We start from the raw sequence: 72,089 nt of genomic DNA, 5'->3' as shown, positions 1-72,089 counted from the left end.
GCTGTGACTGCTGTTTTGAATGTCTTCAAATATTACTTTTTGTTTAGAGAACTTCCTGTTTCTTCATGTGCTGCTTTCTTCTTATTTCACATATATTCAGCTCGAAGATGACATTGTTGCCAAGCCACAATTTTTCCAATCTTTGAAAGACTTTGCCACCCATCAGACCTCAGATGACTGGTTAATACTTGAATTTTCGCAGCTAGGTTTCATTGGTGAGTAAAGAGGCTTCATTCTATTTTATGCATAGTTTTCTTAAAAATATTCATAGTCATTCATTTGTTGAACTTAATCACAACATAGAATAAAGTTAAAAAAAGTCGCAAATTGTAGTTAATAATTAAAAACTAATATTAGAGAAAGCAATGGGAATAAAAAAGTTGTTGCCTGTGAGACCAGATTATAGGTCTGACTGTTAGGACAATCAAAAGCACATTATAATGCAATAACAATGGAACAAGGGCATGATGTCTAAGTGATACATAACTTTGTACTAATATTATTCTAATGGGAGTTTTCTTCAAAATAAAGGTTACTAAATCAATGGTGGTGCTAGAAATCAAAACAGCAGCATATTCTTAAGATGGGCTGATATTTAAAGGTACAGCAAAGCTGCAGGATATACATCAGCATACGTGCTGCATACATTTGAGAAGACAAGAAATGATTTAAGAACATGTTGCATAACTTTAAGCACAACTGATGTAGTTTAGCCAGGTATAATAAAGAGGGTTTTTTGATAACTAAATTTCTGGTAATTGCTTATATTCTGACTACAGAAACATTAGTGGTTACAGTTTCCACTCCCTACTGTTTCTTTTTCACTATGATTTCCCTGCAAGTATTATCTGAGGCTTGACATTTCCTGGTTTGTTTGGTGCTGCTAATTACCTTTCTGTTCATAATTGTAGGTTCCCTAAAAGATACAATATACAATTATTACTAGTGTCGCTCTGATCTAGCCCATTACCTGCCATATAGCTGGCTTAATAGCAGTGTTCTGGCTATTTTTTTGAATGGTATATTAGCTATGAACTCCATTTTCTGACTTCAATCTTTAAAACTGTACTCCAGCCTTGCTTTTAATCTTGCATATTTGTACATTCCCCTCTCATGTGCTAAAAAGATTTATTCTGATATCAGTGTACACTGTAAGTGTTTCACACTGTACATTAGAAGCTGCAGTAAGTTATCAGCTAAACTAAAATTCTATATTTTTCAGTATCTTTTCTGATGTCCTTGTTAAACTAACACAATATTCCAAAATACTTCTTTATTTGCACAATGTGCCCCTAGTTTACAGATTAAAGCCTATGCATTGTTGTTACTGTCCTTTTAGGAATAAAGGTAGGACTGTACTGAAAATACAACCCCTGCATTAGTTTTATTGCTGACATCCTAACACTTCTTGACCTTGCATTTTGAGTAAGTGCTTCTGAGAATCCTTTTTCCTGAATGTGCCAAATGGCATTTGATGCCATCCGAATAACAATTTTAATTATTGATCAGGGAAGAGCATCATACTAAAGTTTTAATACCCATCTACTAAATGGATTGCTTGTGGTGTACTTCATTGCAAATGTTTGTTGCTCAGTATAGACTTGAAGGTGTTATTTATACTGTGTATGGCTTGACTGTAACTTCTCAATAGGATAAGCCTTTTAATGTCATTGTTTCATGAATGAATTTTATTTCAGCAGCAGCAAATCTTTTCCTAATTCATACTTGGGGATCTTTTTAATAAAGACTTTACGCTTCCTTTCGGCACACACTGCAGGATATTGCAGGAAATACTCCACATTCTGTCCTTAAATTTATAAAAATTCAGTGTAAAGCCAGTAATGTTTGCATTTCTTTACATAACAATTCTTAGAACAGTGGCAAATAGCATATCATGGTCACATTACATGTTTAATCTAAAATAGTGATTCCTTATTGTGCTGTGAAATCCTTCAAATCATTATTAAAACTATACTATTCTTTTTTGCAGTTTAAACAGTAATACTGTTTATTATATAGGAAACTGACAACATTTTTTTCAACATACATTTCCACATCTGTCATTTGAGGAACAGTAGCATAAATGCTTAGGATATTGCCAGGATTTTTAGCCTGCATTGTCACTGTTCACTTTGACAGCTGTGGGACATGTCACTTGATGTGGGCAGATTTTGCAACAACCGGCTGGGTTTGTTTTAGTCAGATCCAGATAGGCACATTTAGGACTTTAATACAATTAGATAGGTCATCCTGTCTATGATATTTTCTAAAACAAAGAGTGTCATTGTTATTTAAGGTTGACTTAACCTCATTACAATTGTTCCCTAAATTACTTTGTTCTTGCTCTGAGTGTTTTGGGAACTATTTTGCTGCATTTTGCCTTGGTATTCAATTGATATTTTAAGTAATATAATGTTTCAGTTTTCCTCTGTCATTTCTTAGCAGAAGTGTTTTTTTCTGACAATTACAACAGTAATCAGTTGATACAGTTGATATTCAAAACTCCGGCAACCTCTGGACCTGAGGAGTTTTCAAAATTCCGAATTTTTTAAGTTTATACGCGCCTCCACACACAGGCCAGCCTTTGCAGCACCTGCGGACATCTGGCACAGTCTTAGGGAGCAGGCAGCAGGGACGTCTCAACGTGTATTTAGTGTAGCAAGCAAGACCTAACAGCTGTTTCTGCAGAACAGCGCCATGAAAACATAAGTGGCCAAACAGTGTACTACAGTTCCTGTATTGAAAATGCACTCCGAAATTCATGCCTGAAAACTGAGGAAACCGGATTATCGATTGTCAACTGTATTTTAATAATTGCATTGCTAAATTTTTATCTTTATATTCTTTTCTTTTGGTGCCTGCTTTCTTGCTATCCCCCTACACTCTAGAAGAACTTTTTTTTTTTACAGAAACTAAAGGTTTCTTTATGACAGTCCAAACAAGTACAAACTTCAGTTTGATGCACAAGCCTCTTAGTAATTAAACTGAGCCAAATCCTCTAATTGTGACTTACATACTTCCCTCACAGATAATGCAGCTCACGGGAGGGAAGGGGGGGGGAGTTACTGAAATATATGCATTGCTGCCAAATTAAATATATGTACAGAAGCAGTGTTGCCAGCTTCTTTTTGACAGGCTTATGAATTGGCAAAAGCAATGTTGGTCACCTCTTCAACAAGTTGCAAGCCCAGCTTACATGAGGATAGCAAGTCTGCTGTGAATTCATCCTTTTTTTAGACTAAAGCACATATGCCAATGAAATAGGGCACAGGCAGTGGCTGTCTATGCTACTGTGAAGTCGAGTTCCCAGAAAAAAAATGTCCTTTATAGGGACAATTTAAGTCTCTACTTGTACTTCACTCTTTCCTGGATCCCCAGTGTGTTTCTTGTTCCTCTCCCACCTTCAATTTACAAACAATGATCATGCACTTGGGAAGTACAGCAGGTGCTGAATCCTATGGGAATTACCTATTATTTTATAATATTATTATTAATAATATTATTATAATAATAATAATCATAAATCATAATAATATTAGTTGTCTGATCGCTGTATTCTTCTCTCTTGGGTATGCTACTGTACAGTGTGTACTGTGGCTGTGTGCCCTTACTGGTTGTCAGTATGTTCCCCCTACCGCAACAAACTAGTGCCTGCCACCTCACTGCTAGCTAGTTTTGTGTGCCCCTTTACTCCTAGTTAGTGTTTTATTCTTTATTGATAGCCAATGGTTTGTGCCTTCTTTCTACTGTTTGGCAGAGTGCTCCCTGTTTGCTGGTCAGTGATGTGACCCCATTAACGTCACTGGTGTGTGTGACTCCTTCCTGCTAGCCCATGGTATAGTCTCCCTATTGATGGGCAGTGAAGACCTATGCCCCCTTGCTGCTGGTCACTACTGTCATTGTAGGTGAGTAGCAGCAGCCACTGCTCTGTCACTGTGCTCTACTGCCTCTGTTCACTTCCTGTTGGCTAAAATTGTCTTGCATTATTAAAGGGAAGATCTACTTTAGAGAGATCAAATAATGAACAAGGGAAAGTTTCTCTGGGTTCCACACAGCTACAAGACACACAAAGGGGAAGAGATCATAAAAATGGCAGATGTTTGAGCACGCATAGCCCCTTATGCCAATAAGTGCAACATGTATGTGTATATATACATATATATATTTATTGGAACTGATTTACCCACATATTACCACATTTACCATATTAGTTGTATTTTATCCTACAATATAGTCAGTACTATACTGATTGTGCAGCCACGCTGACACAGTCATTGGTTGTGTAAATGGTACTGGTTGTGGTATATCTTACATACTTTCCATACATACATACACACATGCCACTTCTTGGGGTACATTGATTTTTTTTTTTTAAGTTATGATTTTTGTATGATAACATTGTTTTGTTAACATATTGGTTACTGTGGTGTCATCAAAAGTATATTGCAGTATATATAAACTTGTGCTTGTGGTTTTTGGCACTAACATGTACTTTACGTTATGCATTAATACATTTGCCCCTGTAGAAGCCTCTACAGGAAGTCCCTGGGTTTAGGACATCCGACATACAGACGCCTCCGAACGGGGCTTCCCTGCTCACTCCTGTGCAGGAGGGAGGCTGGATTGGGGAGGGGCAGTTTGCATGACTTCTTTTGCTAAACACAGTTGGGGTTGTGGGTGATCTTAAGGACTGAGCTCTTTCTGCAGCCTCTTATAACTCTTTATTGACCAAGACAAACTCTGCGGTTGTTTCTTTTTGCACATCAAAGCACAGCTTGCTCCAGAAGTAAATGAATGTCTAGGCTCCATAAAGATTTTTTTTGCTTTGTTTGTGATTAACTCACAGTGAGGATTTTATACAGTTACTGACACCATGCTGCCTAATAATATGTTATGACAAAAATCTGTCCTAATTGCATTTATTAAAATAATGTACCTGTTCTGACTTACATACAAATTTACCTTAAGAACAAACCTTCAGTCCCTATCTTGTATTTAACATGGAGATTACCTGTATTTGAAAATTTGCATCACAACAATGCTAAATAGTCATGACATGGGGCCTATACCTAAAATGTTTAGGTTGTGTACTGATATATATATATTAAAAATAAAAACCTGCTATGTAAAGCAAGTAAAGTCTTTTTATGCATACAAGATATTGATACTTTTAAGATCCAAAAGGAGGGCAATGAGACTTTTGGATCTCAAAGAATAACCATTGGGAATTGTATAAAAGGTTAACACTACAAAGCTTTCCCATTCATTGTGATGGAAATAACTGATTTGTATCTGTTATTTGAGTCACACAAGAATGATGGCAAGCCTAAGAATTAACTATGTCACTTACTGAAGTTCATCAGTATAGGATCAAATACTGGTCTTCTTTTGTTTCCATCTGCAGTCAAAGAAAAGATTTGTTATTCTTCTAAATGGCTCTTTTAGATTATTTCCATGAAGTGCTGATAACCTATGTGATAGGCTTTTATAGCACTATACCTCAGCAAATACACACCTAAGTATATACTTGTCTAGATAAGAAAATACAAATAGCAGCCCAAATAAGGTTGAAAGTACAAAGGTTTCTATACCATGTAAAGGAAATCCTTCATGTTAATGTTTTCCAGCAAATTGTGGTACCAGGCAAGAAATCTGACATTTGCTTATGTGAATATCAGGTGACATAATATATCCTATAAAAAGATTGCATTTTACACTATAGGAACTCCTTCATGATTTGAGTTTCTTTACATCAATTCTGTATTTTATATTTACTATTTCTATTTATGTCTTTCTTTGTTTTAGGAAAGTTATTCAAGTGCAAAGACCTGCCTTATGTTGTTGAATTCTTCCTAATGTTTTACAAAGATAAACCTATAGACTGGCTTATTGATCATTATCTGTGGGTGAAAGTATGCAATCCTGAAAAAGACGCAGTAAGTCCTTTTGATGCAAGCATTACTAAAAGCAAACCAAAGCTGATTAAATAAGAGTATATGTTTGGTTTGGGTGTATGTGTATTTAAAAATACATTTTAGTTACTGATTTTTATATACCAAACACTAAAGCCTTCTGACAATGTTTGTTTCAGTTTCTCTCAGGCATCTAATTTTAGGCTACATCTCTCTTAAATTAAAAATAGTGTACTTATCCTTTAGAATTGTTGAACTTTCTGTAAAGACCAAAATTAGATCTTCATTGTGTGGACTGCCAAGCAGAAAACAAATACTGTTCAAAAAGTGTTGCAGCTGCCATGTACCTCAATGGAAACCTGTCCTTCAAGCTGTTTGATTGTGGTTTTTCATAGGCTTTCAATGAAAGTTATTAGAGGAGGTCTGTTTCCGTGAGAAGCTATAGACCTTATTGGCCCCAATGAAGAACTTGGAACTGGGCCCCTCCTTATGTGGCATTTCTCTACTGCTACTGATGCTCTTCTACTTACAGGTTCATGGGCCCAGATGCTAATCTTTGACAAGACCCCCTACAGTTTAGGGCCATGCTCCTTCACACCAGAACCCCTTTCATTTTCGGAGTGCCTATCTACATCTGAGTTTTCTCCTTCACATTGTAATCTAGAGCCTACCTTTACATCATATCTCCTTTAATATTAGAGTCTCCCCCCTTAACATCTCGACCCCCACCCCTTTCACATTCAAGTGTCCCCCTTTACATTTAATACTCCTTCCTTTACATCACAGGCCCTCAATTCACAACTAGAGCACCCTTTACATTCACATCAGGAGTCCCTTGACCCTCGTTTAGCACAGACTCTCAGCAGCTCACCTGTAAATGCAACTTCACCAACTACACAGAGAATCCGGTAGAGAAGATCTTATACTATTGTTTTCCTATACTGGTATCAACTAATGCAAAACCAAGGAAATCATTAGCAGAAGATCTCCTGTTCTGGCTATGTGTACAACAATGAGTGACCAGACAGTGGCCATATGGGGGACCCCTACAGGCCTTTAGAAGTAAGGTGCTCAGTCTTAACTAAGACCTTTGAAACTTCTATTCCAATTTGTTGTCAAAGTGACAGATTTCTGTCACCAGGTGCCTTTTTAATGATTGGAATCCTCCCGAAAGAGAATAGGTTAAGCTATATAACAGGGTAACTAAAATTAATTCATAAAATGTATGATAATTTGGAGTGAATGTTTTGATTCTTATCAATACCTTACTTTTACCAACTGCAGGTAGTACATGGTTCTGTTTATTACTTTTAAGATGTATTCACCTACACAGTACACTAGGATAAAAATTCAAATATTAAAAGGTAGTGTAGTATGCTCTTGCGTCCATGAAACTGCAGGAAGTGTTCCAGTTTTTTTTTTTTTTTTTGCAAAAACGACCAATATCTGTTCTTACAAACTTCTAGCCAGATTGTTTAAATAAGGCATTGCGTATAAAACAAAAAACATATACTCTGGATATCCCTCCTTCTTAGTGTGTACCTTCTACAATAATTCTCACCTCAATTACTATACAAAAGCTAAGCCCAAAAGCTGCACCATCCCATACAATACAAAGTTGTAGCAGATTTGGGGAATTATTACTATATCCTCAGCATAGAATAATGATTTTAATTTCACAATTTTGGAAATAACCTGACTGGTATGAAGGAGAACAGTTAGTAGAACGCTTATCTATAATTAGCATGTACACATACCATACCTAATTTTCAGCATTATAAGGAGAGCAACAACATGTCCAAAAGTTATGTATACATAAAAGTTTTTTTCAGAAAACAAAAATATTAGGGAATAATATTGACTAGCATATTGATCAAAAGAAAAGTTTCAAGTTTCTGAAATAAGTCTTTTTGGTAGCAGATTGCTGAAATTGTAGATCTTGCTATGTGGTGTGTTTGTTGTTGTTCCATTCCCAACTCATGTTCTCTGACTGTCTAGCTTTAATTGTTCTATAACTACGAGTTGTATGTATGAATATATTCTCTGCAAATGATTGTGGTGGTCATTTCGTGAATGAATCACACACGAAGTCTTACAGGTGTATGATACCCGTTTTTATAATGATTCTTCTACCTATATATAGATGGAAATTTCATGTATTCCAAGACGGGGAGGGCGCGGGATACACTTTCATCAGTGAAGCTGGGTGATCCAGCAAACCTAGACTGGATTTCCTAAAAGTTATTAGCTATTCGTTAGCAAATGTTTTTAATTTTGGGCCATATTTATTCCAGGTTTGCTGGATGACTCCACTTTACTGATGAAAGTGTATCCTCACCAGCCTTTGAGAGCTTTAATAAATCAGGGCCTTTGCATCTATAACACTTGTAACTGCTCCCAGAGAAAGCTTGTAAAACTGCCAAAAACTGTCAGTTTTGTCTCACAGATCATTACATCTTGATATCTATATATCAATGTTTGGAGAAAAGCTGAGGAAAGTAAGCAAATTAATGAGGCCACACCAAAATGTGTACTAGATTTCTATATTGGAATGCAATGCCAAGATAATAAAATTTTTTATAGAACAAATGTTGTTGCTGCCAGTTTCAAGTCCAGAAAATCATAACATTTTTTCCCCTGCAGAAACACTGCGATCGACAGAAGTCCAATTTGCGGATCAGATACCGCCCCTCTCTGTTCCAGCATATTGGCACACATTCTTCATTGGTTGGAAAAATTCAGAACTTAAAGGTGAGATGAGCTTATGCATGCTAATTACAACTGTGGTGAGTTCTTGTATTGGAAATCAGAAGTGCTGACTGTTTTTTTCACATCACTAGCTGTGTGGTGCTTCTTTGTGAGTGCTATGTCAGATACAGCCTAGAAACCAGCATTTCCAAAGGGAGTTTAGAAATACCAGCTAACAATTCAAGCTTTAAGGGAATGTACTAAGAAATAATAAAAGGTCCTTTATTTCACTCATGTTCTTTTTTAAGTGCTTAGTTCAGCTAGTGTAGTCAAGTAAAATCTGCTTTTGTAATAAACTTCTCTATTTCAACAATAAAACAGGCTATCATGAACCATGTAGGTTCTTGTAGATTTATGGGAAGTGTTGGACAGAGTACAAGACATGGGTTTCAATTAGAAATTATATTGCTGATGCTGAATGAGAGCGTAAAGTCAATATGTGTTACTCTCTTGCCTTTTTAAATTTTAATACTACATTATGAAGGTCATTCCATCACAAAGATTTAGCAGAATGTGGGTTTGTGATTGTGCATTATGCTGTTTGACTGCTTGCAATAAATTGATTAGTCATTAGCTTACATCATGCACTTGTCTGTCCACTCAGGATAAAGATTTTGACAAGAAAGTGTTATACAAGCCACATCCAAATCCTCCAGCAAAACTGAGCACAAGTCTAAAGGTGTACCAGCAATTCTCCCTGGAGAAAGCATACCTGGGCCAGGAGTGTTTCTGGTCCTTTTCTCCTGTGGCTGGGGATTATATCCTTTTTGAATTCGAGGAACCTTTACAGCTAGAAGGGTAAGAAACTTGCCTTTAATCAGACTGTTAAAAAAGAATATATTTTGTTAACATTTATATTTGAATAATTTTATGTATCCATGTGTATTTATGTATGTACGTTAGTTAAGTTAGAATTATAGTAACCTTAGCCCCTATATTCTGCCTATGGTGCCCTTTCTGGGATGACCTTCACCTCTTCCTGGGTAGAGCCCTGTGAAATGCAGATCAGGAAAGAAAACACTATTGCAATGGACTGAAGTTGCTTCTCACTTGATTTTGCAAGATGGGTGTGATGTATACCACATTTTTTTCCACAGATGCAATATTAATGAAGATATAATGTTTGTTCAAATATGCTAAAAAAAACTAATTTCTATGAGTTTTTTTTCACATGCCTGTACCTGCATGGCAAGCACTGTCAAGACTGATAATAGATAGACATATGACTGTCCCTAATGGACATATTATTGTTCTGGACTCGTACTGTGTAATAAATTGCTGTGGTTTTTATTCAAATGCAAATGTGCTTAAAATACAACACAATTGCATTAGAATAGCTATTAAAACATTAATGCAAGTTATTGAATAGCAAATCCTATTTAAAAAGAAAAGTCTCAGTCTGCAATTAAAAGTGTTAAAGAAAGCAAAGCAGGTCGAACAGGTCAAAGCCTTTAAAAACTGCAATGAGCACTGATAAAAGTTAATAGGATTTGGATGACCTACTGGCTAGATTCCACTTCAATTGGAAGACACATTGCAACACCAAGCTCAAAATTAGGCTGTTGAAGGCTTCCTTAAGGTGATAAAAGCATTTCTGGTGTTGGAATTTTCTTACTGTTAATGCAGATTTTTCAGTTTCTTGGAAAAATCGTAATGCAGTGGTTAGTTCTGTTTCTTTACTTTTGAAGATTTGCAACCTGACATTTGGACATGTTGCATGATTAATGAGGTTGGTCTCAGTCCAGTACAGAACAGGCTAATGATCTGTAACTATCGCACTTTAGTACTTAGGTAAAATTTCTACATGCCTAGAATTCCTGCTCACTGTTGAATGAGTAGGTTTCAGACATTTAAGGACTATATGAATTGATTAAACCACATTATTATTGTAAAAGAAGAAGGAACAAGAAGGGAACTTTGTATTCCAACCACGTTTTTTGTTTTATTTAAAGCCATTGTCACAGAACCTCTATATTTTAAAAGTCATATATGTCACCTACCCACCGACGACATATTATACCCACCTACCCATTATTACCCACCTTGAGTGTCACTGAGTGTGATTATTACATCACCCAGAGCAGACCGTGAGAACTTCATAACCTTTGTGAATGTTTTGTTTAATGTTACTATTAAGTCAAATATCTGAATATGTCTGGATTTTCTTCCTATCCCACACATATTAACTTTTTTAGCCATCCATCACTTTTCTCCTAATGTTGCTGCTGCCCCTGCTGTCTCATTTTCTTGTTCCATCTGTTTCCTGCAACTAAACTCAACAAGACACTGGGACAAAGTAGTCCTGTAATGTGTAACCTTTGTATATATCATTTTTTACATCATTTTTTTGTTTTCAATTTTTATTTTATTTTTTTTGTTTACATAATATAATTGCCAATGAAGAAGAGATTAAATCAATCTCCTTTCTTTGAGACATCATAATAATTTCCAACAGTGCTAGGGAGAAAAAGAGATCAGACAGGTTGGAAAAGTTTGTACAGCAGTTGTTATTTTTCCCATGGTAAACTGGCTTTGCCAGTGCACTCCTTCCCTCCTCCCTCCTTTATTGCCCAAACAGAAATTAACGTATGACTAGGTATTCTTGTTTAGGGATGCAGCAGAGCCATGCATTATTGTGAAATGTCTGGTTGGTGTTTGTAAGTATAAGCTATCTTTAGATAATAGCAGGCAAATTGAAAATGCTTCCAAAATCTTAGCAAGACTATATAACCTAGTGGTACCTTGTGGTTACATTTATGTAAGGATATCCATCAACGTAGGCAATGGGGTAAGTGTACATAGTTTGAAGCAGTGTGGTACTTAGTTATTTACCCACCAAAGCTACCTTCTGATTGTTTCCATGTTCTTGGTTCAATGTCCGCTATGTGCTGCAATATTCTTGTGCAATTTAAGTACACATACATGGGTAAAAAGGTTTATAATAATAACTGCGTGTGTTAAATCTGGGTCTTTGAATGAAGTTTGTACTTCGCATTGTAAACCTCTATAGAGGACACATTCATATTAGGTAGGTTTGTATTTTCCAAACACTGTGGAATATTTTTTCACAATATTACAAAAATGATAAATAAGATATAAAATATTATAGTAAATAAGACTTGCCATTGACAAAACCCTAATTTGAATTGACCTAAATGGTAAAATCCAGGTCAGCTCATTAAGGAAGCAGTGTAATATGGTATCCAAATAGACAGTTTTAGAAGTCTCTTATCAGCCTCAGAACATAAATGTATTTCTTTATCTTCCTTGGCATCTATTTGAGTTCAGAATACTTACAATATGGGAGCAAGGAGGTAACCCATCTCCCATGTTTGTGGCTGAAGCTCTGGCACTTGTGATACAGAACCTTGTGAAAAGAATCCTATAAAATAGTGTTATGATGCAAACGCACTTTGCTTAACACCGACATCTCTTTGAATATTGTTAAAAAGTAAAAAGAAAAATTGTACCATTTCTGGGTTTCGGTGAATCTATACACTGAGCAGGTTTTTCTTATCTTGTATTGCTGGTATATGTGATCAGTCATTTTTTAGTTACGTATTTACATTAGCGTTATAATGAAGAATAATAAACAAAAAGCGTATAATTCTTCCCCCACTGTTTTTTTTATTTTTTAGGACATGAGTAAAATATTATTCCGTGTTATACCAATAGGCACTAATTTTTTCTCTTGTCTTTATTTTGAAGCAATTGCAACTCGGTTCATTTTTTTTCTTTTTTAAAAGGGCCAATCTTTTACCTAATAAAATAAGAGAACACTAACAATATTGCCCCTCCCTGTTCTTGCTTTTAATGCAGCTAGGCAAATTAAAGCCAGCAAAAATCATCATGCCTAATCCGCTGCACAAATTTTAAATCCCCACGGTGGGCCCAATGCATAAAGAAGCTGTATAGCTATGTTGCTATAATACTGCTGATTTTCAATTAAAAACATTGTCTACATTAATAAAGCACAGCTATGTGCTTTAGAAGTGTGATTTTATACCTATATAATACCTGGTATTATGCCTGAAGGAGGAGACTGGTTACACATCTTTGAAAGGTCATGTGTCTGGGATTTTTCCTACATCAAAGTATTCTTTGCAGGGTTATGTAGAGAACAGGGCAGCACGGTGGCTCAGGGGTTAGCACTCTGGCCTTTGCAGCGCTAGGTCCTAGGTTCGAATCCCAGCCAGGACACTATCTGCATGGAGTTTGCAGGTTCTCCCACGTGTCTGTGTGGGTTTCCTCTGGGTATTCCGGTTTCCTCCCACATCCCAAAAACATGCAGTTAGGTTCATTGGCTTCCCCCTAAATTGACCTAGACTATATTAATAACATGTGACTATAGTAGGGACATTAGATTGTGAGCTCCTTTGAGGGACAGTTAGTGACAGAACTATGGACTTTGTACAGCGCTGCGTAATATGATGGCACTGTATAATAATAATAACACTCTGTGTTTCTCAACCAGAGTTCTGTGGACATCATTCATTTTTTTTTACAATGTAGAAGGCATTCTTTCCAGTGACCACCACAATAAGGTACTGGGAGCTGATGATATACCATAGTAACTATAGCCAGGGTTCCCTGAGATATGAAAATTATTTACAGTGGTCCCCCATGTAAAAAAAAAAAAAAAAAAAAGTTGCTTTAAGGGATATTTTAGGCTTCATGCCACACTTTGCCTTTTTGCCAATAAAATGTAAACTGTAGGTGCAGTGTTGAGTATTTATCTACGTGTACTGCAAACAATGGTATCTACTATATATTGGCTGATTGACATTGAATTCCAGTGAAACACATCTGATAAATAAAAACAATATATGATTTATTTTTAGTTACCTATTCAGAAGTGGAAACATAGAACATCCAGGTGACAAGCTGTTTAACACAACTGTTCAAATTTTACCAGCAGAGGTTAGTATTGCATGACTAATATTGTGAATGAAATATTGAAGAATTATATGATTTTAAATAATGTGGTTCAAAATTAATGACTGTTGTCATAAGTTATGTGTATTATTACCACAAATGTGTGATGTATCCCTTGTCTGTGAAGGTTGCCATTCTTAGGTCTAGTACTAGTTAGTCACATTCAGCTGGACTTGTAATACTGAAAACATTTCACAGCTCTCCAAGCTACTTCACCAGTTCTACCAGTGTCGGAAATAACCAATCATTAATAGCCACACAGTACAAACCAACTAATCCAATTGTTATGGTACACTATGCTATGGTATGTGACACTGCAGCTTTTGATTATCCAATATCAGGAAGTACAAAATTTGTTAAACCACCCTGCTCTAGTTGCATAATCCCATTATTTGTTTTGGAAAGTGTGCATAAGTGATAAAACATCTAATTACATGGCCGAAGGTGTGAATTGTTGTCAAAAATTTCAGGGTAGAGATATTAAAGTTTTATGATAGGTGAAAGGCACATCTTATTAAAGGCCCTGTCCTCTTTTCAGAGTTGGTTGTTTTCATTCGACTGACACCCTGCTTGACTTGAATTTGTGGCCCTGATTTACCAAAGATATTATAGTGAGGTGTCTGAGCTGTGCTTTTAAGTGATGAGGGAAGTACTCAGGTTTTGTAAAGGCCGTGGGTGTAATTTTTATTTAATGTGCAGGGTCAATTAAATGTTCATATTTTAGTTACATGTGCCAATCCAGCGACCTACAATGTGTTTACTAGTAAAATGGCATTTGTATATAAAAATACTTATTTGTGTGTGGCTAAATTTCTTTTTGAATTAGCAGTGCTTATACTATACTATACCCACCTATACAGGGTGGAGTACAGTCTTCTATCATCCACATATACCAATTAACCTAAATATATGTTTAGCACACTTAAACAGGTTTAAAATGTTTAGTTTTGGAGAAATGTGAAATAAATGTAAATTTTAAACTATTTAGATTTCATTTGCAATACCAGTTAGATTAATCATGCAAAAACGTTTTTTTTTTTCATTCCTTTTTTTTTGGCAGACGGTTGCTAACCTTCCAGAGGGTCTGCAGATAGATGAAGATGGTTTCATAACAATAGGTAAACAATGGTTCTCTTCTGCTACCATTCATGTGAACAGTGTGGATTCCAAAGTAAACACTGCCTTTTGTTTCTACTTCTTCTGCTTTCTTCTTTTTGTTCTTAATTTCCTTCCAGTTCCATAGTAAAACTAAAAAAAAAAAACATCTGTATTTTGTGTAATCAGATCTTGCCTTAAGTGACCTTAACTGATAAATTAAAAGGTTTGCTTATCTATAGGGAACACGTCTTCTTTAAAATTACTCTACCTGTCATTATATCACCAGTCATCTCATCTACTTACAGGGTAAAAGAAGAAATGGTAAGTCAGTAATGGGCTATAATTATATGGAGGGAGACAACAGGCAATGTTTTGTTTTTATAGTGGGAGTGAGCTCTTATCATAGTGTGCAGATATGGACAGCATATTTGCAAATTTTGAAATGTAAAAACAGAAAATCTGTTTCTATTGCAAAAAAACAAACAAAAAGAAAACTAACTGCTCCCACCATCACTGGCTTTCCACACGTTGTTCTAAACCGTGGCCCCATTTATTAACGCTCTCCAAGGTTGGAGGGGATACAGGTTTTGTTAGATGATCAGTGAACCTGAGTGATCCAACAAACGTGGAATGTATTTTTAATGTCATTGGCTATTTGTTAGCAAATTCTTTTGATCCTGAAACTTATTCATTCCAGGTTTTTTGGACCACCCAGGTTCACTGATAAAAGTGTATCCTCTCGAGTCTTTGAGAGCTTTAATAAATCAAGCCCTGTGTCTCTGGGTGGAGCTGTCCATCTTGGTAAAGGAGCAGGGCTTTGTATTCTCATGTCAAAGATATCCCTATGATGACTGGTGAGTTATATTAAAAACTAAGGTGCAGAAAACACAAATCCACAGAGGGACATTTCTTGTGATATAATTCTTTGCCCTTTGCTTGCCTGTTTCATACACTTCTTCCACACTGTTTTTTGACCCAGAGTTACCACTAACAGGTTTATTCAGCATGGTCTTGTAGAAAGTGCAGTAATCTATACCACTTAGCCAGTATTCACATAGTATTCCAAACTCACCAACCTAAAATTGAACTCGGCAAATATAATCTATTTGTCTGTAGTTACAGTACTAAGCACATTTCACATTTACAGGCCTGCAAATAAATTCTGAATGGGTAAAAATTATATGTTAAAATCAGTCTGGTAAAAAAGGTATATCAGGTTGACTTCAGATGTAAAGTTTACCTATAGAGCACAAAACATGTATATAAGGTGTTTAGATGTTTAATGATGTTATGGTGTTTATTGTTGTATTTTTTTTAATAATGGTTGTGTGTTGGTTTTCAGTGTTTAAGTACCGTATTACCAGATAAACACGGGCATCTTTAAGTGGTTTAAAAGACTGTGCCAAGAAAGAAACCAGTATTCTTGACCTAGTTAAACCACTTCCTGAAATGCCATTATCTGTCTAAATTACCTGAAACAAAAGGCCAATTAAATAATGATATAGTATTGATTGGTTTGGCAGGGAAACTCTTAGGACATGGGAAGCTGTTTTCCATATATTTCTCAGTAAGTCACTGTAAATGCAGTGATGCTGTGCTCACAAACCGTGCATAATGGGCACAGTTACCACAGTTTTTGAATTCAAGTCATATACAAATGCATCCAAAATATATTAATTGATGCTTCTGTTTAAATATAAATTTGTATTGAGTATAATCACCCCTATATAGCTAGCACTCCAATTTACATTTCTGCTGTGAAAATGATTATATAAAACTTTTTTATATGCAAATCAAAAGTTCTTCCTCTTTGTCCATTAGAGTAAGGCATCTAAGATGACAAAGGGTGATCAGATGTACTTTTAAGCACCCTCACCACCAGCAAGTTCAGGATTAGGACAAACATCATTGCTTGAGTTTCAGTATACATACAGCTGGCAAAATATTGCCTAATGTATTTAAAATGTTCTAGGTCTTTAATTTAATTCTAATAATAAAGTTAAATGATATAGCAGCATTGAATAAATTGTAATAATAAGCAATAAGTAATAAGCAATCTTCCACACTAGGTGTAGCTAGCAAAGCACACTGGGTTTTGTACTCTTGCCAATTTTCTTGTAAGAATTTCCGGCTTTTGTAATTTTTTTCCCATTTATTAAACAGTGTGGTAGAATATCCTGGAAAGGCTGAAAAAGTGCTTGTAGCCATACTGGAACAACATTCACATAATACCTAACATATTCCTTTCTCCTTTGACATAAGCATACACTCTTTGACAACCCTAGCACACACATATTTAAAATAATAATTTAAATCTTAGAGTGATCCGAGAGTTCTTGCCAATGTAACCTTCATTACTCAACTTGAATTTGAACTTTATGAGGAGATCTACTAATATTGTATGGTGTACATCTGCTTGATTGGTGTGGGCTAAAAATGAAAAGTCTGTTAAAGCAGGCTCTATAATAACAGTTTCATTCATTAAGAAATCATATATAAAACAATTGTATGTACTAACAATGCATGCCAAAAACCAGAAGCACGCTTGTTTGGCAACAGGACATCAGAACACAATTTTATTACCTACAGTTGTTTTTGGTTTTTACTTACAGGCAACTGAATATTAAATAATTTCATTGCTGATGGTATATTTGGTAATATTATCTAAGCAAGATTACTTTTCTATTTTAGAGTTTGCTCATTTTATTCGCCCCATCTTACCCATTTCCCTGATAAATAAACCACCATTTGTGGAAATTTGACTCATAAGATCCATCCAATATGTCATGTAGACGTCTTGCCCATTTATTCTCTTGGTGCTTATTTTTCCATTTTTGAGACCTCTTTGTTACCCACTCTCCCATGACTTGCTATATATACTTTTGTATTGTCCTATAGTGTTTGAACATGTTCCCTGTTGAGTAATAACCATCGTTCATTTTGTTTACCCACAGGGAAATTTCTTAATGGCATTGCTGAAGGTGAATTTAATGACATTCTGGGAAAGATTAAAGCCATCCGTCTGAAAATTATTACTGAGTCTCCTGTTTGGGCATTATTAAGTGAGGTGAGATCTATTTTCTTAGTGCTCTAGGACACTACATGTTTTCTAATGACATTTCCTGCATCCGGCATCACTGTTGCAGATCTGAATGTACCCACATGCCATTTCCCTCCTTGTTGATAGTAAGAAAAAGGTGATCTAAACTGAGAACTACAAAAGACATTCCTCAGTTCTTGTCCCAACTTGTAGTATTCCTTTATATATCTAAAGCAATGCAGCGTTTGCTTCCTTAATAGATTTGAATACAACAGCTCTTCAAAAGCTCCTCAATGGTACAAACACCTCTAACTTTTCATGGTACAGATCTTTTTTGTCTAATTTTTCATGAAAGATCATATAATAAAATCATTTCACTATGGATTTACCAATGGAAGATAGTATATCATTAGTATATCCCAGTCATATTTTACCATGGATCTCTAGTTATAGAGTCCTCTAGGCCCCAGTTATGTAAAATACCATATTTTAGCACCTATTTGTTATCTACATTTACTAAGGCACATTTTTTCACCTCATTACATTTTAATACAGCTTATTGTTATGAATAGCTTATTGTTTTCTCCTAAACAACCTGCTAGCTAGCCTGTCTTGGTATATATTGCCCATACAGTTGTAAAAAAAAAATGGAATAAACAGAAAAAGTACTACTAATTATCACAGTCTATTTGAACTGATTAATCAACCTATCTGCAAACTCTTTTCATAAGCTCTCCTTTCATCATTTAAAACAAACAAAAAAAACAATACAGACTATATAACTACATCTTTTCTGATATTTCAATCCACCAGAAATGCCTAAATACCTTATTCCATTTTATCACTCAAATACTGTGCTAAGAAAGCCACATATTTAAACTATTGGTCTTAAAATGATAAAGTAATGTAAATCAGGCCCAAGTATAAGCCGTGACCGCTTATAATATGAGCCCTGGGGTGGACCTATCAGTTTGAGGAAGTTCATGACACATGGGTTGTAGCTGTCATTTTTCTAGCACTTTAAGCATTTAAAGGATTTAAACTTTAAGCATTCCTCTAACTACTTGCTAATCACATTACAACTGATAATTTTGTTTATTTAAGCAGTAAAATAAATAGACACATAAAGGCTGGGAACATAGAATGTGGGCTTTACTGCATTCCTCAGCTGCTTGTTTAACTGGTTGGTTATGCAGGTAAAAAAAAGATTTGTTTCGCATCCACAATGTGTACAAGCAGTGGAAGGAAAATGTATCTCCTTATTGTGGTTTCTAGCATTATTCCTAATTAATTTAAAACATTTGAGTGGTCAGATAAATTACTTATCTGACTTTGAAGAAGGTTCACCTACTTAAAATTCAGAATTAAAAAAAATCTGCCACTTCAGCAAACGTGATTGATTTTGTATCTTGATTTACAAACATTGTCTGATCTTTCATTCTTATGTTTTTTTTTTTCAGATATTTATTAAACTGAAAAAATAAAATCTACTTTTTAAATGAAGCTTTATTGCCATCTGCTGGGGCAGTGCAAGACTACTCTCTAAAGTTTAAATGGCGTTACTGGAAGAATGAAGAAAACTATACAGATGTTATATTTTTTATGCTGAAAATAATTTAGCTATTTATATCTAACATTTTTTTTTAACAAAAGATGAACTTTTAATAATTTTTAGTTTGTTAGTTCTTTAAGATCAACCATAATATTGATAATGGGGCCATAGCTATATGCACACAGAGGACTTGTTATCACTGAACTTAATACATTGTTTGTTTGTTTTTTTTTACATCAAGGTACTGGACACTGGACACCATTTGTTGTTTGTTTGGTGGAATGTTCTCCATAAGCCTTACCATATTATAAATCTTTAGAGTTCATAAAACCTCTAGATATTGGGTCTGATTCAGTAAATCTCTCCAAGACTGGAGAAGATAGACTATCGTGGGAGAAGCTGGGTGATGTATCAAACCTGGAATGTATCTAATAAAATCATTTCCTAATAGTTGGCAAATCTTTTCAATTTTTGACCATATCTATTCTAGGTATGCTGAATCATTCAGATTCTCGCATTATAGTCCCCAGTCTTGGAGAGCTTTAATGAATCAGGCCCAATTTTGTAAGTTTGTCAATGCTGCATTTGTATATAATTGCACTAGTACTCGGGGTTATTGATTGGCATCGAACAGAAAGCAGACTTAATGCAAACTACTTTTTTTAGACCTGCTGCTTCAAGGTGCTGTGTTCACGTGCTGACATGAAGACCACATCTGGTTGCACCTAGAAGAAGCCCACACCATAATACAGCAAAATGAAGCAGCTTAACTAAAGTCAGTATTTTACTTTAGGCCCACTGCCATATTCCATAACATTAATAATAATTGAAATGAAAACTCCAGTAAGTTCCTTTTATACTCCAAACCTTAGTTATCACAATTTTAGACCTATCCCCAGAAATTGGCTTATTTAAAGCAGAAATTGTACAAAGAGCAAAAAAATGCAATCTGTCAGGTCCATTATTGCAAAAGGGGTAATTAATGTCAATGCTATAAAACACACTTACCTACCTGAATATTCTTTTTAAAAATTTTAAAATAAAAGGGATTTTTAAAGCAAGACTGCTTAAAATTTAAAAAATCACATTTACTTTCATAGAACCCTTGACCCCTCCAGGGATGTCCTTGATTTGGTCCCTTGCTGTCCTGGCACAGCCATTTTCGTTCTTCTTCTGGCTACGTCACCTGATTCACTGCGCAGGCACAAAATCGGGTGACGTGGCCTGCTGTAAATGGGGAAAAGAGTACTGATCTCACTGTCCATGCGTTCCATTGCAGGAAAAAGCAGCTGAGATCAGGGAAGATAATTTTTATTTTATATAAAAGATAACCGTTTTATATAAGGTAAACATTTTTGTGATAGGTCCGCTTTAAGAGGACTGTAAATTGGAGCATAGATAAATATTATTACTAGATCAGTTTGACCTCATTTTACCTCCACTAAAACTTATAAGTGATGATCCAGAAAACTTTTTTGCTTGGCCTTTAAAGCCAGGGATGACTTTCCTGGTTCAATTTTCCTACGTTTATTTTCTACGTGATTGCTAGGTAATAACACTGCCCTCCATAAGAGATTTTTATAAGGAATATGTGGATGACTGGAGTGTTATCATACAGCAGAGTCTTGGCTAAGATGTCACAAACCACACTAATCATAGCAAGGAAACAAAATGGCTTAAACAAAATACCCAAAACACCCATTAGATATGCCAGACAAAATATTGGCTTATTTTTCTCTACACCAATTATACTATTGACCCGAAATTGTAGCATGATCTCAAAGATCACAAACACCCATGGCAATTACTTACAGCATATACTAATGATCAGGTAGACTGGATTTTTCATGCAGCATTTTTATTAACAGAACTATGATTTTAAAAAATGATTGTTGAGCATCCAGGCCATGAACACAGAGACAACTGCCAATTGGCCAAAAGTGAACCTGTCAAAATAGAAATGTTGAACCTGCTGTTGCCGATTTGGTCTGAACTGTTCGCGTTTCAGAGCTGTCCTCTTGACCCAAGTGACCCAGGGCATTCATGCAGTCAGTGAAGTACTGGTTTTAGGTGACTCGCTATGTAGGTATGAGGTATGTGTAACTTAAAAAATGATTGACTATGATTGAATATAATAGCTATACAAGATCCTCAAATCACCCTATTTTATTGCTGCAGATATGACTGTTGTGCAATCAGTAATGACCCTGCATATATTTATTTAATAGCACAAAGAGCAAAGTGCAATAACCTACAGCAGTCATTCACCAACCATGCTTCACTGTTTTGATGTCTGTACACTGGATAATGTAATTGAATGTAATATGCTGGGAAGTAACCTGCAGGGGACAAAAGCTGAGATAAATATTTAGGCAGCCATTGCTGAGGATCCATTAAAATGCCTAGTGGTCATGTTGATACTCTGAATTCAGCACATTACATCTCTGATTTAGAACATTTTCAGGCATTGAGAGAACTGCAGATTGCATGATTTCAAGCCACAGAATCAGCCTAACAGTCTGGCATCTACTACCTTCTAGAGTGGCCAGCAATAGCCTGCTATGTATGCCAATTAGCCTCTGATGAATGAATACTTTGTTATTAGCTTGTTCCTTTAGTGTATAATATAACTGTGTAATTTCTTGTATTATTTTTATAGGGCTAATTCATGAAATGTTCTTAAAATTGTGCCTGGATTATATGTAAATTGTTTTACAAAACATTTACACTGCAGGTTGAAGTCTTTTTATGTTTTAGTTGATAAGAGTTTTGCTGGTTTCAGTACTGTGTTAGGTTATCTGGTAAGGCCACTGAAATATTCTAGCATTCCTGTTTACTACTGATGGATGAATTTGTGTCAGGTCATGACTTTCACAACTCTACACTTGATTACTATGTTGTTTACTTTCACATTGTTGATTCACGTATTGACTGTCTGTCTGGAACTACTGACTGTTAAAAGAAAAAACAAAATTCTAAAGCTAATATGTTATTGTGGTATAGCACAAATGTACAATTTCTGTTATTACAGTTTTACAGCAACGAATCATAACATTGTATATTTTTATATATTATAATCTTTGGTTATTCCTACTGAATTTTATGCACACTCCTAGAAGAACAGGCAGGTGGTTCTTTCCCAGAGACATACAAGGCACTGGCAGGTGATCTATCATACAGTTATAGTGAAATACCAGTTTTAAATGACCTTTGCCTTGTATGGAGTACAAAAGTAAACTTGTCTTGTAGACCTTATTTTTTTTACTTCTTTTTTTCCAGACCTCAAATTTGCAACAATGGGGGCATTAAAGAGTACCTGTTTCCATATACAGTGATCCACATTGCAGTTCTTTTGTGATGAACTGATATTTACAATAAAGTGCAACCCATAGACTAATATATCAGCAGATGGTATAAGGCACATCAGTAAAGAATGTTTACCTACAAAATGTCTGTCTTCAGTGTGTATGAATGGCAGGCCCTTTTAAATTTAGCTCAGGGCTATGATTCATGTCTTCCCAAAGAATTGTACATTTTGTGACTTATATGCTTTATTAGAATTAGATTTTATGTTAAATGGCAACGTTGTTTATATGTCTGCATACCCTGATATACTTGTTATTTATTAAATGGTACTTCTGCTTATTCTTTGTAATTTTGTATATATAACGTAATTCTTAACATAATTTATAACTTTCTGTTTTGTTGCACTTTATGCAGCTATTTCTTCTTTACTACTGCAGATTCAGTGGAACAGTTTGCTCAAAATGAGCCCAAATCAGCCTTAATAAAGTAATTGTTTTCAGTACACATGGAGCCTGTATTTTTTCCTCCAAGTTTAACTTCTGGTATTGGATCATTAAGAGCTCCTTCACATTAGGATGTATGTTAAGATGTACCGTGTGTTTTACAGCACATTACCACAATTAAATAGGCCCTAACAAAGGTAACAAAAATGATTAAACAGGTTTTACAACATCATCAGGCTGGTAAGTTCTGTTACCTGTACCCTTTGGTTTTCTCTTATTTCATCAATTGCCCTAGACCAGGACAGGCAAAGAAGTGTAAAAAGGCTCTAGAGTCTAAAAACAGGTCTTCCTAGTTAAGTGGTGTTTAGGTTCAAACTATGAGGAACTTTGTCATGAGATTATAATTAAATGGGCACTGCCATTTCTAAAATCTTATATACTGCATTCTTGTTCCATGTCTGTGACTTAAAAGTACTGTGGTCCAAATCTGAAACTATTAAACCCAACAATTTTTGGTACTCTTACAGATAATTGAAAAAAACTACTTTATGTATTCTAAAAAAAAACTATAAATGAAAAGCAATTGTCCCATACCCCTATACCTACATGTCTTTAATATGCCACCAAGTGAAGCAAAGCAAGTATAAAAAGAGATAAAGTATTGTTTATTTAACAAATTCATTCTAAAATGGCCAGGACACATTTGTTAGTACACTAAAGATCACAAATAATTTTGATAAAAAAGTAGTCCCTGAGTCTTGTTTGATCATGTATCCCATACTTAAGACAAAACTAAACCTAAACATGAAAAATTTGGAGCAGGCAGGTTCTCTTCTGCAATAAATCATACTTAACTGTCTGTAATTATTTACCTAAACTTGCTCCTTGTTTCCTTACTGGTGCTGACCTCTTTGGACATCACATCAAGAAAGTCCTCATTCAGGTTTGATATCTTCAGCCATCTTGATTGGCCAGGCTGGAATTACATCCTCCTGTACATGTGTGAAGTTAACCTGGCAACCAGTTATGTCAGAAACTGAGCTGCACATGTACAGCTCAATGTAAATAATAGAAAAGATCTTGAACAGGCAGGTAAGTTTGTTTTCTTGTAGAAGAGACAGCATGCCCCTTGTACGAAGAACATATCTGCTTTTTTTGTTTTAATTTTTAGGTTTAGTTCTGCATTACCATGAACTTGAGCGGGAAAAGGAAAGAGTTTTAAAAAAGATTCTAGACAAGCAAAAAGAGCTAACTGGTGTAGTAATAGTGTCTACGTTTTCCGGAACCCTCAATGGGTATTTGCCAACCCCAAACACAAAATATATATAAGAAACAGAGCAAGCAGTGGGGTTCTTTTAGGCAAACATTATTATATTATTGATAACTTTTCAAAACACAATACATATTATAAAGCAACTCTTACAACATAACTGAATGTAAGTATATACGTAACCATGAATCTTGGTACTAGACAATGTCCTAGTCTCTAATGTCCATTTACATCACATTATTGGATCAATCGCGTACGTGTAACTGTCATACCCAACGTGTTTAGATACGTATAGTCTACAGAAAATAACAGAAATAATAACCACCTAAATATACTCTTTTCTCAAAAAAAGCAAAAACAATACATATAGTACAGTAGCATATTCAAAAATAACTATGCATATATGTATACAAAGATAAATAAAGGACTGTATCAAAAAATTAATCAAATACCATATCTAACATATGACAGAACATATATGCTAGACTAGAGACAATCCAACCAGGGTCTATTGGATACAATAAATATATTAATGAATAAATGGGTGTTTCATTTACATGTTTCACGTTACAGTAATATATTCAGGACACTGGTGGGCCCCATCAGAGATGAACTGAAAGTGTTTCTCAAATAGTCATGGTCTATATATGTAAATGAAATTACATGAATGAAATTTTACGTGCAAATCTAGGGAGTCGCGATGGGGACGAAGTCACTCCTTGGAAGATTTGCAACTTTTTAAAATGTTTTCCATGTGTGAATAATCTTTCTCATTGTAGAAAAATGCACTTCCAATGGCCTTATAAACCTTTCCAGATTGATGGGCAGCAGCAATTGCTTCACTAAGGTCAATGCTGATGTCTTTCATCCGTGGCATTGTGTTAACACACACCCAAATGCTGCAAGGTGCTGCTTTTTGGGGCATCTGTATTTAAGACCAATGGATTCTTGTGGCCCAGTTACTACCATCCTAGAATAGCCAGATTCATTCAGAATTCTTACCTTCTGATGATCAAAGGCTGGTCATTTCTTAACAAAATTATTTTGCCTTCTGACTAAGAGACTTCAGCGGGTCTGAAAGCATCATGTCGCTGCCCTTATTAATGTAATCAGATCATCTTATCCTATCCAGACATTTTCATCCTAATTGTACAAGCCTTCCAGTCTGCAGAGATTAACCATATGGAAAATTCCTGAAAACAAATCCTAAAAATTTTGCATTCTTACTTATTCTCAAATTTGCCTTTACCAAATTCTCTGGAACTGGATACACTCCAGTCAATGTAGACAGTTTTTAGGTTTTGCCAGGAGGCATTGTACAAGTCCACAGTGTGAGCATTAAAAAGGTCGTATAAAGTTTTCAATCATTCCTGAATATGATAAAAGTTCCAATGTGTTTTTTTGGTGCAGTTATTAAAACACATTGCAACATTTTTTTTCTTTAAACAGACTTTGATAGAGGTTTCCAGGGTAAATGAATCAGGCTGTGAGTGAGCCATAATTCAGAGTTTGTTATTATAACACTGTTTGGATAGCTTGTTTTATTGCCACCTTTTATCACCTAGATTACAGTAAAATGTTTCTGTGTTAGGATTACATTAAATCTACTACTTGGCTGCCCTCTAGTGGCTGTGTTATATTTTCTTTTTCTCTGTATATGCACTATATAGTTTATTTTTTCTTTTTAACAAAAAACAAATAGAATAATCTGAAAACCTGTTAACCTGTAAAACTGGATCTACAAGAAGGTGTTTAATAGCTTGTTACCAGAAAGTCCTGTTAATCATGGCTTTATTTCTAAGAAAACATCGCTATGTACCTCTGTAATGTTACTCTTGCTTGAATAAGTTTGTTGTAGGGTCATTTGGAATTTTTTTTGTATTGTTAGTGATGCAAACATATTGCTAATTGCATTATTTAATATGCAAGTTTGAATAGGTGCGTATTATTGGGGTTTAGATTTAATATGTAATGTTTGAAGGGGGAGTATCTTTGGGGCTTAAAAATATGTGAATGAGCATTGTGCTCAAATAAGTATAGCCAAAGCTTGAAACACATCCTTGATTTATTTAGAGTATATGGAAGCTAAAGAGAACTGCATCATGGGAACTTGAGAACCCTGGTTACAATACCTGAATTTACTTTGTTCTTGCTTGGAAGAGGTAAATTATCTGCTTACCTAACCTATCTACCCTTCCCTCTTAATGTTCCCTTCTAAGTCTCCTTCCTTTTTCTTTCCCTTGTTCATTGTGAATCTTCATACACCCTCCTTTTTTATTTTTATGAATAATGAAAAAGATATATATATATATATATATATATATATTGTATCAATTGTATCACTGAAATTATTATTATTATGTATTTTGCCTGTTCAAATAGTTGGTCAATTTTTTCTTTTTCTTTTTTCTTCTTTAATAAAAATACTGAAAATAATGAGCATTGTGCTAATGAGCGTTGACAAATACTTTTATGTTAAGTTGATCAATGCAGTGCGCAGAGATAAAACTCTGCACCTTCTCACGTTCATATCTTGAGCTATATTGCAGGAAATGCATAGGAAGAGCATTCAGTGGGAAAGAACCTTTATATCATTCACCAAAATGCAACAGTATATTACTTACTACAGAGGACATATCAGCCTTCATATCGGTGTTTGGGTCTCCTGTTTTTCTGAATTATTTGCTGACCAATTTGAAAAAATACCAAAAAGCATTAAGTGAGCTGTAATACAGTAACTGTATTCAAGTAAAAGGAGCTCATCTTTGGAAGTCTTAAAATGAATTGTTATCTGTATTTCCTGTGGACTATACGCTGTTGATTTTGTCCTCGATCTTGACACACCATGCCTTGTTCTGCATTGTCTCTGTGTGGAAGTGGCCAATTTAGTAGAAGGTGGACTTTGCTTATTGGGGTCCAGCAAAGTGAACAGTGTGTGGAACAGTATACACATCACCATATCTCACTCCAAATCACCTAAAACTAGTAGTGAGAGACAGTGGTGACTTCATTTTATACTACGAAGGTAAATGTTGAATACAAGGTAATATTGCACAGTATTTATATAGCACTGACGTACTAAGCAGTGCTGTACAAAATCCATAGTCATGTCACTAGCTGTTCCTTAAAGGAGCTCACAATCTAATGTCCCTACCATAGTCATATCTTTTTAATATAGTCTAAGGCCTATTTTTTGGGGGGAAGACAAATAACTGCATGTTTTTGGAATGTAGCAGGAAACCAATGCAAACATGGAGAGAACCTGCAAACTCCATGCAGACAGTGTCTTGGCCAAGATTCGAACATGGGATCTAGTGCTGCAAAGGCCAGAGTGCTAACCACTGAGCCACCGTGCAATCTCTCTCTGGCTTCCCGCTGCTGGCACCTTGCAGCTGTTTGAACACTTCACAAAGAACCAGCATCTGCACATGTGATAGCTTGTGGTAGTAAGAGGTACCAGTACCACTCACTGCCAGCCCTAATATTTACCTATGGGGCTGCCACAGGGAGATGCTACATGTACAGTTAGTCCCCGGGTTAAGGACATCTGACATACAGACATCTCTAAAGCTGCGTACACACTTCCAATTTTTGTCGTTGGAAAGGATCTTTCACGATCTTTTCCAACGACAAGGGAGTGCACGATGCATGAACGGTGCTGTACATACAGCACCGTTCATGCTCTATGGAGAGGGGAGGGGGAGAGCGACGGAGCGGCACCCTGCTGCGCGCTCTTCCCTTCCCTTTCATTAGGATCGGCTGTCGTCCATCGTCCGTGGATCCGGCAGGTCGGTCGTCCGGACGATGGACGACACCGACTGTACACACGGCAGATTTTCGCCCGATAATTGGCCGATGCCGATTATCGGGCGATAAAAATCTGACGTGTGTACGTAGCTTTAGATACAAACAGCTGTGTGCAGACCAGGCTTGGAGGGAGCGGTTTGCACAACTTGCAGAAGAAATCTTTTGCTAAACACAGCTGAGGTTGTGGGTGATCTTAGGGGGGTGAGCTCTTTCTGAAGCCTCTTGTAACTCATTATTGACCAAGACAAATTCTGCAGTTGTTTCTTTTTGCATATCAGAAGGTAATGAATGTCCAGGCTCCATAAAGATTTTTTTTTGATTTGCTTCAACTCACAGTGAGGATTTTATACAGTAACTGACACCACGCTGCCTAATAACATGTTGAGCCAGACATCTGTCCTAATTGCATTTATTAAAATAATGTAGCTGTTCCGACTTACATACAAATTGAACTTAAGAACAAACCTACAGTCCTTATCTAGTATGTAACCCGGGGACTACCTATAGCATCAACCCAAGTGGCAGCGGCTCCTGGCATAAGGAAGCAGTAGATGCACCCCAACCTCACTGCCAGTGTAAAATACCCCTAAGAATAATTTACCCAAGTCATACTTACCTAAATTGGACCTGCCTACACTTCTACAAACTTTTTGTAGGCCTTTTTTTCATCAAGTGGACAGGGTAGCCTTATAGTTGAGGATGTTATTCTCTGTTATAAGTGAATGTTCGAAGTATTGTCGCCTTTGGATTTTCAACTCATTTGAAAGAAACCTGGTTATTAATCTTTTCCTTTTTAAACCAAAATCCTTGAAAGAGTTTGACATCCACACTCCTCCTAAAAGGTGAGAGCAAATCATAATGCTAATTCATTAGCTGGGCTTTCTCCCTCAACAAATGGCAAGGCTTATTCTACCTGATGAGAGCTTTCTGGGCATCTCAAGCCTGGGATTCTACGGACAATATCCGTAAGACTTTCTCTAACAACTTTGTTATTCATTATCCTATTAATGTCTTTGTCTCTTCTGTTTGTTTCTTCTCACTTTCCTCTGCTCACAAGTAAAATTGTCTTTTTCCAAATTTCATGTGTGCCATGTTTTATTTGTATTAGTCGTACAATATGCTCAGCGTCCAGTAACTGTTGGGTAAGGATTATGTCATGTACAGCACAGCTTACAGACTGCAGTGGTCAGGAGTGTTCAATAATATATTACTTCTCAGTTGGAGAAAAAAGTGCTGCAGCATTAGTGGTCAGTTGAAGAGAAATGGCTCTATTGTTTCTGAGATACTTAAAAATCCCCCATGCACTGAGTTCTGGGAAATAAATCAAAAACAGGAAAACAGCATTAGTGCCAGTGGGAAAACACATATTTTGCCATATCACAGATGCACATATTCTGAGGTTTAACCTATTTATGACACAATAAATCCAATCATTATTTATTTATTTTTACTATTGGTAACGATATTTTGTTTTTATGTTTAAGGTAATTGTAATGTATTTTTAATGACTGTTGTGCAAAACAGTTGAGCAAATATTGTCAAAGCATTTGCAGCTACCATCTCTTTATTCTACAGGTTCTCTGATTTCAGAAAGTGTATATTTGGGGGCTTAAAATAATTTTCAGGCCCAAAATGCATTTTAACATGCACACATTTTAAATGTGTTTTTTCAAAGGGGAAACATATCTCTTTAGGGGTTATTTACCAATTTTGTTTTTGTAGTAGCCTTTGTAGGGCCGCAGATGGCGTCATTTTTTAAAGTGCGCTATGCAAAGTTCTAATTTGGATTTTACATTTTTGAAAGTTAATTTAAGAGTTTCTTTGCAGTGCACCATATTTGTAACTCTCTTTGTGTAAACCTCACATCTCCTCCACATTATGGGTCATTAAATGTGAAACATTGTAGTGCTTTTATATTTATTTTTTTATGCTACAGTACTGCAAACATATTATCCACCTTTTTGTAAAAAGTGACATTCATATCCCTACGAGTTCATTACAGAGCTGTAGTTATATAAGAGAAGAAAGAAAGTGTTAGGGGTCCGTGTAATTTGTGAATGGACCATTTATACAGAGAATTAGGAAGTACAACTGGTATTACAATATTACCTTAAATTAAAGTTCTGGTAAACCTGTGAATAATGAAATGTGAGAGCAGCCATGTTTGTTGCTTTCTGAGTATTATAGCTAGTTGACCTGCTATTCTGGCCGTTAAAGTTGGCATAGGTGTGTCTAGGCTCCTTCGCATACCAGGGAGTTCACTCTTAATTTTAAGGAGGAATTACAAACAACAGACACCTTTTTCTGGGCTCTCAAAATGTCAGCACAGACCAAAACAATTAGTCTTGAGGGTACACTTAACCAATTCTATAAGCTTTTTTTAAGCTTTAAGAGAGATTCATTGGAGTCATGTAGATGGCATTGCCAAGTGGTGTTGGCCCCAGAGCTATGCAGGCATCATTAAATGGGAGGGTGTGAAAAACTCATAGCAACCTCTGGAGGAACCCTGGTTAAGAATGTCCGGACTAGAAGTTAATTTGTTTACCAACTTGTGCTAGTGGGTTTGCTTCTCTAATACACATATTTATACTTCCCATATCTTTATAGCAATGGTCCCCAAACTTTTGCAGGTCACGGACCACTAAATGCATGGAATCCAAACTGTGCATGCGCAGGGAGCCATGTGTCACTCAAAGGGGAAGAAACATCCCCCTTAGTGATGACATAATGCCAGAACCAGCCCACTTTTAGGCTTAGACCTGCGAAGGGAGAGTGGGGGGGTTGTGTCTAAAGACACAGGCTCTCCACCACCCTGAGCCTGCGATCCACGGCTCTGGCCAGTGCGCCCCCCCCAAGCAGGGTCCTTCTCCTGACCCCGCTGGTGGGTGCACTGGCCAGAGCCACAGGGGTTGGGGACCTCTGCTTTATAGTGTAAAAACTTAAGAACGCTGTTGTATTTTTGCTCCCATTTAACTTTACACCCTCAGTGGGCATACTTACTGCTCCCTGTGTATGTTTCTCAGTGTTCCTTTCCTCCCCTCTCATCTCCCTTTGTCAGAACACCACTTGCTGTGTTCTGTCTATGAAGGGCTTCTGTGCAATCAACCATAAACTTCCTTTTCAATACATTTTTTCTTGCTATTTTTAATTAGATGTGTGTTGGGTGTCCTCACTGTTTAGACAGACAGCACACAAAAAATGAAGTATACACACTTACACCATCAATGCCCAGTTCCAAATGTATACGCATCAACCCCTCAGTGGCCAGTCTACGGTGAATGTTCATCAACACTCGAGAACTCTGGCTTCTTCACATTTCCAATACCTCATTAGCAGCCAGTCCTAGGCACATATGTGCAAACGCCTCATGTGTAATAACTAGTTGGCTTCAGTCCCAAATGCATCTGTGTTACCTCCTGACTCTCAGTTACTAGCACATGTTCATTCAAGTGTGTGAAAACCCTAACAAGTGACTTTCTCTAATTTGGTCCCCTTTGGTCTGGTAAACAAAGCTTTCATACCATCCAGCCCCCTGTCCATTTGTGCTAACCCTGCATCACCAAGTCCCTAACCATGCATGTTAACCCTTAGGGCTCGGCCCTGGCACATGTATGTATAGTGAGACAAGATATTTGGGTGAATTACTAAGTGAACATTTGATGAAAACAGTCCTTGTGAAGAATGTAAGGAACAACTACTATTGTATTAGAGCATGTTATAGTTACTAAGCACTATTGTGAGCTGGAGTGGACCTTTGCAGTTTTTTGCTTTGAATCAAGGTGTTATGGATCTATGGATCTATATAAAAGAGTATGTACCATTGAACCTGTTTTGAAAGTAGGGAAATGTGAGTTAGCACTGGGACAGCAGAGGAGGGGAGTAAATTCGGAGAGGAGGAGAGCACTCTAAGGGAAGTAAAGGGATATGAAGGGAGTAAATTGGAGTACTGGGGGTGAGAGGAGGAGAACAGATGAGAGAGAACACAGGGAGGGCTAAGGAGAGTAAATTAGAGAGAGCGTGATGGTGGAAGGACAGCAGATGAGAAGCAGAGTAGATTAGAGACTACTAGAATGGAAGAGGAGAAGATCAGATGAGAACACTGGGAGGAAAAAGAGAGGAGAATAGTAGATAAGAGAGCACAGTGGGATGGAAGGAAGACATCAAATGAGAGACACTACCATCAGAGGAGTGGAGAGGAAGCGATTAGGTTAGAAAGGTAAGAGAAGGAGAGTAAACCTATGAGAAGAGGAGCAGAACAGTCCGGACAAAAAGTTGACCTGAGTTATGGATGATCAATGAAAGTGTGATAATGCAGAATGTTTGAACAGGCCAAGGACAGGGGGGGGGGAAGAAAGGAGGCAGTGGTACCTAATTGAAAACCACCAAGGACAAATTATTCGGTGGAAACAGTTTATGGTAATGCAGGAAAAACCAGAAAAACACTGGACAGAAGGAGCAAAACAGACATATTCAAGCAGTGTATATAATGTTTGGTAAATAAGGGGCCAAAATATGTTGAAGAACATACCTCCAGGCAGACAGTTTTATTACAGCAAAGCCACAAACTGAAAAAGCAAGTTTAGTACTGCCCATGTTTTACACCCTTGTCTTTAGGTTCAATGGCTTTTTAATTCAAACATTCCTTTCTTTTTAGAGTTTGTGGTTTTATTTTACAATTCATGTTTTTGGCAATGTATACATTTCAGCAAATTATTTTTTAAAATGTTAAAGAGAAGAATTTGTGGGTGTGGGCAGTGTTGAAGGGCTACACTTACTATGGGCCCATTTATCTTTATTGCTAAGCATTTAAAAAAGGGATGTGTACAAAAGTGATTCATGTCTCTAAATGTCTAAAAGTAGGGGTTTGAAGTAAATACAATTTTTCTCTCCGATTTATTTGAAATTGATTAACTTCTCTAGCAGTCTAATTTTGTCCGTATTTCTATGCAAAAAGCTGTACAATTTTTTGCAAAAAAAATGGAAATTTATTTTACATTGTAGGTCTATACTTCTTAGGCATAACTCACCCAAATATGTCTAATAGTTAATACATTTAATAATAAACATAAAAAAAAAATCTATTGAAAAAAATAGTTAAACATGTAATATACCTGTAGGGCAACATATATAATATATATAATATAATTATATATACTGTATATTATATGAAGATTTCTTTGTATTGGACTCAATACAGCTATTTTGTATTGAATCCAATACAACATTATTTGAATTTCCCACCAATCCTCCCGCCCGCACTCATGCACAGACGTCACCAGGAAACCCCAGGAATCGTCTCTGCAGTTCGTGGCTGAAGATCGGAGGAGGACGTGTCCCCAGGACCTGCGGGGACCAGCGGGACAAAGGGGGATGCCAAGGAGCAAGTGGAGTTTTATTATGTTTTTAGGTACCCCGAGTGTGCCTCGGGAATACCGATTTTTGCACAGAAAATCCACCCTGAGTCACACTCGGGAATACCTCTAGGGTGGTCACATTAGTAAATTCTAATTCACTGGGTAAAACATTTTTGGTTGAGTTAGATCTTACACTTCTTTTTTACTAATTTTTCGGTGGTGAATCCAGAAATTACTCCAGTTTTTTGCTATCACATCCAGTTTTTACAATACAGGGTAACCTCCATGTTTGTCAAACAACATACAAATTTTACATACAATGAAAAAACATTGAAATAACTTTAATGTACTCTTTATTTAAATGTGTTTGTCATATAAAATATTTTTTGTTACTCTATGACATTTTTTTTCCAGTAAAACATCTGAAAATTAATTGGGTACGCGGTTAAGGTAAACATTTACTCTTATAACTTTTCTTGGAGTGTTCAGTGTGAGGACAATCTCGCTGGATGCTCCAACAACAGTCAGCTATCATATGTACATCCCATCTACCCTGATACCGTCCTTCCATGACCTTCTTGGTGGGATTATTCAACTTGCTCATCACTGACTGCACCAAGGTTTTCAGGGAAGTTAGAAAGATGGCTATGCAGAAAATGCACCTTGATGCTCATATTGCAGCCAAGCATTTTGTAGCTCTCCAAGAGTTTCTGGACATATTCTGTGTAATTATTTGCTCGTGTGTTTCCAAGAAAATCCTTGACAATGGCTCTGAATGATAACCAAGCATTCTTTTTGACTTCTGACATTGTCCTGATGAAATGTTCATCTTTGATGAGCTGCCGAATCTGTGGACCATCAAACACTCCGGCATTTGTTTTTTCAAATGACAGGCTAGGAAATGCCAAAATGAGTTACTTGAAACAGTTTCCTTCAGTTGGCAAAGCTTTACCAAACTGCTTCATCAGACCCAGTTTCATGTGCTGAGGCAGGAATATAATATTCTTTCTATTAACAAGTGGCTCATGTAGAATGTTTGGATTATCTGGTTTTAGGGCAGATCTTGGAGGCCAATTCCTTTCTACCCAAGGCCTCTCACGAGCTTTGCTGTCCCACATGCACAGATAAGAGGGATACTTGGTTTATCTGCGTTGCTGACAAAGAAGGAAGCATACCATTTTAAGGTCAACACAGATGATTCAATTGTGTTGGTGATATTGCAACAACTCAATGACTCTCCTTATGTCTGCATATTCTTCACAAAGAAAAAACTCAATGGCCAATTGAGACCGACCAAAATATATTGCCATTGTGAAGGAGGACACACTGTAGGCTCTGCTTTGAGCTATCGATGTATAGTTGCTATTCATTTGAGATATAAATTGGAATTCCCAATTCCTCCATTAAACCAGTTATGTTATTGCAATACACAAAGCCACTGTCAGTTCTAAAGTACTGCAGAAATGCAATTTCTCTGGTTCGAAAGTATGATACCTTTGTTCCTTTTTCAAGTAACAGTGACAGTCACTGAAATGATCTCTTGGTTCTCGCCAAACCATAGGTATACTAAATGGCATCTTATCACGTGTTCCCTTTGTACACATCCATAAACCCTCGACACACTGTTTGCACACCTTATGAGGGGCCCAAGACTTATCTTGATCACCAAGTTTAACTTTGAAATATGCCAAATAGGCTTGCTCTACAAATGTGCTGATGTTCACCCTTTGACTGGAAATGGTAAAGCTGCCACAGATATAACAAAATGAATCAGGGTTGTTTAGGCACTAACGACCACAAACAGCAGAGCCAGAAAAAACCTGATGTGATAGAAAAAAACTAACTGCACTTTCAGAATCAGCATACCTATTTTAGTGTAAATAAGCTTAAAAATTTAAGTCAATAAAAAATTTGTTCAAAATTGTACCCCAGTGTTATTGGTGGGACAGGTGTTAGGTCATTTGTCTCTTGCAAACAGTGTCTAGTATGCATTCATGTAATATGTTCTTTTGAAGATGAACTACCTTACAAATGCTCAAACAAAATTGGATTACAAAAAAGGTTGAAAAAACCACAACCTGTGCTGATGTCACTCACGCCTTACTGCTGCCTCTTGGACACCCCTGCAATAGGCTGGAACATATTGTCCTGAAAAATCAAGTGAAAAGCTAAGTTAGTAGACTATAGTAGGGTATAGCAATGTTACCTGGGGACTGAATGTCAAGTGAGGACTGAGATAGTTTTTTTTTTTTCTTTGGTAGCATTAATATTTTTTATTGTTGATTGTTTTGCTGGTAATTTTGTTTGGATGGTAGGAGGTTACCAATTTTCATAAAAGGTCCACCTAAAACATGTAATTTTTCTGCTTCTTGATTTACTTTTTTTTGTGCTTATACCTCTGAATGATAAAAAAAATACTGTCCTGGTAAGAACAAGAGGTATATGCATACTAGGGAACTGCACAAGGCGTAAAACAAAGGCAAACCGTGATAACACTAAATCAGTATAAAACAAGGGATAAACATAACCTGTATTCTAAGCCAAGGCAGGCAAAAAAATGTAAATATCTCCTTTCCCTACATCACACCTGTGCTGATGAACCTAAACATAAAAATCACAAATATCAATAGAAAAAAACCCATCTGCATTATACTTTGGCTGCCGGAAGCAAAGCATTGATGAATGGTACATATCAGTGTGATGCCATGCAAACCCCCCAGCAGAGAGAATCTGTCATTGTGTGTCTCCTCCTCTTGCACACCCCTCCCCCCGCCCAGGCACAAAGGAGGAGGATTAGAGATAGGCAGCAGATCTCCTGGCATCACATAGAACAAGCTGGATCTCTCCTGCCATCCCTCCCATCCCTGTCATTATTACTGGGAAACCAGGACCCTGCATCCCTGCTTCACATCCCTGATTCCATTCTGCAGTGAGTATACACTAATGATCACATCATCATTTATCAAATCCATTCCGAGCAACCCTTCTGCTCATTGCACCCCCCTAAAATGACTATTCCCCCTTCTGCCATGACCCCATCTAACTACCCCCCGACTCACTCCGCTTGTCTATGATCAGCAGTTATCTCAATGGAAATATGTCTTTACTGCTTTAAAAGACCCTGCATCTATCTATCTATCTATCTATCTATCTATCTATCTATCTATCTATCTATCTATTTATCTCTCATCATTTCTTTCTAAATCATCATTTTCTATCTAAATTAATTTGAATAGTTATTATAACAGTAGCCTTTTAATAATGGTACATACTCTTAAACATAGGCCTAACATGATAAATTCATAGGTTATAACAAGCAATTATATATATATATATATATATATTTATATGCAGATTGGTGGATAATACTGCAGAAATTCTAATTTTAATACACAGCATAAACTACAATGAAGTAACCCATAACTATAGATTACATCACTGTAGTTATAGTATTGTGCCCTCTGTATCCAGTAGATATGGGTTACCTTTATGTATTATAGCAGTTTGTTATCTATTTTTCATCCACATGGGTTACTTCACTGCATTAAAGTAATTGGTGCTCTCCATCCCTATGGGTTACTTTACTGTATTATAGCAGTTGGCACTCAGTTGGTATCATATAGCTTTGGGTTACTGCATTGTATTTAGTGTGCTCTCTGTATCCATAGTTATGGGTTTCTTTACTATATTTATAGTAGTTGGCCTTCTGCATCCCACACCAATGGGTTACTTCAGTGTATTAAAGTAGCTGGCACTCAGCATCCCATAGCTATGGGTTACTCCATTGTATTTATTGTAGTTGGCACTCTGTATACTTTAGCAATGGGGAATTCCACTGTATTTATTGTAGTCTACCCTCTGCATCCTATAGCTATGTGTTACTTACACAGTATCTTTAATAGTGTGCCCTCTCTATCCTTTTTTAGCTCTGGGTGACTCCAATATATTTATATTGATTGACACTGTGTACCACATAAATATGCATTACCCACTCAATAAGTTAATTACTGTATTATATTAGTTGGCCCTCTGTGTCCAATAGGGTTACTTCACTATACTATAATAGTTGGTATTCTTCATCCTAATATTATGGGTTACTACACTGTATTTATAGTAGTTTATGCTCTGTATCCTATAGCTATGGGTTAGTCTCTGTAATATTGTATTTGGTTCTCTGTATTGATAAACCTTGTTGCTGGTGACTTATGGTTTGGATATCTGTAGTTCACATTACACTTTACCCCACAATTATCCCACTTTGCCACACCTCAGTATTCACTGGGCCTTTGACAATTATTTGCTGGAGATATTAGAAACATATTTCAGCAAGTAACAATGTAGCTAAGGCCTAATGCTTGGCTACACAAATTGCTATTTACCCACCAACAACTAGCACAAAGTCCTGCCTGACTGAATGTGAATAGAATGAATTGTTAAAAATGAGCCTATGCCCAAACTATTTACAATAAAATGTTAACGTATTCTATAAAAAGTTCAAAATGAAGACACCAAAATCACTGCAGCATATTATTAATGGAGATACCACAGTGTTTAAGCACTGTAACCCCATAGACATCTCAATGCTCAAAGAGAGCTTGGGATTGGAGGAAACCAAATCAGCTGATCGGCTCTCCTTCAAGAACCTTCTGCTCAAAAGAATTACAAGAGAGTTTTTTTTAAATATAGTCATACTGATGCTTACTAAATGAACCCCCTCAGTTTTATCCTTTCACTTTCTTTTACACCAGAATCTTGACAGCCTGCCAGTCCTCTACTGTAAGCAAAATATTATTAAAAAATGAAAGACTGAAACCAGAGATAGGGTTCTTGAAGACTTGTCGTCTAAAACCATGCAGTTAGCCATATACATACATATATACATACATACAGGGAGCATAGCAAATAAAAAAGCAACTGAAACTGCAAACAGCACCCAATTCAGATAGAGCAAAAGCAACTGTGTGGCCAAAAGCAAAATGTTGCTTCCAGGAACCATATTACAACCCCACTGCAACCACAATGCAAACCCAACTGCTTGCAGAAATGCTTCCCAACTAATACCATTGAATGGGGGTGGTTGGAAGCCTAAATGAGCACTAGAAATCTAAAAGAGACATAAAAGTATTTTTTGTGATCCTTGAGAATGAATTACTTTACAGTAAATGCAACTAGAGAAGTCAGGGATGGTTTGCTTTAAAGTGTTTTAAGTGTGCTAATCCGAGCAAAGATTCATTTTTAAATAGACCTTCACACTACAAAGTAAATGTAAAGCACACTTCAACAGCAAATATTGCAGCTGCTGGAGCACATTTTTGTTATATTCTATTTGTAGATGTTGAATGTTTATTTCGCCATTCAGCCTTTGAAAACAAAATTGGCATTTACCAGATGTTAAGTGCCCATAAACATGCATGCTTGAATCAGGTGAATGTTCTATATGCTTACAGTAGAGGGAAGAGAACCATTGCCAGATATTGCATAATACAAAACTTCAGCAGAACATAACACTAATAGTCAGAAAAAAATGCCTGATTGACATCTTGCAAATATAGAATACATTTGAAAAACATTGATGAACATCTAAAATGCATGTGTAGGATCTCCTTTTACAAGGACTTATCAGATAGCATCTTAGAGTGGATATAGTGTTTAGATGAGTTGACACATTACTTAGAATGACAGATGGTGGACCATCTGCTGGTCCATGCAGTACAGATGCAGTAGAAAATAAAATAAATGGCCTATTCTACTTTGACAAAAATCTGCATTTAGTATCAACCACTTTTTCTTTTATCCCCTCAACGGGGCTTTTCCAGTCTGATCTTTAGGCAATATCAGGGGACATGCTGGGAGATGGTTGGTTCATTACTTTACACCCAACCACTTTCTAAAGCAGTGTTTCTCAACCAGGCTTCCATCCAGATATTACTAAGGGTTCCTTGAGTAGTGTTCAATTTGTGCCAATTAGATCGCCATGATCCTTTTGCCTATCTGTAAGAGTGACATTCATCCCAATGACCACCAACCTAATATCATATGAGCTGTGCATATTGTAATTAAAGAAGGGGTTCCCTCAAGACCTGAAAGTTATTTCAAGGTTTCCCACATGTTTAAAAAGTTGAGAAAGGCTGTTCCAAATCCAAGAGCATTGCAAGACTTTAGGGATCCAAGTTGGACAAGTAGTAAACAGCAATAAATATTTTGAGGATGACATTTGACTACAGAACTCAACAATCCTTGCCAAAACCACTCCCATTCCTTTAAAGGCTCTATCCCCTACCTAATATGGCACTTGCAACTTTGAAGGTCTTTTAAATCCATTCCTGCCACTAAATCATTCATAACAACCCCTCTGCTCCAATTCGCACCATTGAGTATGGCTTTGTTTGTTGCAGAGCTCTGCCCCCCTCTTCTAGAAGCACCCTGTTTGTTAAAGGCTAGGTCAACTTCTTGGCTTTCCTAATTACAATGCTATTAGTGTGATAACAATTAAGTCAAAGTTGAAGAAATACTAAAATAAATTGCCAGTGTTATTTTTTTTTTAATTCCAGTGAAACTGTGACTATGCAATGCATACACCTGTAATGTAACCTATCTTTAGGACGCTTACTGTTGTTTCTGGTTGTACAAACCCCCAAGGTGGGTGATTGCTGCTGGGCAACGTTGGAGGAATACCCAGATGGAAGCTTATATTGTAGTGAACAATAATGCAAAATGACATGCAAGTGGAGAGTAAAAATGTTTACCCACACATATCATGTCATGAAAAATTGTATAAAGATCAATCCAATAGAATCTACCATTTTCTGGTAGGAATTATGTAGAATACACAAGCAATTTATGGCTGAATTTGCACATTTTTTACTTTCATCAATGTTTAAAAGGTTGGGTTCTTTTGTGAGTAATAATGTTTTATTATAATTTTGTTTACTTCCTCTTTCCCAGAATTGTGTATATGTCAATTTACATCAGATATTACACACATATATATATATATATATATATATATACACCACTTCTGACAACTCTTTTGTGTCTTTCCCCTCCTATTGTGCGCTACTTCCCCCACTTCTTAGATTGCAACCCCTATTCAATGTACAGCACTGTGTAATATGCTATATAATATATTATATATAATATATAATTAAAAACAATAATAATACAAATAATCCAGAATTTTCTTTGGGGTATTATAAAATATTTTATAGCAGCATGTCATCAGTTCAGAACCAGTATGTAACACAGCAATGATTTTTATGGTAAAATAAGCTATGTTAAGTAATGTGAACCATATATTTCATGATTGGAAATAGAGCACTGGTTTTAGTTACTAATAACTAATTACTAATAATCATTAGTAATCATTTTACCTTTATATACACTTTTTCCAATTATCTGATATGGTAATTTTTAGGCAATTGAAATGCTTTTCAGAAGCATTGAATGTGCAGAAATGGTGTTACAGCAGTATAGATTTAGAACACACAATTGTTATTTTGGTCTCTGACATCCCTTGGGAATGCGCAAGTCTATAAATAATATATGAGCTGTTAAATCAGCTTCACCCGAAACTGATAATTTGGTGTGGTTAGTAACAAGTCAACATAATTGCTTTTTGTAACTCTAGGAAACGCCAGTGGTAAAATATGCCAACCAGAATTCCCATTTCAGCTGTTTGAAAGCAATACGATTGTGTCTCATTCTTCCCGATGTGGAATAAACAAACATTTGAGAAGGGTTCGATGTTAAGAGGGGGCAACTTTAATATGGAGTGTTGTGGCGCCAGACGCTACTGTTGGACATCTTACCAATGGAGCCCTTAGGAAAAATAAGACGTTGCCAGGTGATCTATCCCACTGGCTCCCACCTAAAACTGATATCCAAAAATGCATAATATCTAGTTATTTTTGAAAGCAGTGAAGATTTAGGTTTTTTTTTTTTGGGTAATGACACTGCTCATATTAATAATTATAACCTATTAAACACAACACGACAATCAGAGATAAACTGAACCTAAAACCGGATTATCATTTGGTGTTTTGGCAGTGGTGTTGATAAGATTTCTTCATTCTTCAAGTCAAGATTTCAAGTCATTCAAACCTGTAGTCAGTTAGATTTCTGTTTCAAGCTGCCAAAACCAGGTTTCACCCAACATAGGGATCTAATGTCTATGGGCACTTCACAACTAAAGGTGCAATACAAAGATTGAGGGAGTGGGGTGACCTGAATACCAATGACTTCCCTTTGAATTTTAATAAAACAATTACAAAATAGAGTGGACATATATGATATATTAAACATAATTTACTGAAATAGTTCATGGATGTGTCTGAGCAGTAAATATGAAATGTGTATTTTGCTGTAACAGAGAGAGCAGCCATGATGTACTCTCTGGAGGCTTTATTATCTAGAGCAAAGGATCATTTGTGCTCTTCGGCAATTAGTCGTATATAAACTGTGGATACTGATGGAGGTTAGCACTGAGACATTAATTATAGCAACAACAATAAGCAAAGGTGTGATGAACACTATTATAGAATACTCATTTAAGGTAGAGCCCTGATTTCTAATATACTTTTTTATGCTTGGAAATACGTGGAGCTTTTTTGTGCAGTAAACATGTAAAAAAATGATATGATACAGCCAATATAAATGCCTACAATGATATTATCCATAAGATGTATCTAAACACAATAACAAAACTATGGTGGCTGCATTGAATTATTCAGGTTCTTTTTTACCTAACTAAACATGGTGAACAGGTCAATAACACAGCATTGCATAGATATTTAGTGTAACTTTATTTGTTTTAGGTAGCTACTCTTTAAGGAGTTAAACACTTACCGGTAGTAGGTGTTGTATACTTATGATAAAATTTTCTTACCATCTTAAACTATAATGGTCATTATGTCAAACAGGGGGGGTGCATATGAAATAAAATCTTAACAACCCCATATAACCTTTCCTCAGTAAGTCAAGAACTACACTTGGTGAAGATTTTTTACTTACAATCAATAACTGTTTTGTGTTGTTATACAAATTGTCTCTCCCACTAGAGCACATAATAAACTACCACTTCATATATTAAAAGTGTATATAATATACCACTAATTTTTAGAAATATACACACCTTTGTTTCTGAACGCAGAGATGCATTGAAGATATGCTGGGGTGTATGTTATGTAGTTTTTATAAAGTGCTTTTTAATCACTCTTTTGCTTTCAGTGCTTCACAATGCGGCTTCGTTGGTGTTGGGTATATATGGCCTCTGTGCTAATTGGATTGGCTGCAGCAGAGGTCAATGACAAGGAAGATGAGGAGGATGATGAGCTGCTAGAGACCACAGAATATGCTGAAAGTGACCAAAACAGGAGCTTCTTGCAGGTAAGTATGGTTTCTTACCACACAATAGTACATGTACAGTATACACTCTTTGAACTGTAAGTCTCATTGTACTAAATCCACATTTACAAAATGATTTTATTGGTGCCACAAAGTTTGGATTTTAGTTGTAGATAATTCACATTTGTATAAATGTGCAGAAAAAAAACATTTATTAAAACATTTAGCCCTTTTTCTGGCAAACAGGCATTTTGCCCTGTTTATAAATAGGCATGTAATGGCTACTTGGCCTCGAGAAATACCCAGAGATCAGAAGTAACAGAGATCTCGGTCTGGGATACGCAGCTTTTTTCTATGTTGTTGCAGATATTTGTATACTTTTCAAACTATGTTTAAAAGAGTAAAACTGTTATGTAGGTGCAGGTTTTAATATAGGGTTGGGGTTCCCAAAATATGAAATATGATTATAACCTACGTATAGGTGTGACCCAGAATAATTTAATATAAAAAGGTTTTAAATCAATTTTTTTTAAGTTTGCCTTTTTTGACTGTGTTATTAACAATGATTTTTAGATGGGATGTTGACCAACGTGATGTTCCCTTTCACTTTAATTAACCCTGAATTTTTGCTATGAGAATGATTTAGTGAAAACCTTGCATTTAAAAAAAAATGGGTTTTTTTTCAGTTAATCTTGTGATTCATTTACACAGTTTATCAGAACATTGATTGCCAGTGAAAACTTCTTTTTACTGTTTTTCATCATACATTCTGCTTCAATACCAATGACATTGATGTTATCCAATCTTGTTTTCTTTAATATCAGGTTCCATACCAGACACCTGTTCCAAGTGGTGATGTGTTTTTCTCTGAGACATTTGATGATGGAACATTAAATGGGTATGTATACTGGTAGGTGTGGGCACACCTAACTATATTATTTTATGGGTAAAGTAGATCTAAACTACTACCTAGTCAGCATTACGGAGACTCGTTCAGGCCAGTATTTCCTGTAATAATATTATAAATGTCCAATTTTGTCCAAATCTATATAGTTTTATCTTCTCATCCAGCAATGATTTTCTTTCAGCTAGCTTAGCAACATAATTTTCACCCCATTGTGTATAGTACAGCGAGCTTACTTCGCCTTCAGGAAGGAAATTCTTTGAATGGGAGCATTGAGGGGTTTCATACTTGAACTGGAGACATTGAACCTGCAGAACACAGAGTAGAAGGAAGAGTTTCGTGCTCAAAGAGATTTATATTATCTGAACAAGTCTGATCTTCCATAACTTTCCTGGTCTTACTTTTGATTGCTGTATCTATATTTTGATCGTGTATCTATACTACATTTTGTAATTTGTAAAACTATGCTGTTTTATTGTACATGTGTGAAACCAAACTTTAATAAACATGAAGCAGATAATCTGGGTCATAATTATTTGTGTTTATGTTTAATTTTAGCTGGGTGCTTTCTAGAACAATGAAGGAAGATGCTGATGAAGACATTGCCAAATATGATGGTAAGAAACACACACACACACACACATATATTGTCAATGTCATCACAATAAAATAACGCATTGATGAATGAATCAGTTTGATATTACCCAAATGTTCATTATGATTTCTTTTGTTTAGGTGTTTCAACTGGACAACTGAAATTAGTTAGATAGGTCTAACATGTACAGTACACAGCAAAAGTGTGCTGCATCCTAAAGCTGTATTTAGAATGCAAAGTTATGGAAAACTTCAATAGCCAGTATTAAAGACCTTTGATGATACTTCATTGTTCATATCATATCAATGACAGATTTTGTAGGAGTATGTAAACAGTGCTTTGAATTTGCAATGGAAACTTTCAAAAGCAGAAGTAAATAACACAGCTATTTAGGTAGTGCTAGTGTCACTGGTTGGTATATTAAGAATGTTGTCATTCATGGTGATTGTTGCTGGACTACATGATATCCATGGATTTACTTCTGGGGACACAAATGGCATGGGAACCCCCCAAGTATTCCAACCAAACCCTTCGTCAGGCATAAATCTATGCTTAAAAAACATCTACATTCACTGTCCCTATCCTTTCCCTATATCAGACCCTCATGCCTTTGTGGGGGGGATGAGGATCTTATTTAAAGAAGATGAGGGTCTTATTTATTTTGAGAAGTGGCTTTGCCCAGAAAGAAGAGCGCCAGAGTTATGAAATAACACATTTATTCAACATATTCCCCCCTGAGACTGATGCCCTTGGTACAGCATAGTTGCAGCTTTTCTAGGCCGTTCAAAAACATGAAGATAATAAAATGTAAAATTTAAATAAAATATTTGTGGAAAAAGAAGGTATTAACTGGCTGGTCCTTAGGTTTAGTAGCAGCATAGTTTTCCTTTTTAAAATTTGGCTTCTTTATTTTCACCATAATAATCCTGCTGATAACCTTCTGGGTGACTACTTGCACTCCTCCACTGTATCTATGAAGGGGGGAATGGTTGTCACTCTAAGCTGCTGCTGCTGACACCATCTTTAGTTCTGTTTATAGGCAATGACAAGAACACTGCCTTTCTGGCAAGATCAGCACTTGTTGAAAACATTCCTATGCTAAAAAAAAGAAAAACAATGCAGTTTTCATATTTATGGACTGGCAAGCTTGAAACTTTCGAAGTTTTTCTTCGGTCTAGATATTCTTTGTTAGTTACCCCCATCATCCTCAGTTCTAGATTTCACCCATAATATTTAGCCAATGTGCCAGCCTTGTTAAGTGACAGTGGCGACAAACAAGTCTGGTATATGCTGCCACTGGAGGTTTTGACATCCTTGTTGGGGAGATTTACTATACCTATATTTTGGTTGTCACTATAACTGGGACATAAAGCAATTGGAAAATTCCACATTTTACAGAGAGTAAAGGGAAATCAGTGGTAACATCTAGACCAATGATAAAAGGAGAGTCTAGGAGAGATTTTTTATTTATTTTCATGTTGTGTGTCTGGGATTGAACGGAAAGGTAAACCATTCTGGTCATTTTATTCTATGCTGGTCATGTTTCCTTTATGTAGGTGAGTGGAAAGTAGAAGAGTTAAAAGAAAACAAACTTTTGGGAGATTTGGGTCTCGTCTTAAAGTCAACAGCCAGACACCATGCCATTTCGTCCAAGCTCAAGATGCCTTTTGTCTTCGAAAACGAACCTCTGATTGTCCAGTGAGTGTGTATCCTGTACTGTGTACATAACAATGTTTAGTCTTCCAGAATGTACCCCACCACAATGTAGGAAAAAAACAGAAGAATCAATGCAAAAAAATCAATTGGTCCAAAGTTGTTTCCATTCTTTAATTTTTTAAAATTTATTGCTGAATTTTGACATATCTATATTTCAACGAAGGCATCACTATTCCCAGTAAAACTGCTGCTTCTTTATGGAGGTAAAAATATTATTATAGGTTGTAATTATAACTGTTGTATTATGTTACCTTATATTAAAATATTTAGAATATAAACAACTGTATAGCTAGGATAGCAGATCATCCAGTACTCCACCACTGGACTGCTTGGTCAGAGTGATTGTAAACCCTAAACAATAAACTGTCATTTTGATATGATAATCAAATCTGATTTCTATTTTATTTTCACTCAGCTATGAAGTGAATTTTCAGGATGGCATTGATTGTGGTGGAGCATATATCAAGCTACTCTCTCATTCAAGCAGTTTGAATCTGGTGTGTGAGTTTGTGTTTTTTTTATATTTTATTAATTATATTTTTATATTAGGCTGTGTATTATGGAAATTATGTAATCACTGAACTCCTGGTCAAGAAAATCACTTTATCAATACTTGCAGTACTATAGTACAGTGGTCGCCAACCTTTTCAGTCCCGCATCTAAGCCTGCGATGGGAGAGTGGGTGGGTTGTGTCCAGACACTACCCGCCCATTTCCCTTAACCAGGGATTTGTACAAAGGCTCTGGCTGGTGCGCCCCTTCTCCTGACCCCGCTCGAGCTGCGGATCCCTAAAATTTTCTTACGGATCACCGGTTGGCAACCACTGCTATAGTAGATGTAAACAGTCTAAATGCTACCCATTCTCTATTCATCAGATTGATGGTTAAGTGCAACATTCTTCAACATCAGGGCATGTTACAATATAGCAGGATGTACTTCTGAATTATACAATCTCAATAAGCACAAATGAATTGTGAATGCCTAAGGGACCCTCCTATGGCCCATAAAAAGTATGACAAATAGCAGACATAAAAATGTAAACATGCACACATTAAAGTGAACCTAAATTAAAAAACTAAAGTTTTGCTTTGGTATTGAGAACATTTAGAATGGTAATTGTGCAGAGAAGTACTCTGAAATATTTGCAATTGTCTTGAATTACATTTATAATATAGCAGTGCAATTCTTGTATTGTATTGTGTCTAGGCACTTCTTTGCCTACAACCTCATTAAACTGTATATCTGTAAGCAGTCATTAGGCTCTGTAAGGAGGAAGCAAAGGCTGGCCTCTACCAAGATAGCCACCTCCAATGCAGAATAAAACATATTGGGCCTGATGAGCAGCTTGAATACTGGACCAGATCCATGCCAGGTTTGCTGGATCACCCAGATTTACTGATAAAAGTGTATCCTCTCCAGCCTTGGAGAGCTTTAATAAATCAGGACCATTAAGTCAGTAATGGGGTGAGTTCAGCTCCAGGGAGATACCAGACAAAACTAGTGACTAGTCATTTGTCCTCCTGTCCTTTATTTGGCCACAGCTTCCAGACTTCCCTTTAAAATTAATGGATTTTCTTTGGTTTGCTGTAATTTAGAATGACCATGATTTAGAAAGGAGTTTAAATATCTTCAAGCCTATTCCTAACAATTCTTAACTTCAATATATATTATGAAATTTTCATCTGCTTGTAGAAAGAAAACACTTTAAAGCACAGAAAAGAACAGCATTATGATTGTTGTTTGTTCCTTTTGTAACAGCATATCATCATTTTGTGATCCCATTTCCATGATTTTCATTGATCACATTTTGTACCTTGTGCAGGAAGAATTCCATGACAGGACTCCATACACAATCATGTTTGGGCCAGACAAATGCGGAGAAGATTATAAACTGCATTTCATCTTCAGGCATAAAAAGCCAATAATTGTGGATTTTGATGAAAAACATGCAAAGCGTCCTGATGTTGATCTGAAAAAGTATTTTACAGATAAGAAGACTCATCTTTATACATTAAGTATGTTTGTTTCTATTTATTTACCATTCTGCAGTAGAAAAGCAAATAGTACAGCTATAATATTTTTATATATCGAGCTATATGAACTTGTGGACCTTTTACGATATTAAAATGAAATAATTTACAGTAACCAAATGTTTAGGCTGCCCTTGCTAACTTTTACTGTAATGAAAGGGAACAGCATGGCAGTCAGGCTTCAAGCATTTTAATGAGGTAAGCAATGGCAGCCTATGTACGTCATGTTGTCATTAATGTTTGAAAGTGTTACATGAGATTATTGCCCCGTGCCACTGTGAATCAAACTTAAATAGACTGTTTAGGTCCTCACACTACAGAGTTGTGATAAATCTAAAGAATATTGCTATGTTTGTAAAATGTTTGTAAAATCCAGACATTTGTGCTTATTATGGTGCTCTTTTTTTATACAGTTTTAAAGCCAGAGAACACATTTGAAATTCTTATCGATCAAACAGTTGTCAGTCAAGGAAGCCTTCTAGAGGATGTCATCCCTCCATTAAATCCACCAAAAGAAATAGATGATCCAAAGGAAAAAAAACCCAAGGAGTGGGATGAGCGGGTCAAAATTCCAGATCCAAATGCTGAAAAACCAGAAGACTGGTAAGATTACTTTGTGTCTTAGATTATAAATTAGGTAGATGAATATTTGAGAGCTGTTATTAAAAACAAAAGAACACATTAATATGGAATCATTAGTGGGAATGTCTGTGGATGGTTGGTATAATTCAGGTGCAATCTTATAATAATATAATAATTATATAAGATAACAGGGAGATGTTTAGTACTGTGACCAATTTAGATCCTATAACCTAAGTTACATGACGTGACATTTTATGTATTGCAGCATCAGAGTTACCTTAGATGACCATTGCCTCTGCCCGGACTTTAAATAATAAATTCTTTAAAAATTCCTATGCATTAAAAGAAATGGAATACATTCCCTCACTGCTGTCTGTACTGTAAAGTTATTCATTCCTAAAGATCCCTAAAAAAAATGAGGAACCTGAAGTCGGGTTTTTATTGGTTTCTAACGGCTCAGAAACCTGTTACATTATATGGTATAAATTAGATGGTTGAATGGCTGTCAAGATTCCACTTTTCATAGAAAACAGTTGTGATTTCAGTCTCTCTTTTGTGAACTTTGAAGTTGAATTTCTCCACAATGCCTATAGTTCAAAAAAATAAATAAACTGCTTGTTTTAAAGCGCTCTTACTGCTTGTTTGGAATATCTAAATACATACATAAGTGTGCATTATCTTGGCAAAGGTTCCATTTAAAATTTCTTTAGAATCTGACAATTTTCAGGCAGTCTGTAATGTGATCATGTGATTATGTACCTGTTGGATTAGCTGATATTAGTCGATATGATTGTTTAGCAGTAGAAAGTCATTTTTTATCCTGGTATTTAGCATGTTATCAGAAATGTATTTTCATTGTCATTAAGTTAATGTAAAATAATTATATATACAAAGGGATGAAGGTGGGCCTGTGAAAATAGAAGATCCCAATGCTGTGAAACCAGAAGGCTGGTTGGATGATGAATCTCACCTGATACCTGACCCAGAAGCTCATAAACCAAGTGACTGGTAAGAAATCGGTGTTGACGTCTATTAACTTTTCAAGACTATTGGTCTTAGTCCAAAGAAAAAAGGCAAAATGTGCTAACTGATAGCAACCAACAAAATGTGTCTTTCTCTTATCTGCCTTCAATAATGTGATTTATAATTGGTTGCCATAGTTTGAATGAGTCAAAATATCAATCATGAGTTGATTTAGCGATGTATTTAGTTTGTCATAGATTAAAAGTTTCCAAAACTAACCAGATTTTTGAAGCCCTGCAAAACTAGATATTTTTTGTGTAGTAAACTCTACTTGCTTCTCTACCCCACTAGGTCTCTCTTGTGTATAGAACTTTCATTTTATACTTGTCAGCCAGGATTCAGTGTGAATCTTTGCTTTCCTTTCAACCAGCTATCTTATACAAATTCTCACAATGTTAGCTACCTATCTTTTTCTGATTTCAATACTTTATAAAAGTCACACACCTGAAGCATGTACGGAGCACGTTATGAGCAAAGCAGAACTTCTATTTGTAACCAGAAATCAATTAGGCAAGAGAATCAGCATGATAAATAGGAAGTGCCATTTTCATAAGAAGATGATCAGTGGTTTCTTTGATATTTCTGTAATGACAGGTTTCCTTAAAAAAGAATATACTGATGCGTTTGGTAGTTTTTAATAAATAACCTGAGCTATTATTACTATGTTAGCTCAGCATGTTCCTAAAATGTGCCTGTAGAATGTTGCCTGCATTTATTTTACTATATATCATTACAAAGAGCTGTTCATTACTAACCTAGGCATCCTTATGAGAATCCTAAAGCACAAACCTGCTTTAAATGCCTGTGTGTGAGAGCCATAAATATTATACTACTGGAAGGGTGAACCCAGCATAACAGTTTTATGGTACAATAATGTCAGCCTATGTATTTAGAGGCAAGAATAATCAGGTTAGACAAGTAGGCAATATGCAGGCAAAGCAAGTATCTATGATATGTGCTGGGTATTTCACAAGGAAACAGCACCAATATCTAAATATCCCTCACATTTTATGTTCTGTAATCATCAAAGTAATAGAATTAACTCCTTTTGTTTGCAGGAATGATGACATGGATGGAGAATGGGAAGCCCCTCTGGTTCCTAACCCAAAGTGCAAAACTGCTCCTGGATGTGGGGAATGGAAACCACCTCTTATAGATAATCCAAATTACAAAGGAAAATGGAAGCCTCCTATGATTGAAAACCCCAATTACCAGGCAATGATCAGTACTAAAAATATAAATGTTGTATATATAATAATATAAATATGTATGTTTTTGCAGATTGTATCCTAGTGCCTTTACCTTAAAATGTATCCTACCGGATACAGTTTTTTTTGATCCAGCTAATTCTTCCTAATAATTTTGTACAGTCTATGTCAGGACAGCTTTATTCACACTTTTAGTATTGTAGTGCTGCTGTCTAGACATGTTGTCATTGGTTGAGGAGAACAGTCACAAACCAGAAAATTTAATATATTATCATAGTAACAATCCTCAATGAATGCTTTACATCAATTTTAAGAGACAGCACAACATATATATATATATATATATATATATATATATATCTATATATACCGGTATATAGCTGCCTGGTGAACACTTTGCAGAACATGTCTGGTAATCGCACTGTATGTGACTATTATAAATTAGTACTGCTATTTAATGATTTTCCTTTTTACAGGGTATTTGGAAACCACGTAAAATCCCCAATCCACACTACTTTGAAGATCTTAACCCATTTAAAATGACAACTTTTAGTGCTATTGGGTTAGAGCTGTGGTCAATGACTCCTGACATCTACTTTGATAACTTTATCATCTGCTCTGACAAAGAGGTGGCTGACCGTTGGGCCTCTGATAGCTGGGGACTGAAGAAACTGGTGGCCAGTGCCAATGAGGTATTTTACAGCATGAGCTATTTGATAAAGTACATTAATAAAAGGGAGTCGATGGTGACACCAATGCCTTTACCATTGCACCAAACATCCCTTTATACACTTAGTGTTGCCTATGCATAAATAAATAAAGTTTGATGTTTTCCTACCGTGTAGAAACATTATTACTACAGTAAGGATTAAAGATGCATGATATGAGCAACATAATCTGAATGCCTTAACATTTTTTGTAAAAAAAAAGTTTGTAAATGTTACCAACATGTTTGTAAAACCTAACAATGAACACATTTGCTATCTTTTAGCCTGTTAAATATACCATTGAAAGCATACTGATATATCTGTTCGATAACAGAAAGAAATACCTATTGATTTTGCCCGAAATCCAATACCATTTTAAGATCCTGTGCTGCCTGCATGTACTATGTTGGCGATGTCATATTCTCTAGAATAAGCTGCCTATAATTTGACCTTTTTAGACAGTTGGTGAATACAAGAGCAAGCAAATTTGGGGTTTGATACATGTATACAAATTGAATACCTTTTACTGTAAAAAAATGAGGGAAGGCTGAATACTGAATAGGAACATGCAAAAATAAATTATGTAAAAAAAGACCCATATTCATTGTGTTAAATAAACTGTTAAATATCAGGTAATGTTTAGAACAATCTAACAAAATTATCCTAGGATTGTAGTATTGGAGTTATTCTGTTTTTTTCTCCAGCCAGGCATGATAAACCAGCTTCTGACTGCTGCTGATGAGAGGCCATGGCTATGGGGTTTGTACTTACTGACTGCTGCTCTGCCTGTAGGATTATTGGTGCTTTTCTGCTGGCCAAGGAAGGTGAGACTGATCAGAAAATTGCTCTACATTACTGTGAAAGATTGTATGTACTTCCAACAAAGTTTTTCTGTAGATGTTTAATATTAAATGTGATATTTTGTTCTTTTTCTCCTACGTTATTGGTTCTTGACAGGGAAAATTATATTAGTATTGATTTTACCTGAACGTGTAAAAGGTGTTTCACTTTCATAGCCCTTACCTGGTTGTGTTACCTTCAGTCACAGCCCCTGCAAGTAAATACATCTTGTAGAGAAAGCTAGAACACCAATTTTTCACAAAGCTGTTCTGAAAATGGGTTCACAGCTGTTGGCTCAGGAAATATAAAACCATGTAAAACAACATTTCACACATCAGGGAAGCTTTTTGATAGTACTGACTCATTGGACTTCACCATATTGTAGTTTTTTCGCGTGTTTAGTGCTTCTCAGTTCCTCGGTTGCCTTAAAGAAACTATAAGATATGTTTCGGGGCTGGAGGAGCCTCTGAAATAATTTGTAGGTCCTGGTGAACTTCTACTAAAACCATTTTTCTGGGGGTCAGTGGGAAAAAGCCTACATAACCCTATGTAAGAATGTCTTTTGTTGATGGTGGTCAGTTAACGTCTGGTCCCTATCTTATCAATTGTGGCTGCATCCCTCCTTTTACCAAGAGCCTGTCTTACTGTATAGTGCAATTTAGTATTGTGAGATATTGTGTCATCCATGGGATCATCTGTTGGAGCATGCTACAAAGGTGGTGGGGCTTAGGAAGATAACAAATGGTCCCTCTTATGTAATGTATTTGTACTTTATAGTAGTAGTTCTGTCTTGAAAATAGCATAGTACAAGGCAGAAATCTCCACTGACAATAGAAAATGTTTCTAGTAAATGCAGAAAGAACTGCATAATACCTATGCAAACATAATTCTAGCTTGTCATTTTAGAAAATTGACGAAGAAGAAGAAGATGCAGATTTCTCAATGAGTGATTTTATAGAATCTGATGAAAATGATTTTGAGCTCCAGAAAAATCCTAACAAGGAAAACCAGCAAGACTTAGAAGAAGCCACATCAGGAACTTTGAATGATAAAGGTAAGCTGACATTTTGGTAAGCAGAAAATGAAATTTTTTCCTTGGCATCATGAAATGAATGAAATGTTGTTTTTCCTTATGTGTTTGGCCTATAGCAATCAAATGGTTAAAATTGGTTAAAGATGTAAATAGCCATTATTAGGATAACCATACAGGGGGACAAGTGTCCTTCCTAGATTCACAGGCCATCAGTCCGTTCTAAAATGTCTTCAAATCTACCATTGAGCTTCTACCAAATCTGTTAATACATTTGGATCCGTTGACTCCTAGTCGTTTCTACACAATAGCTTGTTCCTCGCTTTAAGGCAGGCCATTAAAAAACAAATGTACCAACACTACTTTCAGAACGAGTGGATTTACATGTGTATATTATGGTGTGATTTTGTGCCGGGTGATTTTTTAAAATTAGTAGAATGAATGGCAACATAATGCAAAGCACAAGAGTAAATCCTCCCTTATGCTTTTTAATCCCCAGAATACAGGAAACACCTGCAACTGCACCATTACACAACCTAATTGATGAAAACTTTTATGAAATGTCTTTTTACTACCATAGATGGTCAGCCTTATGTTATGGTAGTGAATAAATGTGAGTTTTGTGGTTCCAAAAGATCATAAAAAAACAGAACATTAGGAGTTTATTTAAAAATGTATTAAATATTATTTCAGTTTTAGCTAGGGCAGAGTGGAATTAGAATTTGTCAGGATTATTGGTGCCTGTACCTTCTTTCAAAAGATTTTCTTCATTTACAGTTTTGCTCAACACATTTACTTTAGGGGAATTTTTATTATCAGTATGCAGGCAGCAGCAAAATCTGCTCTCATTCTATCAACCTAAGCTCATTCTAACTGGGTTAAAGAACCCAATGGAAACTAAGTTTCTTACCTTCAAAGAAATGTACTTTGGCATGAAGAATACATGTAATATGAAATATGATCTGTAGTATTCCCAGATTGGGCTCCAGAATACCAAAACAATTCTGATTCCTCTCTTCTGTAAGTGGAGGAAAAAGATTCCACGCCTAAAGTAATGGCACTTTACAAAGTCTTTATACTTACCTGTATATCCTATTCCAAAGATGTCTTGTCTTCTTTTAGAAAATGAAGATGATGAAAGGACAGAACAGGAGGAGGAAGATGAAGAATTCAGTCAAGAAGATGAGGAGATTGGTGATACAGTGGACCAGTCTTCGGATGATGAGGTAAGTGACAAGCTCATGTCAGATAAGATATCTACATAGGTATATTTTAATTGTAATACAGTTTATATGTGTAACCTGCAGTTTGTCATTACTAAAAGTATATGAAGATGCTGAAAAAATGGGGGTTGCCAGATAAGCTGACATTGTGTTTTACAAGTCTCATACACTGGATATTACTTGCATAGGAACAGTGTGCAAAGCAATCATATACAATGTGATTGCAAGGCTTTCAGCCAGCATCTAGCTTACTTATTAAAAGCTTTAAAAAAAAAAACATCAGCTTAAGTTGAGTTGAGTTAGGTGGAATGTTAAATGCAGTTTTAATAGGAATGTGCAAATTAGCTTCACTCGGCTTTAACACTTGGAAAAAATGTGTTTAAAGTGGTAGCCAGATCTGTGTTCCACGTCCTCAGACTGGCGCTGAAGACATCTTCCAACAACTATTCCGATGAGTGGTTTTAAAGACTCCAATAAAGTTGTTGGAAACTTGTGAAAGTTTTGTGAATACTTCATATAGGATTGTTGCATATACTGCTGTCATACAAGCCAATGTCCATGTGCAAAAAGCAAATGTAATCATCTTCTTTTTAATGAGACTGAACTTTGAAATGTTTTAACATAACATGACGTCTTTGTTTGCTTACCAGATGAAAGAAGCAGATGAAGGTGCCGACTCTGAAAACAACCCAAAGAAATCACTGCGGAAGAGACGAGTACGGAAAGACTAGTAACCTCAATACAAATGTAGGACTGTTACAGAGAGCCAGCTTGTCTCAGCCTGGTAATGAACATGACATACAGTGACAAGAAACCACTTCTTACCTTTTGGACCAATACTTTGTGTTACCTGAAAAGTTGTCCTGTTATGTTATTCTGTCAGGGTATTTCCTATTGGAAGTCAGACGTTTTCATGTAACTATAACACCCAGGTCAGAGCTGCATGTGCAATATCCTTCCTTTATAATCACTTCCATTTTTGTTATTATATATTTTAGTATCTTAGTGTAAGAAAGGATGGTCCTTTTACCATTGTCTTTTCTTTTCTGTTCTTTTAGTTTCAATGATTCAGCCTACAGTTTCAGTCTATGCCCATTTTTGCATAGCCAATATTCCAAGAGGATGCAAACACCCATTGTTAACACTTTTGTTCCATCTTGCTGGTCTAATGCTCTTGTCATTTATTACCTGCTAGCTAAGCAATGACCAACCTAGAATTTAAGCTCTTGCACATTTTAAAGCTGAACTCATCTTGGGGTCCATTCCTTCTTGTGGAGTTGTACAGGCTCCTCTCCTACATTGAAATAGCTTACTCTGCATAGTCAGCTTCTCACAATGTGCATTATAGACTGCAGTAAATCAAATGCAAGACCTGCACCTGATTCTGCCTGCATTGCAAAGACTATGTAATGATGCCACTGGGTCTAAAATAGGATATGTAATACAGAATTTATGGAATACTTTGATTAGAATATTGGGAGGAATCAGAGGGGAACTAAGGAAGGAAAAATATATGTATAATAAACTTCAGCTTAAACAAACAACATATATATATAATGTACACAACAGCTGGCAATTAAAGAAGGCTACAAAAAGTCAGTGTTCAACCCAGAATTTTTTTTAAGATGGGTGCTACGAAATAGTAGGTGGGTGGCAGCCCCTGTATTGTGACCCAAGTCTTCAGTAACCACTCAAAAACAGCCAGGTGGTGCACCCAGCTAAATGGGCTGGGGAGAACACTGAATAAGTATTGCTCAGGGCAGTCCCAATCATTCCATCACGCAGGGTTTTTTGTGGGTATTTCAATATGGAATGCACGTTAATATATCCATACTCCCTCTTCTGTGCATGTATGTGTCCCTCATGCACTACTGCCAATCTTCAGCACTTAAAAGATTTGGAAAAGCAGATAACGGAATGGATCAGTTGGTTTGTAATCACTTAGTACCTTGGGCTAATGAAATGTATAACACATAATTAAATAAAAAATACTGATTTATTCAGTGTGCTTTGTCTGAGGTGCAGTGATATCCATATGTTTAAAAAAAAAAAAAAAAGACTTCCAGTATGCTTCTTCACTTAGCCCAGTCAAAAAGACCCAGGAAGCTGGAAAGGAGAAAGTAAAATGTAGCTTTGGAATAACCGAGAACATGCTAAAAGCACCGTGGTTTCTTTTTAAAACATGTCATATGTATGCTTGAAGAAATATTTTTTATATTAAATAAAAAAAAATATAATCATTTGAGATTTCCCTGCATTCAAGTACCTTGGATGGTATTTACAACATGGAATACTGCTGCTCAGTATGGTTCAGAATAATGGCCTGGTATATTTGTATTGGTGACTTGTAGTTTGTCATTCCAATGAGTACTTTTACAGGTTTACACCAGTGTATAAGCTGAAGGAAATGATGTACAGATTTTTCCAAACTTTTATAGTTAAATGTTGAACAAAATGTTGTCAATGTTTATTTAAGTAGGGAAACATTTGCATTATTTAAAATAAATATTTATTAAAATATGTAGTTGGTCTTTATTGATTTATCAATAGAAAGGTTGTACCAAAAAAAAAAAAAATGGTTACTCCCTAATATACGGAGATTGACTTTGCATTATAAAAACTGAACATTAAACCACTGAATTTTATAGTTGTAAAAGATTTTTGTTTGAATTAAAAATGATGAAAAATTAGTTACATGTTGCTTCCCTATAGGAGAGACTATTTTCTTTATTCCCCAAGTAAATAGGAAGAAAAACCAGAAATAGAACCCGACAGACATTCTAATCTTTTCTTTGTATCCAAAACTTTAAAGTTGGGAACTATAGTTGTGCTGTGAAAATCAGCGATCAGGCAGGTCTTTTTTACTGTAAGAAACAGGCAATATCCTTTCTGCAAAGAAACAATCACCTGCCTGTTCTTTTAGTTAAATTGGATTTTATTTTACTGAGGAATGCAAAAATTCAAACTTTACATTAACATCCATACTGGTATTGAATAAGAGCTTTAAGAATGCATGACCTGGAACGTAAGGGAACATTAAACAACGAAACTATAACCGAGGGATCAAACGGAAAGCATACCATGAAGTGTGATCAAAAGTGGATGAACTAGAAGTAGATGCAATCCTTGATTCGCACCCCATGCTAAGTCAAGGACCCAAATATAGCCCATGTAGGGGATAATGGTAATTTACCAAATGGTGTAAGGCATATAAAACTACCATTCTCCAAAAATGCCACATTTTTGGGCAAATTTCAAAGCATGTGGTACCAATCAACTTTCACAGCTCCGCATTTCAAGCTGTGTGAGGTGGAACTAAGCCCCACCTGATAAGAACAAAGAGGGGAGAAAAGCATGATGAAAGATTTTTAAGGTGATTTACTTATACACGGTAGATGAAATGATTTTCCAAGCGCTTCAGAAGTCCATCAGAGTATCAGTAGGAGTTCTTTCTGGAAAATGACTTAAAATTGTATCATAACCAAGATAAATATTTGCATTGCCCATCTAAAAGGATTCAGTGCAGGCAGCAGCTGGTCTTACAGGTTAGCCCAGGCTCTAGGTGAAAGATTCCTAATAAGAGATACATTGGGTCTGATTTATTAAACCTGGAATGAATCCGGGATTTAAAACATTTGCCAACAAAATCTATTCCAGGTGTGCTGGATCATCCAGTTTTATTGATGAAAGTGTAAACTCTCCAGCCTTGGAGAGCTTTAATAAAACAGCTCCATATGCTCTGATGTGAAGATAAGCAAAGAGTTCTGTTTTCAAGAAAGGATACAAAGTAGACGCTGCTTCATGAAAAATTTGCTTTTTAGTCAGACAGTTAACAATAGCTGGGTGGGAAGAAATTGTGGGCAGGTGGCAGCCCCTGTTGAGTTGGAACCTTTCCCTAATCCTGTGCCACACATACCAACAAAAATACAAAAGGAGTTATGGAGGACCTCTGGAGGCAACTCTTTGTGCACATGTAATATATAGCTGAGGTTTAAACTTTGTTAATAAAATGGACCATTTGTTGATCCAAGGAGGGATCCCAGTCCCACAACCAGGGAATACAGAATTACTTAATGTGATAAAAGGGAACTCAAAGGAAGTCAAACAAAGCTCTCAACCACTTGAATTGTTTGAAATCTTAATTACAGATTGTGCCAGTCTTGAGGCTCAAATTATTTGCATGTCTGATAACAGTTTAGAATGCTACAATAGTTCAATTTACAATGAAAGGGTAGAAAAATTAGCGTCTCTTTATGGCAAACTTGAACAAAACTAGATAAAAATTTCACACAAACAATCATAACACTATACATGAATGCAAACACAATAATAGAGAACCTTGTGTGTTTACTATACATATTACAAAATCTCTTAGCAATGTATAGTGTTGATGTTTTTTAAGAAAGGATGTTCATCCAACACTAGATTCAAAGGTCAGAAAAATTAGTACTGTTAGTATGGTCTCACCCCACGCGTTTCACCCTAATAGGCTTCCTCAGGGGACAATTTAATAGATCATTGTATCATTCATGATTGTAGAATCTTGTGTTGGAGGAACATCTTTTAAAACACATGAACAACACTATACATTGCTAAGAGATTTTTTATTATGTATAGTAAATACAAAAGGTTCTCTCTCATTGTGTTTGCATGGTTCATGTATAGTGTTATGTTTGTAGGAATATTTTATATGACCTAAATAAAGGATTTTATCTAGTTTTAATCGAGTTTGCCATAAAGAGACGCTCATTTTTCTACCCTTTCCTTGTCTATTTACAATATAAAGGCTTGGCACAGTTACTTCAGTAACCTTTATTTTTTTTTTTATTACTTAGGGTACTAGCCTTTCATTAATTGTTCAATTTACAAGGAATCTGCAACACACATCTGTCTTTCTGTCTGGAAAACCTTTGTTGGAAGCCCCACTTTCCAGTCCACCAGGACACATTAGAAAATGGGCCTCAGTACAGTTGCCATTTTTGATATTCTGTAATATATGACCTGCGAGTGTGGGGGAATAGCAACTTTACCTGCCTATAGTCTTGAATCAAAGCAGTCGGCATCCCATTTTACTTGTTACATTGATAAAGCAAGACAGAAATCTGTATTCTTGTAGTTAAAGTGTGCTGGGTATAATGACAGAAAACTACACCAACTGCATGCACAAATACATTTACCTTTTTCAATATTACATACCTAGATAAAACTATGTTTTTAATATCTGCCTGGGGTTGGACTTAATGGGTAGGTACAACACAAAAGGTCCAGATATGTGTAGAACATAGAAACAAACATCTATTAATAAAGACAGTCACACAGAAAAATGGAATAAATAAAAAAGAACACTTTATTTTAGATTTTTTTCTTACAGATTAAATTAGAATAACTAAGGATGTAAACTTGTCAGTATAATCATTATGAGTTACATCTCACAAGATCATTTACTCCTTGTTTTCCATACACATGCCACTTAATACGTGTGCTCCTAAAAAATGCCCAGCCATGATTGGCACTGTTGGAACTATGGCTCCTGTTATAAACAAGAAATTCGCTTATGTTGGCAAATAATTGTCAAGTACAAGATGTAATTAGCGGGCTTCTTCTTTAAATAATGCAAGGGGATGAGGGAAAACAACAGTCAAGTAAAGCACCGTCACGGTTTCCCAATCCCTGGCATTTCTTATATATTAAAGTGACATTTTTCAAGGACAGACCTGGCAAAGACAATGACATGCTGATTAGATGCTCACTGCCTAGCATGCTTGTTAGGTGCAAATATCTAACACCATCCTTGGTGCTTGGTAAACAAAATCAAACATATTTTGACACAAATAAAAACAAGAAACATAACACATTTGCTGAAATTAACACACACTACAATATGTTACAGTGAATACTGTTCTAATCTTACAAGGCAGCATTACTCTCACATGATACAAACCAAGCAGCCGGAGGCTGGAATGGTGTCATTAAATAATTCAAAAGAGACTGCAGGACACAATCGAGAAAGAAATTTAAAGCTAGACAAGATGCTTGAGGGTAAAACTGATCTTGTAGCCAAGGACTTACTATACTTATACTAGATTAGAATCCACAGGTGGAGGCAAATAGATAGGATTTGCCATTTTAATATAAATTTAGTGAAATCACAGGAGTAGGCCTCATAATTCCTATCCTGTATGTGGGATATTTTGAAAGAAAAGCTTACATAATTATAATCCCTAATGTGGAAGCAAAGGATTTGTATTTAAAAAAGGCAACTACTAGAAAATGATGCCTTAGTATTCTCAGTAAGATTTACCTACATGCATTGTGAGAAATAATATTTTCTTCTCTGTACAGTGTATGTTTAGAAATGGCTACATATCACCTGTTATCTACTACAGGAAAGTCACAAATATAGGTCTTAATGCTGAATCAAGTGGGGGCACTTAGCAATGGATGTGTTTTGCTTCTAGTAAGGTTTACATCTACTTAAATGTGATCTTATATATCAACTCTGGGGAATATACTAAATTTATGGACAATTTTTGTAACTTTTGTAACTTTGACAACTTTGTAACTTTAATTTTTATGAAGGAACTACATGAACTGAAAAATAAACAGCCTTAATGAAGAAAGTTTTGAAGTGATTTTTAAAAAATAGCAGCCTCCAAGTTTTACATGTCACAGTTTTTTTTTTTAAATTCCAAAAACTAGTTAAGGGGGGCCGGAAAAGAATGATATATCTGTATTGAAAAGCCATACTTTATTATACAGATTGGCCATATTTAGGATGGGCAGGTTAATTAGAAATAGCAGATTGATTTTTAGACTCCACTATTCTTAATACTGTACATAAAACATGTAAAATAAAACAAAACGAGTCAGGTCATTGAATGTACAAAGATCCACCTACTGTAGGTCATTTTTGTACAAACAAAAACCTTCAGCATTAAGTTTTAAAAATTAACAAAAAAAGCTCCCCTATACAAAAATGTTATCCTTACCTGACTAAATGATATTACTACTTTTACAAGTATAGCCGTGTAAAGCCTTGATTTTAAATTGAGATTTATATAGAAACTGATCTATGAAACTTGGAAACTACATGCCGATCTGCCCTGTTACCTTAATGCTGTTAATAAATTAACAAACAGTGATGCCATTTTATTAACGTAGTATTGTTTGTGCAGTCACTATACATAGAACAAATCTACACAAGTACTGTTTGGGTGAATGCACATTCTATACTAACTGGACCCACATATGCTACTCAGATACTGTACAAGTAAAACCAGTGAAGGGAAAAGTGCACTACTTCCGCTTGCTCTTGGTGTCTGTTGTTTGGAAGACACTGGAGGCCGACATGAGGTTTTCAATATATTGTCCAAGAACCTGGTTTTCTGACTTGAGCTTAAGGTTTTCCTCTTTAACAGCATCAACGCGAGCTGAGAGATCTGTATGAATACCAAGATTATTAATAAATACATGGCCCTAGGCAAAGTTTTATCAGATAGAAAACAATGAATTAAAAAGTGTGTGGATATTTTACAAAATATATTACATATTTTTCTAGTCATTTTGGACTGGATTTTTACTTCAATAAGGTCTACAATCTTTCATACAGGATATCTAAACCTACAGCTGACTGGATGATATTTAGTTTTTCAAAGTACTTTATGACAAAAATATTTACCATTGTTATCAGTCAGAAATTTTTTTCCCCTTTATTTAAGCAATTGTTTATTTAAACACTTTTGATCTCCTGCAGTGTTTTAAAGCCACTTCCTGTCTACATGCATTCATATACAAATATGTTGTATGTCATCGCACAGGTGTAGGAATTCTAATGGTGAAACATGTCTGCACAAAAATCAACAAGAGCACATTTAGTCTCTGGAGGGAGCATGTGTTTTCTGACTCAGATATAATATGTCACTCCAAGAAATCAATCTGATCTTCACTAATCTATTTGCATAAAATTAAAATCTGACTGGTTATTATGGATTACTACAAGATTGTACCTAAACATTGTAGTGTAGAATAGGTTTGTTTACATTGTACACAAAGATCTTTCTGGCATCAAAATTACATTTTTTAAAAGAAAACAAATTTACCTTCTAAAGTGTGCTGCAATTCTAGGACCTGGTTAATAAGTCGAGTCTTTTCTTCTAACTCTACTTGATTTTCTACTTCCAGAGCTATAAAAATTAAAATGTAACAGATATTAGAAAGAAGAAAATTTGTAGTAGTGATGGTATGAACAGGAATCGACACACAGGGTATGCCTAACTGTCGAGTGTGAAGTTAGGTTAATTTAGCCTAACCTATAACCAAACCCAAATAATATTATATTTATTGTAGGTTTTACTTGTTCTAGTACAGGGTTTTTCAACTAGGATTCCACCAGTGGTTGTAAGGGTATCTTGTGCATTGATCAATTTGTCCCTCTCATGTCACTTTAACTTACACCAATGATCACTTTGGCTATCTGTAACATTCCTTTCACTTCTTGGCCATGTAAGAGACATTCTTCCTACTGACCACCACACTAATGTATTGTAAGCTGTGAAAATAGTAATTTTAGAAGGGGTTCCCTGAAAACCTGAAAGTTATTCCAAGGGTTCCCCCATGTTAAAATGTTCAGGAAACATGCTCTACTAGTGTTTAGGAAACTACTTATTTGTGGGTAGCTGCAAACCTCCATATTACCAGACACTGCAGACCTGCTTCTGAAGTACAATAGTGCAATAGTAGATTCACCAAGTACTTTGAAATCTCATGTTGACTCGATACCTCTTTAGGTTTGTTTTGTAATATTTATTTGTCTTTAGAGACACTTACTTTTCCACCAGGGTCTATTGAAAAGGCCCCGGCACCCATAGATCTACCACTCTACCTGACCTATTTTGCAATGCTTTGTCCCTTGGCATTTGGTAAGAATACCTAGCAGTAGCAGGTGCCCTGCTGTCCTTTGACAGTGCTCAGTCCTAAACGCAATTGCTAGGTCTGAATGCTGTCACTTGATTAGGAGAGGGAGGTCATTGCTTCCCCAGGTAGACAGCACAGCTGAACTTAGCACCAGATGAAGAGGAAAAAAAAGAAGCGACAAGGCCAAGGTAGCGAGAATATACAGGTGTCAGGTGGGACCCTTTCCAGAGGCACCAACAGCTAGCTGCTGTTTTGTAAGGCATTAATCATGACCAACAAGTATTTTTAGGGCTGTTAGGTTAATATTACTGTAAGATAATTTGAAAAAATATGCAATAATACACACCGTCCATGTCAGAGTTCATCATCATTGGAGATGGGTCTTGTGGTGTGAACTCCAATTGCAAAGTACTAAAATCTGGAAAATAAAGAAAAAAAATTGTTTACAAATAAACAATATCAAAAAAGGCCAAATTGACGGTTTCTTTAGAATTCAAAATCTAAAATAAAAATTAAAGGGTCAGTCTACTGAGAAGAGCTATCAGATATATCTTAACATGAGCTCCCAGCTTTGGTGCTACCAGCTGTTTCATCTGATCAAGATCACACAAGGCTGCCACTCCACCTTGTGACTGCTACTGGACAGTGACAAAAAAGCAGCAGACTGAAAAACCTATTTTTGGGTCACTTTGCTCCCCCTGCAGGATGATCTTTAGACTGCAGCACAATTGATAGCATTCTCTACGGTATCCTGAACTTTCCTGTACAGGTACTGCAAGATGTTGATATCAAGGTAGATGCATGTATTAATGAATACAGAGCTATATCTATAGAGGTCTGGTGTTCAGACTTAATGGTGTTCTCAGTATACACAAATGCTGCATACTACTTATATGCGGCTATACTGTAATGTCTCTAATGTACATCTTCTAAATACGTGCAGGAGATACATCAATACCATTTTAAAAGGGCCTTGTGTTGAATGTGATTTCTTCCATTTGTATTGTATTGCCTTGAGCTTTCCAGTATTCAAACCACTTTACTTTATATAGCATTTCTTCTGGAATGCTGTTAATAGCAGACACACACAAGCTACAATCTGGGCTTTTTAGAAAGCACCTCTTACAGGAAACTATTAAGCAGCCCCTCTAGCAGATGCATTACCTACTAATGTATATGCACTGGGATGCAATCTGCTATTCCACACCATGTTATCAAATCTACCCAGACTGCTAGCCACGCCAACAAGGACACAATCACATATAACAAGTAACAATGATTTCTACTAGTAGAACGGAACTCGAGTCTTATTCATGTGTATCATTTCTAACATACTGCGATCATAGGATTGAGAAAAAGAAGAGCTATGTATCCATCATCTACTTATACTGTTTATAAAAATGGAGATGAACTCAACTTGCTAGACATGAAAAGAACTCAAGTTAGGATTTGCTATTTACAGGTAACATTCAGGAAAGGGAATTGTACCTAAGCAGTACCCCAAAAAGTACCTTTGCCTGGAACTCCTCCTATAATAAAAAAAGCAGAGCAATACATGAGGGTTCCCAGGCATCTGTAGTGTTAGATCTATGGCACTGCTGCCTCTGGCTGCTAACCCCACAAAATGTAGAGAAACTTTGTTATTTTATTACTGTTTTCCTTGCTGGAAGCCTTGACTTATGGAGGCAAAATCCTGACTATAGCAAAATGGCCACCTCCATGTAGAGACACAACGCAGAACATGGGAAGGCATAGGAAGTCGTTGTTGGCTGGACTGATGACTGATCCTTTGTTATATGTCTGCTTTTTTAATACAGCTTCCAGGGTTCAGATTTCCTTTAGGAAGACTCCCATCACATCAAGGAAAAGAACACAACAAAGGTTGCCGAGGACCAATAAACTTACACACTGAGAATCTTAATGGACTAACCACGTTTACAGAAATAAACACCCACACATACACACAAACAATATTGTACAGTATAACAAGGGGCTAATATAATGACCGGCTCTTTTACAAAGATCATGCAAAGAAACCAAAAGTAACCAATCATACTTCCTTTTATTGCAGTAAGAACAGGGAAAGATAAATGCTGCTAGTTATTGCACTCTGCACATTGCTGCGTACATTATTTAATAAGTCATTATGTCACTGACCTCACAAAAACTATTTATGCTATGTAATATTTAGGACACATAGTCCCATGAGGAAAATTGTGTAAATTTAGATTTTATTACCCTAACAGAGATGAGACGAGGAAGCAATGAATTCCTATTAACTAGTGCTACAGATAAACTGATACATATCTCAATGTTTAATATAGTGTATTAGTCTCTTTGTTTATGTAGTGTTCTAATACCACATATTATCCTCTCAGCAACACTGAAGATTTATATTACAATATATACATTCCAGATTTGAAGATTTATATTACAATATATACATTCCAGATTTGTCATTTTAAAACTATTTAATTCTGACACAACAGATACCACAACCTTTTTCCCACAAACGTGTGTAATCTTAAAAAAGCCACAGCCTATTTAACAATCTTAATTTAAAATAAAGTTCAACTTTTAGGTTTGTATGATCAGGCAAGTCTGAATTGGAGAAAGGGACAGGCGATGCCTCTTATACAATAATGTGTCTTACCTGTCTGATTGCTCTGGGTTTCTGAAATCAAAGCTAAATATTACATGCACAGCATCAACCTTGGGTGCCAGGGAAACCCATTAATCCTGACTTCTCTTGTGTGTGCTGGGATGAATAAACCCCTGTGCACGTGTTAGGTCATCAAGATGGCTGAAGATTGTCCCGAAGAGAAGGAAGATAGCGGTGCTTGAATGCAGACAGGCGAGTCGGTTGGGTTTAGTTCTGCTTTAACAAATTCAGATCTTGGCACTACAGATAAAATGACTAAATATAGTGTATACATGCAAAAATGTATCCTTCAGATTTCTCAATATGTTTTCTAGTGCAGACAAAACATCAGATCTCAGATTTACTGTTCTCTCTTGGTTTGATATTTGCTAGCTAAAAAGAGGCTAAAGGCCTTCCACATCATAAAAGTGGATCTGGGAACACAATCGTCTATAGCAAACGAAAGGTGTGTGGTTCCAATTAACTACTGAAAAGACTGTCCAAGACTAAAAAGTCAGAAAAGTATTTAAAAGCTTCAAAAAGGAACATAAACTAGGCTGTCCAAACCCAGACATCAAGGGCCTCAAACAGGCCAGGACTTACATATAAACAGAGAAAATTTTCACTCTAAGTAATCCATACCTTATTAAATTTACTTGTGTCCATTAGAGAAATAGTGAAAATATCTGTGGATCCTTGCCTTCAAAGACTGGACTATAACAAAGAGTTATAAATAATTGGGTGCACTATATTATAAAGTACCAAAACAATATTGGTTGGTCTATAAAATGGAAGCTCCTGGGGACATGTACGCATTTCTGACTTTCCTTTTGAAAAACACTAGTTGCTTGCCAGTCATCCAGACACAAATGATTTACAAAAGGATGTAAGCTGATGCAGCTGCAACCTTTATTATTAAAATGCATAAATAAGTGAATATTTCAATGTCAGAGATGCTAGGGGTTCTTTAATATTTTACCTGTGGAAATCTATACACATCACAATATTGCATTCTACATACACGTCTACAGCCACCCGCCCAGTAGCATACGCAGCATTCTCTTGATTGAAATGAAGAGCTTTTTCTGTTTGGAAGTCTTCCCTGACTGAATGGAGCCTAGATCTGATCTGTAATGACTTCTCTTATATGAATAATAAATATGTTTACTTGTCAGCGCTGAGACTGGATCTACTGACTCAACTGTTTACTAAATAGAATGCATTAATATTTAGCTTTTTCCCATCTTCAAAATAGCCTTGTACAACATATGTAGACATAGGCAGGGGGTAAGAATGCATCATTTCGATAAGTAAACAATACACCATTGTTTACCCTTTTTCTCTCGTGCCACCAAACTAGTTAGTGTTTAATTGGGAAAGAAACAGATCACAAGTGTACAAACTTTTTTGGCTAAAATGTTGCTAGGTATAGGATAGGATGTTCAACCATTCTTTAGATACATTATATATAAGCAGATTAAACATCAGCTTTGAAACAAGTCTTATTCTTGTTCTTATTCTTGATCTATTTATACTCAGGAATAATAGGCATTCTAGGTTTGTGAATTTACAAGATCATCACCTGCTAAATTCTAGTAGATTTTTTTATAGCTTTATAGCAAATATGGCTTTTGAAACAGTTTTCCACTATGATATGTGAACCTAGAAACAAAACAAAAACCCTTTAAAGCCAATATAGATAACAAGATACATAAATATACAAAATACAAACTTTGCTTGAGCTCTTTTGATTCACTGCCTTTTGCCCATGTTTTTTAAAATGGTAAAATAACCTCTTTGAAACACCAACAGCAAGTGACCATCCCCAATCTCTGTATATGTATTTATATATATTCTACATCCATATAATAACAAGTGGTAGGCCAGAACAGGCTCTCTATATTTTATTAGATATGACACCTAGTGACCCAGCACTATATCCCTATCCATCCATATAGATGACAACCAAAGCCTACCATGGTCTAATTAGATAACCATATAGGTGACATTTGTTGGTCTCAGACAGTCTATGTATATAAATTCCTATAAATAACAACTAGCAGCCTGCAACACTCTTTATAGACAATCACAAATTACAATGGATAACCTGGCAGCCTCTCCAAACACATCCATATGGAGCAGTTGTCATCAACCTTTTTGGGTAAAACGAACACTAAATTTACTGGCTCCGGACCACGCATGTGCGGGGAGCCAGGTGTCACTCAAAGGGGAGCTGTTGCCAACTGGTGGTCTGTGAGAAAATTTTGGGGGTCTGCGGCTCTAGGCAGTGCACCCCTGAGCAGGGTCAGGTGAAAGACCCCGCTGGGGGGACGCACTGGACAGAGCTGCGGACCATGTCCCCGTGCAGTTCCCAGGCTCAAGGAAGTGGGCGGGCTGTGTCCCTGCACACAACCCGCCCACTCTCCAATTGCAGGCTCAGATCTTAGGGTTATGTCATGATGATGTCACTGGAGGAGGTTTTCCCCCCTTTGAGTGACACACAGCTCCCTGCGCATGCGCAGTCAGGAGCCAGTTAATTTAGTGGTCCCTGGGACCGAAAAGGTTGGCAACCACTGCCCCAGAATTACGTCATAATGCCAGAACCCACCCACTCAGACCTGCGATTGGACAGTGGGTGGGTTGTGTTCAGAAACACAGCCCGCTCACTTCCCCGAGTCTGCGATCCATACAGGGGACATGGTCCGTGGCTCTAGCCGATGCTTTCCCCCATCAGGGTCCTTCTCCTGACCCCGCTCAGGGATGCACCGGCCAGAGCTGGGGACCACAGGTTGGCGACTGATATAGATGACAACTAGTGGCCGGGAACAGTTTTACCATAGACATCTATGTAAATGACAATGAGCAACAAGTTACATTCCCTCCATATACATCCATAAGGATGGCAAGTGGTGGCTGCAGACAGTAACCGCCTATACATTTATATATCTTTATATACTCAATCACATAAATTGCAACTAAGGGCCTAGCAGTCTTTTCATATACATACATCTAAATGACAATGAGCACTCACTCCCTCTACATACAACCATATTGATGACAACTGGTGACTGGCAGGCCAAGACTTTCTTTATATAGAACCACTGAAAAAATAGGTGGAGGCCAAGAAGATTTTCAATATTGATCCATATGGATGGCAACTGGTACATTAAGCCCGATTTATTAAAACTCTCCAAGACTGAAGAGGATACACGTTCATCAGTGAAGCTGGGTAATCCAGCAAACCTGGAATGGGACCTGGTACACAATTCAAAACATTTTCACAGCAAACGACTTTGAAGGAATCAATTCCATGTTTGCTGGATTACCCAGCTTCACTGATGAACGCTTATCCTCTCCAGCCTTGAGGAGCTTTGATAAATCAGGCCCATTGTATCACTAGCCTGGTAAACCAATAGCACAGCACACAGCCAAAAAAATGCTATAAACAACAGCTACACATAGAACCAATAAATGATGGAAATATATTTCCATCATTAAAAGTTCCATAAATGCTGTGCGGCTCCGTTCACACATGTTCATGCCCGGGTAAGGTTTGTAGAGGATCACATCCGTGCATTGCGCAGGCTACACAACTACAAGGTGTGAGAACACACACAGCATGGAGGACCAGCCAATGGTAACCAGCCGACCTCAAAGCAACCTCCATCATAGCCAGCATTTCACTGACAGAACACAACGCAGGACGCATCAAAGCGCATATAAATGTGCAGCAACCCTTATACAGAACCATGACAACCAACACTGAGAGCTGTGACCCCACACTTATTAATGGGGGATCAAATAGCATTTTTTTGTAATTAGCAGCACACTGATCTTACAACATCTCATTTTAGGTGAAAATTTGTAATAAAAACTCCCAGGAAGACTAATTGTATGTGCATGGAGTGTAATGAGCCCAAACCTAGAACTAACCCACCAAGCTATATGCTTTCTACATCACATTCTGATATATCAAGGTGTATGAGAAGGGTTCATTTCCTACTGTCCATTAATACAGAACACATACAGGAGCTCGGGGCTGTGCACCCCCAATACACATGCGCATACATTCATACACACATAGGCAATGTTTACATTCCTTGGCACACCATTGCAGTGTGTGGTCTCGCAGTGTTCAGTATCAATAGCGGAATACACAGCGGTGGTGACGAGCAGTGTCGCCCTTGGCCTCACCTGCCCTGGACAGCCGGCCCTGTGCTGAGTGTATCACTGTATATGGCACTAAACCCCCAACACTGCCTGGACCCTCCTCTGCGACACAGGCAGGACCGGCTCTACGTGCCTCCCAGCGTCATGACGTAACGCGCATTACGTTACATTTGTGTCTCTAGCACAGGGGACATTTTGTTGGAGGCAGAGATAATCACACGTATATCCGGTGCAGGAAAAAAATCCGATTAACCATAGCGTAGTCAGCATAGAACCTCTCCTGTTTATAGTTCCTCCCTTTGTTAAAGGACAGAGCACAGCTTGACATTTACTCTGTAGCAGTTTACAATCCTCAGTCCGAATAATGAAGTCAGGCCTCCAGCTGAATAGTGGAGCCAAGCCTCGATCTGAAACCTGGTTCCAAGCCTCGATCTGAAACCTGGTTCCAAGCCTCGATCTGAAACCTGGTTCCAAGCCTCGATCTGAAACCTGGCTCCAAGCCTCGATGTGAGTAATGATCTCAATCTTCAACTATATAGTGCTAAGCTGAAAGCTATGTATACACTCCACATAATGGTCACCCAAGGTGAATGGTACCATGGTGTGGGAACAATGGCTACCCTTTTCTCACTCTATAGAACAGAACGCTGGGTGTACTGTGCTCATTCATTCATCTGCCACTGGAAATGATCAGTAAAGATTGTTTGCTGTGACAATATAAGGCTATATGCAAGGCATACTCTATGCCAGGGGTGCCCACACTTTTTCGGCTTGCGAGCTACTTTTAAAATGACCAAGTCAAAATGATCTACCAACAATAAAAACCTGGACCTAATAACTCCTGTGCGCAGTAGAGTTTATTTTGAAAGGCAGGGCTCCACGATTTACTCGCCTTGCCTTTGCGATCCACCGGTAGATTGTGATCCACCTGTTGGGCCCCCTGTGCTATGTGATTCTCTCCCAATAAATATTACAATTATAAATCAATCCTGGTGACTGGTTATATGTATGCGCCTGTATTATAAAGTGGAAGTACAATTCCGCTTTTACATGCTTGATCAGACAGGTCATTATTGCAGATAGGGACAGGCTATGTCCTTTCTGCAATAATGTGTTTTACCTGCCTGATCACTCCGGGTTTCCAGCGACTAAGCTGAGCTGTGCATGCACAGCACCAGCTTCAGTTTCCAGGGGAACCCAGCAATGACAAATTCTCTGGCACATGCAAGAATAAAGTCCCTCTCATGTCATCCTGGCACAGCCAATCAAGATGGGCGGGAAGAATGAGAAAAGGAAGATAGTGGCACCCTGCAATAAAAAGCGAAAAGGTCAGTTGCATAGTTCCACTTAGGTTCATGACACATGAGTCATGACACAAAAAGTGCTTTTGATTTTAATACAAAAGTTTACCAGTCTACAGAAATAAATTGCTTTTTAATTTTTTACCTACATTCTGCCCAAAAACATGATTACAAATATTCTGATTGACTTTTCAGCTATCTTTGTCTAGATAACACCAAGCCTCATCGTTGGCTCCACTGCACAAAAAATACTCTGAACAAGAAATCACTTGTGATTTAAAACTGTCAAATGAAAGTGTAGCAAATGAAAAACACTTTCAAAAATCTGCACTTGCAAGCATAATGCAGAGGAAAGCATATCCGAGGATTATCTCACCAATATCCTTTTGCTGAGAAACA

The 72,089-nt window shown here is 36.5% G+C and overlaps 3 protein-coding genes across 5 annotated transcripts in view; 2 read left to right on the top strand and 1 right to left on the bottom strand.

Moving 5' to 3' along the window:
* Window positions 1-23,093, top strand: part of MGAT4D (MGAT4 family member D) — a 58,269-nt gene extending 35,176 nt beyond the window's left edge. For both annotated transcript variants that reach the window (XM_072405855.1, XM_072405854.1), the window contains 8 exons: window positions 101-215; window positions 5,806-5,936; window positions 8,556-8,663; window positions 9,265-9,458; window positions 13,502-13,580; window positions 14,656-14,713; window positions 17,648-17,760; window positions 19,194-23,093. In XM_072405855.1, coding sequence (XP_072261956.1) covers window positions 101-215; window positions 5,806-5,936; window positions 8,556-8,663; window positions 9,265-9,458; window positions 13,502-13,580; window positions 14,656-14,713; window positions 17,648-17,760; window positions 19,194-19,217 — 822 coding nt within the window. In that variant the 3' untranslated portion in view covers window positions 19,218-23,093. The remainder of the gene's footprint in view (window positions 1-100; window positions 216-5,805; window positions 5,937-8,555; window positions 8,664-9,264; window positions 9,459-13,501; window positions 13,581-14,655; window positions 14,714-17,647; window positions 17,761-19,193) is intronic.
* A 13,170-nt stretch (window positions 23,094-36,263) lies between these two features.
* CLGN (calmegin) lies at window positions 36,264-57,185 on the top strand. The gene is made up of 15 exons (XM_072405852.1): window positions 36,264-36,394; window positions 42,691-42,849; window positions 43,632-43,705; window positions 44,270-44,328; window positions 45,863-46,004; window positions 46,438-46,519; window positions 47,845-48,037; window positions 48,466-48,655; window positions 49,529-49,642; window positions 50,716-50,872; window positions 51,342-51,557; window positions 52,277-52,396; window positions 53,319-53,466; window positions 54,565-54,668; window positions 55,316-57,185. Exons 2-15 carry the CDS (start codon window positions 42,700-42,702, stop codon window positions 55,394-55,396), a joined length of 1,830 nt encoding a protein of 609 aa, XP_072261953.1. The 5' UTR covers window positions 36,264-36,394; window positions 42,691-42,699; the 3' UTR covers window positions 55,397-57,185.
* Window positions 57,186-59,989: 2,804 nt separating this feature from the next.
* Window positions 59,990-70,558, bottom strand: SCOC (short coiled-coil protein). 2 transcript variants are annotated; one of them, XM_072405850.1, is made up of 4 exons: window positions 70,414-70,558; window positions 63,925-63,996; window positions 62,765-62,848; window positions 59,990-62,104 (listed from the first exon to the last, which is right to left on the bottom strand). In XM_072405850.1, the coding sequence occupies exons 2-4, from the start codon at window positions 63,947-63,949 to the stop codon at window positions 61,962-61,964; spliced, it is 252 nt and encodes an 83-aa protein (XP_072261951.1). In that variant the 5' UTR covers window positions 63,950-63,996; window positions 70,414-70,558; the 3' UTR covers window positions 59,990-61,961. The 2 variants fall into 2 exon arrangements, with proteins under 2 accessions (XP_072261951.1, XP_072261952.1); XM_072405851.1 differs by lacking the exon at window positions 70,414-70,558 and adding an exon at window positions 66,232-67,563.
* Between the last annotated feature and the right edge of the window lie 1,531 nt (window positions 70,559-72,089).

The sequence above is a fragment of the Pyxicephalus adspersus genome, chromosome 3 (assembly GCF_032062135.1).
Source record: "Pyxicephalus adspersus chromosome 3, UCB_Pads_2.0, whole genome shotgun sequence".
NCBI lineage: Eukaryota > Metazoa > Chordata > Amphibia > Anura > Pyxicephalidae > Pyxicephalus > Pyxicephalus adspersus.
This window is presented reverse-complemented; position numbering and strand designations above follow the sequence as displayed.

What these genes read in the sequence shown, in the direction of transcription:
- CLGN (XM_072405852.1), top strand. Translation starts at nt 42,700, where the DNA reads ATGCGGCTTCGTTGGTGTTGGGTATATATGGCCTCTGTGCTAATTGGA. An exon ending in AACGAACCTCTGATTGTCCA is followed by an intron (nt 46,005 to 46,437) that starts GTGAGTGTGTAT and finishes ATTTTCACTCAG; the next exon opens with CTATGAAGTGAATTTTCAGG. An exon ending in ACCAGTCTTCGGATGATGAG is followed by an intron (nt 54,669 to 55,315) that starts GTAAGTGACAAG and finishes TTTGCTTACCAG; the next exon opens with ATGAAAGAAGCAGATGAAGG.
- SCOC (XM_072405850.1), bottom strand. Translation starts at nt 63,949, where the DNA reads ATGATGATGAACTCTGACATGGACG. An exon ending in GATGAACTCTGACATGGACG is followed by an intron (nt 62,849 to 63,924) that starts GTGTGTATTATT and finishes TAATTTTTATAG; the next exon opens with CTCTGGAAGTAGAAAATCAA. An exon ending in ATTGCAGCACACTTTAGAAG is followed by an intron (nt 62,105 to 62,764) that starts GTAAATTTGTTT and finishes GTATTCATACAG; the next exon opens with ATCTCTCAGCTCGCGTTGAT.